This window comes from Nicotiana sylvestris, chromosome 3, assembly GCF_000393655.2.
Source record: "Nicotiana sylvestris chromosome 3, ASM39365v2, whole genome shotgun sequence".
In the NCBI taxonomy this organism is placed as follows: domain Eukaryota; kingdom Viridiplantae; phylum Streptophyta; class Magnoliopsida; order Solanales; family Solanaceae; genus Nicotiana; species Nicotiana sylvestris.
In genome coordinates, this window is record NC_091059.1 from 149,176,830 (window position 1) to 149,248,918 (window position 72,089).

General features: G+C 38.6%; 2 protein-coding genes across 2 annotated transcripts; both read right to left on the minus strand.

Annotated features, from left to right (window-relative positions):
• Positions 1-14,027: 14,027 nt before the first annotated feature.
• On the minus strand, positions 14,028-15,775 carry LOC104213582 (AAA-ATPase At2g46620-like). Its single transcript, XM_009763114.2, has one exon. The coding sequence runs from the start codon at positions 15,606-15,608 to the stop codon at positions 14,178-14,180; it is 1,431 nt and encodes a 476-aa protein (XP_009761416.1). The 5' UTR covers positions 15,609-15,775; the 3' UTR covers positions 14,028-14,177.
• A 4,180-nt stretch (positions 15,776-19,955) lies between these two features.
• Positions 19,956-26,191, minus strand: LOC104213583 (uncharacterized). Its single transcript, XM_009763115.2, has 5 exons — positions 25,884-26,191; positions 24,096-24,393; positions 21,579-21,737; positions 21,100-21,395; positions 19,956-20,503 (listed from the first exon to the last, which is right to left on the minus strand). Exons 1-5 carry the CDS (start codon positions 26,082-26,084, stop codon positions 20,282-20,284), a joined length of 1,176 nt encoding a protein of 391 aa, XP_009761417.1. The 5' UTR covers positions 26,085-26,191; the 3' UTR covers positions 19,956-20,281.
• Positions 26,192-72,089: the final 45,898 nt, after the last annotated feature.

Below are 72,089 nucleotides of genomic sequence, written 5' to 3' on the forward strand. Positions count from 1 at the left end.
TGTTTTGCCATAAATCTGAGTTATTATTTTGCTTCCTGACTATTTTTAGGATCCAATGACACCGGCAAGAATGATATCAAAAAAGAAAAATAGAAGAAATGGTTAATTTTTTTCATGTAGTTAATATCCAATGATTATCTATATTTACTGAGAAAGTGTAAATTTTAAGATTATTTACATACAATTCAAATAACTTAAATATTTGACATGATTAGTATTCGCGCGGGTACTAATACTAGTTCTCCTTTAAATCGAGTATTTACAAAAAACACTTTCCTTTAATTTTTCCCATAATGATTGGCACATGCTTATGATATTCCAGTAAATCCCCCAATTTCAGCTAAAGTGATGTCAACTCACAATCCCCAAATCTAAACAGTCATTTTCTTATCCTTGAATGTGATCAGTACTTCAATCAAGTCTCTTATAGACATCATGTCCATTGAAGATGGTAGGAACATAAGATAGCCCTTAATCTTCCTTATGTAACGACCCGACCGTTCGTTTTGAGCTTTAGCATGTCGTTCAGCAGTTTGAGGCCATGAGAAGCCTCACTTCAGGTATAATGACTTGTGCGCACGGTCGAAATTGAATTCCGGGAAGTTCGGAGTTGATTTGGAAAGAGAATTCTCATTTCGGAAGCTTTAAGTTGAAAAAATTGACTAAGGTTGGATTTTTGAGTAAACAACCTCGAAATCGGGATTCGAAGGTTCCAGCAGGTTCGTATGATGATTTTGAACTTGGGCGTATGTCCGGACTGGGTTTTGGAAGACCCGAGAACGTTTCAGCGTCTATTGTGGAAGTTAGCATTTTGGAAGAATCTCATAAGTTTGGGTTGAAGTGCATTTAAGTGTTATCGATGTGTGCTTGGGATTTCGAGTCTGGGAATAGCTCCGTATAGTGATTCTGGTGTTGGGAGCACGATCTCAAGTGAATTCGGAGGTCTGAGGGTCATTTTGGAGTCATTTTACTAAAGAAAGAAATTTGAAGGTTTTTAAGGAGTATGATCGGAAGTGGACTTTTTGATATCGGGGTCAGAATCCAATTCCGAAAGTTGGAGTAGGTCCGTAACGTTGAATGCGACTTGTATGCAAAATTTGAGGTCAATCGGACGTGATCTAATAGGTTTCGATATCGAATGTAGAAGTTTGAAATTCTAAAGTTCATTAAGCTTGAATTGGAGTGCGATTCATGTTTTAGTATTGTTCAATGTAATTTCAGGCATCGACTAAGTTCGTGTCATGTCATGGGACTTGTTAGTATACTTGGTTGGGATCCCATGGGGCTCAGATGAGTTTTCGAGGAGTTTTTGGAAGAGTTTGGCATTTTGAGCATAAGCATGTAATGATCCAAAGGTCAATTTTTAGTTCTAGAGATTGAAACTCGATTTCGAGACTTCCGGATTTTGATAATGAATTATATGACTGATCTGAAAAGTTTGGTCTAATTTCATCAAGTCGCGATTGAGTTTTTAGCGCAAAACATGAGTTAATTGTTTAAAGAGCGAAATTGGTATCGCATTGAGTAAATGAGCTCTGAATAGAGTTTCAATTGAAGGAATAGGTTTGTATTATTATTTGGAACTCATAGGAACAAGAATCGTCGAATTCCGAGTTCGTATAATGAAGTTAGATAATTTTTAGTGAAATTAAAAGCAGCTAAAATTTCTGGGCAGCTGCTGTGTTTTTCGCAGGTGCGTGAATAGTACTGCACCTGCGTGAACAGTAACCGCATGTGCAAAATGTTGGACAGCGTATAAATCAAGCAGTCTGAGATTTTTAATCATTTTTGGAGCTATGGAGCTCGGATTAAAGCGATTTTTGAGGCGATTTTCATCATATGGATTGGGGTAAGTGTTCTATATCCAAAAATAATTATATTTAATGATTCCATGGTTATTTTCATCAAGTATTAGTGAATCAAATGGAAGAAATTGGAGAAAATTTGCAACCTTTTTAAAAACGAAAATTCTAGATTTGGAGATCGATTCGTTATCGGAATTTGATAAAATTGGTATGGTTGAACTCGTATCGAAATGGATTTTTGGATTTTTTGAATTTTTTTGGAATCCGGGCATGTGGGCCTGAGAGCAATTTTGTCAACTCTTCGAGCGGAGTTAGGAATTTATCTAAATTGAATTGTTGTGAGTATTAGAGCCAATATTTATGGATTTTATCATTTCTTGGCTAGTTTTGGAGCGTTGCGCATTGATTCGAATCGTCGGAAGGGCTTGAAAGCCGGTTATGGAACCTTAGAGCAAGGTGAGTCTCCTTTCTAACCTTGTAAGAGGGAATTGTCCCTATAGGTGAAATAATTGGTTATGTGCTTCTATTGTGGGGGCTACGTACACACGAGGTGACGAGATTCCGTGCGTAGCTACTATTATATGTAAGTCCGGGTAGTCTAGGACACAAAAGCATGCTATACTTGGAATATCTGTAATCTTGTTGGGAGTTGAATTGCTTAAATCCTATCGAATCGGTAAATAAATTTCAAAAAGGATTAAACTTCATTTTCTTAAATCGCTAAAAGAGAATTGGCTATTATTTGGATAAACGTTCCCCGATAAATTTTTAATTGTCTGTTTGAGCATGTATTTCTATGTGTACCTGCGTCGCATGTATGATTCGCGAGCATGGTGATGTTTATTTAAATTTGACCACGTCGCATGTATGATTCACGAGCGGGGTAATAGATGCATCTATGGTTCGCGTCGTTCGACCCTCGGCAGTGCACATTTTTCATTTATGTTGGATCGGTCGTACGACCTCGGCATGATATGCACATGCTTATATTGCTTGCCTGAGAGTTTTAAATGTTGATAATTGCCCTTCCTAGCCACAGATAAATTGATAAAGATAATGAAAATTAAATCCTTGGAAATCCTTTACTATTTGAGAAGTTGTTTACCTGCTTTCCGGTTTTATGAATTAAATTTTGCTTTATGAAATCCATGAGTTCCTTACACTTTTACTATATTATCATTGTACCATTAGTAAGTGTCGAAATCGACCTCTCATCTCTACTTCTTTGAGATTAGACTGGATAATCATTGGGTACATGTTATTTTCGTACTCATACTACACTTGTTGTGCATTCTTGTTGCACAGGTTCATATGTGGCTAGTGGCTTAGTGGCATAACGGCATGGTTGATACAGAGACTTAGGTGAGCTGCATTTATCGAGATGACTCGCAGCCAGCAGAGTCCCCTTCAGAGTATTTTACTGTGTTTTTCATTTTTGTCCACTTTGTATTCCAAACAGTTACTGTATTTTATTCCATTCCCTAGTAAATGCTCATGCAATTGTGACACCGGGTTCTGGGATGATTATGGAGTATCTTTTATTAACTTCTTAACATTCATATTTGATTTGAAACGATTATCTTTTACTGGTAAAATTGAAGGAAAATCATAGTTTTCAAAATTATTAAACCAAGAATTTAATTAAGTGTTTTGGTTGGCTTTTCTGATAGCGGTGTCAAGCGCCATCACAACCCTTAGTGGAATTTGGGTCGTGACTAAATGGTATCAGAGCACTAGGTTCACCTATGTCTCACGAGTTATGAGCGAGTCTAGTAGAGTCTTGTGGATCGGTACAGAGACATCTGTACTTATCTTCGAGAGGCTACAGGGCTGTTAGGAGCATTTCCCTTCTTGATTCCTCTTCGTGCGGTTTGATTCCTTTGAGGATTATGCCTTTATTTACTTCCTATGCAATCTTATGCGACGTGAAGCGCTTATTATAAATTAGGAATTGAGAAATTTTAAAGGTACTACAGAGGTGGTACGGGATGCTTCTCCCGGCGTAGTTGATTTGACTATTGTCGTCGCCTTGTGGAAGGATATTCTGTCGTTTCAACTCAGTAGCTGTTCTTCTGAGAGCTCTGAGGCTAGGCAAAAGTTGCCATGATTCTTATGAACGATTGTCGCGCAGTATTGATGTGATGGTAGGATGCTTGCCTCCGTGTCAGGTCAATGAACAACTTGAAGGGAGGTTTACTCGGTGCATGATTTAGAGATTCGATATTTTATTCCCCGTGGGGCAAAGGCAATCAGGCTAAGGATGTTCAGATTTGGGTTGATGGAGTAACGAGGCTTGGTATTTGCGAGCATGGTGGAATTTTCATCTGCAATGTAATGTCGTCGTCCTCGATTGTATGTGTTAAGTTTGCTGGCTTTATGGTCTTCTGCAATTCGCCTTTGGGGTAAGATATTGTGAAATAATATTGGAGAAACGATTGTTATATATCGCGGGGTGCGGTGGTTCAAGAATGAATCGGTGTTTCTAATGTTGACGGCTCGAGAAAAATGATCTTCAGAAATGTTTAAAGTTAATAGCGGTCTATTGGTTCAAGTGCTACCGAATTAGACTTTGATCTAAGGCATCAGTTGAGCAGCAAAGGATGAGGAAGGACATGTGGGAAGTGTCAGGCGGTGGTTAAATTTCTAGAAGGCCAAGTGTAAGAAGAGGAAGTCGAATAGTTGCTTAAAGAAGAGGGTCTGGCCAAAGTGGGAGAGTGGCAGAGCAACACGTGGATTCAGTGGCAGGATAACTACACCCTTGAGGAAAATTGGAGTGATTTGGGGATTTTTAGTGGACGGCGATTGGGTCTACGAGCTTAATTTGAAATATTGGCTAGCATAACAGCGGGAGATTCGATATGACGGAAAGGAGCTGCTTGATATGAAGAAGGATATAACATAATTTTGAATTGGAAGATATTGTCGCACATTTAGTTAAAATCCACGAGGAGTGAATGGACTTGTGCAGCTGGTGGATGAGCACGGGCTCAGGATGGATTAGTGATGTCGTAGTAATTGTACCCCGTGCTGCGACGCTGGAAGATGCAGGCGCGTAGTCTCCAAATTTGGGGGATGTCTCCTATGAGCATATCAGCGATCGCGTGGTTGGCAAAGCTTCGGCGAAGGATTCTATTAGCTATCCGGTAAGAGGTCTAATATATGAATGTTGCTAGAGATTCAGAGTGTTCATGAAATGCTAAAGGAAGGATTTCGAGGAATCTGGCAGTTTAATTGCGCAAGGTCATGTCAATAAGAGATAAAGAACCTTGGTGGGTTCAGAAGTTGTGTAATAGTGGCTTCAAGCTAAGTGGGAGAGTCCCACCACCTACGGTTGGATTGTTTGGTCGCCTAGTTGTGAGAATTCTAGATATCGGCATATTGATGGGTTAAAGGAAAGAGAACATCAGTAGTAATTTGAGCAAATTAATTGAAGAATGAGTTCTATAATTGGCATCATCGATTCATGTTCGGGCATTAGGAAGACACAGGAATTATGCTTCGCATAGAAGTGAGTTGCAAGGAAGGTGATTCAGCCAGGTGCTTCTTTGAGAGGGCGGTCATGTGCTAGCGGAGCCTTGCAGTTGATTATATTCGGGACCATGTCAGAGTGGGTGACTCTCAACAAAGGTCCTAGAGAATTCAAATGTCAAAAATGCGGTGCCTAAGGGTTCAAGCCCGCAGTATGGTTAAGAATCAAGCTTTTGTAGTAGCTTATGATAAGAGTCTCAGAATGTTTACTTTGGATTGTAAAGGAATTATCAGAACGGGTATATAAGTTGAAGATGTGAAGGTGCATGCAAGGAGTGTATGAAACGATTCATAGGTTTGGAGATAGGGTGGTCTCGTGGGATGGGGTCACTCAAGGTGAGTGCAGATTCAGGTTGGTGATGTAAGGAATGGAGCTATTATTATCTCTAAGGCAAGTTAAGGATGAATTAGAAGAAGATAGATTGGTTAGCCATGGTTGAATTGACATAGTGATGGCGATGCGTGCGAGGCTCGACGGCCGCCGTAATTGATAATGTTTGGACGTATTCAAGTATTATGGCCTGTTATGTATCAGCGGGTCCCGGAAGGGTGTGGTGGTTTAGGACACTACTTGAGGATTTGGATGTTCTACGATTATGAAAATTCACTTGTGTGTTGCTATGGTTCTCCTGAAATGAGTTAAGTGAAAAGTTTCTATTTGATGAAGTATTAGTCTATTAATGGTTCCGGAGTAATGGAAAAAAAATTGTGTTCTATCACATGGCTTGTTAGGTGTAGTGAATGGTATGAAATTTGAAGGTGAGGATCAAAGTTGCAGTTCGGTGTTTGATGAGGATGTCATGAGCTCGGATGAGCAGGAAGGGGATTTGGATATTTGGAGTAAGTTGGTATTGTCTACAGCGTCGCCTGAGATCGGTGATTTGTGAAAGAGGCTTTGCATCCTGGTTATGGAGTCTTGATTGCTTTTCAATGTTAGTGCGACCGGTGGTATGGATAAGCAGACTTGTTATCTATTACGGAAGGTTGTGGGAGCGTGCCCCACGGGGAGGTTGTATAAGTGTGGCATGTAGTTACTTGATTGATTGAAGAGTTAAACCAAGTATGAAGATTGTGGTGATGTCGTTAAATTGAGAATTGATGCCTAGAGGGCACTCGGTTTATTGGGTTATGGACTGTGGAGGATTACTCCGGTTATGATGGTTGTTCTTGTGTGTTATGAGAAAATGGGAGTTATTATGGACCTTTGAAAGGTTATTAGCTTAGTTCAGTGCGATCAGAATCAACTTGAGGTCTCTGGATGGATTTAAGTGTGAATATGGGCTCTATATCAGGCCAGATGTGTTCATTTCAGCAATTCACTCCTTATGGAAGAGTAGTCGGGGTGTTATTTCGTCGTTAACTATTTCATGTAATAATATATTACGCCATGTGAGTTATGAGACGACTTGGTGAATTTCTTATGTGTTGAGGTTCCGCCTAGAGATGATGTTATATGAGCAAAATGGCTCTTGAGATTCAGATCGTACATCGCACCTCAGTTGTGCTTGAGTTTGTAGCTTATAGCGCTATATGTCTCCCTAGGGATGGTATTATGCACTTAGCGTGCTTGTGACCGACATTCGGTATTTTGTTGTAATGAGCAATCTGGCTCGGTGTGTATCTCCTTATGTGAATTTTATGGGTGGATCGGGTGGCACGCCGCCATGGGTATGTTGTTTGGATCGGGTTGCGCGCCGCAATAGTGTGATGTTGAGTACAGATTCCTATATCTATTTTTATGTGTTTTGTTTCCTATCTTTCTGAGGAAAACTCATATTAGTTGTATGCCCGCGTCGCATGTATGATTCGCGAGCAGCGTGTTTGTTTAATTATGTTGACCACGTCGTATGTATGATTCGCAAGTAGGGTAATTGGATTTCCTTTTCAGAGTTCGTTTTCTTTTGTATCGCGTTTGAGTTGGTAGCCCATTGGCACATTGTGGCATCATATAAGACTTCTGGTCATGCTGGGTGGCTTATTGCCTGAGCAGTTCGTACCGGGTGAGATGAGATCATTGGATTTAGGATCAGTGCAATCTAATTATATGAAGTATATTAAGGAGCTAAGACCATTATTTGGTTTAGAATGAGGTGATGGTTCTTGTTAGGAGTATAGACCCAATGATGTGTTGATTCAGCAGTTGGTTATAAATTTCTACACATCTCTTTCGTCGTGGCGGTATTGTAAGAGTTAGAGAAAGATCTATGTATGTCATGAGGTGCAATGGGAGCATCAGATTCGTGGAATTTCGAATAATTTGATCAGAGAATGTTATTGTGGTCCTGTGAGTAAAATGGTGCAAGGTGTGAATTCAACTAAGGTATGCAGTCATGTTTTGGTGCTGCGTGTAATTGTTGATACAGTGGGCATATGCTGGAACAGGCCTGGCAGAGAATTCCGAATGTTGGAATTGGGATCTAAGACTTATTTGCTTAAGTGAAAAAGGATATCTTCAGATTGATCGAGCTAGGGTGCCCAGCTGAGTTGTGGTAGCACGGGTAGGTGCTTGAGGTGTTAAACAATGGTTTCGGGCAACTCCAGCGCAGTTCGTAGCATGTTCAAGGACGAATGTATGTTTAAGTGGGAAAGAATGTAAGAACCCGACCGGTCGTTTTGAGCTCTAGCATGTCGTTCAACAGTTTGAGTCCATGAGCTGGCACTTCAGGTATTATGACTTGTGCGGACGGTCGAAATTGAATTCTGGGAAGTTCGGAGTTGACTTGGAAAGAGAATTCTCATTTGGGAAGCTTTAAGTTGAAAGAATTGACTAAGGTTGAATTTTTGAGTAAACGACATCGGAATCGGGATTCGAAGGTTCCAGCAAGTTCTTATAATGATTTCGGACTTGGACGTATGTCCGGACTGGGTTTTGGAAGACCCGGGAACGTTTCGGCGACTATTGTGGAAGTTAGCATTTTGGAAAAATCTCATAAGTTTGGGTTGAAGTGCATTTTAGTGTTATCGATGTTTGCTTGGGATTCCGAGTCTGGGAATAGCTCCGTATGGTGATTCTGGTGTTGGGAGAACGATCGGAAGTGAATTCGGAGGTCTGAGGGTCATTTTGGAATCATTTGACTAAAGATAGAAATTTGAAGGTTTTTAAGGAGTTTGACCAGAAGTGGACTTTTTGATATCGTGGTCAGAATCCAATTCCGAAAGTTGGAGTAGTTTCGTAACGTTGAATGCGACTTGTATGCAAAATTTGAGGTCAATCGGACGTGATCTAATAGGTTTCAACATCAAATGTAGAAGTTTGAAATTCTAAAGTTCATTAAGCTTGAATTGGAGTGCGATTCATGTTTTAGTGTTGTTCAATGTAATTTGAGGCATCGACTAAGTTCGTATCATGTTATGGGACTTTTTAGTATACTTGGTTGGGATCTCATGGGACTCGGATGAGTTTTGGAGGAGTTTTTGGAAGAGTTTGACGTTTTGAGCATAAGCATGTAATGATCCAAAGGTCCATTTTTAGTTTTAGAGATCGAAACTAGATTTCGAGACTTCCGGGATTTTGATAATGAATTATAGGAGTGATCTAGAAAGTTTGGTCTAATTTCATCAAGTCGCGATTGAGTTTTTAGCGCAAAACATAAGTTAATTTTTTAATGAGCGAAATTGGTATCGCATTGAGTAAATAAGCTCCGAACTGAGTTTCTATTGAAGGAATAGGTTCGTATTATTATTTGGGACTCATAGGAACAAGAATCGTCGAATTCCGAGTTGGTATGATGAAGTTATAGCATTTTTAGTGAAATTAAAAGCAGCTGAAATTTCTGGGCAGCTGCTGTGTTTTTCGCAGGTGCGTGAACAGTAACCGCAGGTTCGTGAACAGTACCGCACCTGCATGAACAGTAACCGTAGGTGTGAAAATGCTGGACAGCGTATAAATCGAGCAGTCCGAAATTTTTACTCATTTTTGGAGCTATGGAGCTCGGATTAAAGCAATTTTTGAGGCTATTTTCACCATATGGATTGGGGTAAGTGTTATATATCCAAAAGTGATTATATTTAATGATTCCATGGTTATTTTCATCAAGTATTAGTGAATCAAATGGAAGAAATTGGAGAAAATTTGCGATCTTTTCAAAAATGAAGATTCTGGATTTGGAGGTCGATTCGTTATCGGAATTTGATAAAATTGGTATAGTTGAACTCATATCGAAATGGGTTTTCGAATTTTATGAGTTTTTTGGAATCCGGACATGTGGGCCCGAGGGCAATTTTGTCAACTCTTCTAGCGGAGTTAGGAATTTATCTAAATTGAATTGCTGTGAGTATTAGAGCCTATATTTATGGATTTTCTCATTATCTTGGCTAGTTTTGGAGTGTTGCGCATTGATTTGAGTCGTCGGAAGGGCTTGAAAGCCGGTTATGGAACCTCGGAGCGAGGTGAGTCTCCTTTCTAACCTTATAAGAGGAATTGTTCCTGTAGGTGAAATAATTGGTTATGTGCTTCTATTTGTGGGGGCTACGTACGGACGAGGTGACGAGAGTCCGTGCGTAACTACTATTATATGTAAGTCCGGGTAGTCTAGGACCCAAAAGCATGCTATACTTGGAATATCTGTAATCTTGTTGGCAGTTGAATTGCTTAAATCCTATAGAATCGGTAAATAAACTTCAAAAAGGATTAAACTTCATTTTCTTAAATCGCTAAAAGAGAATTGGCTTTTATTTGGATAAACATTCCCCGATAAATTCTTAATTGGCTGTTTGAGCATGTATTTCTATGTGTACCTGCGTCGCATGTATGATTCGCGAGCAGGGTGATTGTTTATTTAAATTTGACTGCGTCACATGTATGATTCACGAGCGGGGTAATAGATGCATCTATGGTTCGCGCTATTCGACCCTCGGCAGTGCACATTTTTCATTTATGTTGGATCGGGCCGTACGACCTCGGCATGATATGCGCATGCTTGTATTGCTTGCCTGAGAGTTTTAAATATTGATAATTGCCCTTCCTGGCCAGAGATAAATTGATAAAGATAATGAAAAGTAAATCCTTGGAAATCCTTTATTATTTGAGAAGTTGTTTACCTGCTTTCCGGTTTTATGAGTTAAGTTTTGCTTTATGAAATCCATGAGTTCCTCATACTTTTACTATATTATTATTGGACCATTAGTAAGTGTGGAAGTCGACCTCTCGTCTCTGCTTCTTCGAGATTAGACTGGATAATCATTGGGTACACGTTGTTTTCGTACTCATACTACACTTGTTGTGCATTTTTGTTGCACAGGTTCATATGTGGCTAGTGGCTTAGTGGCATAGCAGCATCGTTGATACAGAGACTTAGGTGAGCTGCATTTATCGAGACGACCCGCAGCCAGCAGACTCACCTTCAGAGTATTTTACTGTGTTTTTCATTTCTGTCCACTTTGTATTCCGGACAGTTACTGTATTTTATTCCATTCTCTAGTAAATGCTCATGAACTTATGACACCGGGTTCTGGGATGATTATGGGGTATCTTGTATTAACTTCTTAACATTCATATTTGATTTGAAACGATTATCTTTTACAGGTAAAATTGAAGGAAAATCATAGTTTTCAAAATTATTAAAACGAGAATTTAATTAAGTATTTTGATTGGCTTGCCTGACAGCGGTATCCGACGCCATCACGACCCTTACACCTTGCTTTTCACAATATTCCATTGATCTATTAACATTTAAAGGAAAATAAGTACCATGCCTACCCTGTAATAGATATGTGTCGATTCTTCCACATTCATCTGTTAAAAGAGAAAGAAAACAACATTACTTCTTTTTAAGTAATCAACCGAGGTGCTATATTGGTTAAAATGGTCAAGTTTTATGATTTTTTTTTAGCTTCAAACATAGTATGGTATGTTATTAAATTGTTATAGGAAATACAGTTTCCGGCTAAGATATATATTTGGTGTGATGCAATAGTAAAGTGATTTTTTTGATACAAAATAAAGAGCGGTGACTTTGTTACATTATTTTTAATAGTTAAGTGATTTTTTTATTATATAATTAAAAAAATAACTTTATTACATTATTTTCCATAGTTTAGTGATCATATAAATAATTAACTCATAAATTTATTCATACAATAACATAGTAGTTGCTTATAATACTTTTTTTTTATGGTCTTGAAAGATTAGTATTATATAACATAAAGGAAGTAGGGCAAATGCCATAATTGCTACTATCTAGAATTTACGATATGAAGTCGATAACTCATTGCATATTAAAAGGTGCCACAAGTCAAAAGAGGAGCAAAGATATAAATTCTTATTACAGAATGTGGTTCATTGTCCAATTGGCAAAGTCAGAGAATAGACAAAGTTCTTGCAATCAAACAGCAAAGTCAATGGGCAATGGGGATTGATTCTTTTCTACCTTACCATATCTCTTTGGGCAATCAATAAAGTTTGCTATCTTCAGCTACTGCTTATCCTGTACCTGTAGTGAATAGTCGGAACCCTCCCTTTTTAGACGCTCTAGAGTGTCGTTTTTATTTTCTTGAATTTCCTAAGTGATGGGCACTATTTCCTCAAACTTCAAAAGGGGCATTTTGAAGAGGTAACAAAATTGACTAGCATATGGAATGTTGATTAAAATATACATTTTATGATAAATACATTGGTGATTATTTGACTTATTATTCGCCAATTGTCAATACTAGCTATTACGAACATATCGCATATTTCACCTTTTTGGTTTCACAATATTTAACATAAAATAACAAAAATCAAGAAAGACTATTGCTGTTGAACTTGGAATTGGTCATGGTGATTGCTGTGGTCACGTTGTATACAGAGAAAAATTATAATAGTATGAAGCACTACTCCATTACTTAGTCTAATTTTATTGAAGTTTTACGTGAAGGGGCATAACTGGTAAACTTAATGCTATGTGACCAGAAGATCAAGAGTTCGAGCTGTGAACAACAGTATCTTACAAAAATGTAGGGTAAAGTTGCGTAAAATAGACACTTGTGGTCCGGCCCTTCCCCGGACCCGCGCATAGCACGAGCGTAGTGCTTTGGGTTGTAATTTTATGATTTAATAGTCAAATTACCAATGGGTAAAAACAACTCTAGATGAAACTTATTTGTCTGGAGAATATTTCATATCTTAATTAGGGGTGGCAAATGGGCGGGTTGGGCTGAATTTGGGCGGGTCAAGATAGGTTAGGTCAATAAATGGGTCATTGCCCAACCTAGCCTATAGTGTACTTGGGCTAAGATGGGATGGGTCAAGATGGGCTAAAGAATGGGTCATAACCCAATCCGCCCAACTTGACCCATGTTTTAGAACCATGCTCATCTTGCATAAAAAAACTTTTTACCTTAAAATGTTAAGTTGAAAAATATTTTACGGGTAGGGGTGGGTGGTGCAAAAAAACGAAAAAACAGAAAACAGAAACAAATACCAAAAAAAAAGCAAAAAATTTTCTTTGAGCGGGTTTTGGGGGGGAGGGGGTGCGGGAGTGGGTGGTGCAGAAAATTGAAAATACAAAAAAAAAAAGGAAATTTTTTTTTGAGGGGGTTTGCGTGGGGGGGGGGGGTGGTGCAGAAAAACAAAAGAACAGAAAATTGAAAATTTTAAAAAAAGTAAAATTGGGGCAATTAAGTAAATTTCTAAATAAGTTGTGTTGAGATCCTTTTGTTTTGGGTGAGTTTCATGGGTTGTATTTGGGCTACTTAATGGATCATAATTACAACAACAACATACCCAGTAAAATCCATCTAGTGGGGTATGGGGAGAGTGGAGTGTACGCAGACCTTACCCCTACCCCGAAAAAGGGTAGAGAGGCTGTTTCTGGGAGACTCCCGGCTCAATAGGAGAGACAATAATATCAGAAAAGAAACAAGAGAAAAGGCATAACAACAAAAGATGCCAGAAAGAAAAATAACAACAACGAATAAGTGAAAGGATAATAACACAAAACTATGCAAAACAACAATGTGAACACAACATAGATCGCTAACAAACCTAAACAAAACTCTATCAAACTACCCGGTAGAAAGAGGGAGGAAGTCTCGACTACCCCCTAGCCTACCACCCTAATGCTCGACATCCACATGTTCCTATCAAGAGCCATGTCTTCGGAAATCTGAAGCTGCACCATGTCCTTCCTGATCACATCGCCCCAATACTTCTTAAGTCGCCCTCTGCCTCTTCTCGTATCTGCCAAAGTCAACCGCTCACACCTCCTAACCGGTGCATCTAAGTTTCTCCTCCGCACGTGTTTGAACCATCTAAGCCGCCCTTCCCGCATGTTGTCGTCCACGGGAGCCATGTCCACCCTCTCCCGAATATCTTCATTCCGAAACTTATCCAGCCTAGTGTGCCCACACATCCATCTCAACATCCTCATTTCTGCTACTTTTATCTTCTGGATATGTGAATTCTTGACTGGTCAACACTCAGCTCCATACAACATGGCCGGTCTAACCACCACTCTATAGAACTTACCTTTGAGCTTGGGTATAACAGAACCCAAATTGACCCATAAACTAAATATTTGTAGCCCAACCCATTAATCCCTGAATGGGTTGGGCAGGTTGGATGGATTTGAGCTCAAATTGCCACCCCTAATCTTAATCTAATCAACATTTTTCCTAATCTACATATACAGCTACCAATAACTAATACTAGTAGAGATTCATCATGTATAACTAACAAAAACAGAGCGATAACTTTGATCAAAGTATAATCAATATGAGATAATGAATTCTAACTATAATCTTTATGTTAAGTCAACTAAAAATCACTCACTAGAAATAACAACTTACATCACTCTGAAAGATAAATAAATAAATGATTATGCTTAGTAAGGGTCCATTATTAAAGCCCCAAACCAACATATGTTAATTGTCATGACGTGAATTATCCTTGTCCGATGTATCAAACTCAAAGGATGAATCTTTTCTACTGCTCCTTATCCGCAAAAGTCCATAAAGCTTCTTGAACTCTCTCACACTATCCTTGCAAAAGATTCCCGAGTCACCCGTTTCTTCCACGGTTCGAACCGACCCGCTCTCACTCAACCGCCGTGCATGCCGAGTCGCCGCCCTTGACTCGGTGTTGATATGCAAAGCAGAAATGACAGATTTCAATGCCCGGGTCGGGGAACTCCGGTTCGAAATCATAATCTCGCTGATCTCAGCCGGGCTCAAAACCGCCCCGGTTTGAAAAATCTCCTCTACTTGTGGGAACAGCTTGTGATCTTTTAAACCCAAATGACTATTCGCTAGGCTTTTGAACGCATTAAAATCACATAAAGGGAAGTGTATGTGAACATCAATTCTTCCTGGCCTTAGAACCGTTGGATCAATTTGATCTTTATTATTCACGGTAAAGATCATAATTCGCTCTTCCCCACAACACGAGAATATTCCATCCATAAAATTAAGAATCCCAGATAAGCTCACAGCCGTTGATTTGTTCCCTAAATAACTATCGAGATCTTCGATAACAATCAGCGACTTGTTCGTAGTCTGTAACAGAAGCAGCTTCAGATCCGAATCGTCTGCTACTTTAGATAAATCAACGTCGTACACGTCGTATTTAAGCATATTCGCTGCTCCGGCGATGAATGTTGATTTTCCGGTGCCGGAAGGTCCGTAGAGGAGATAACTCCGTTTCCAAACTTTGCCGAGACGATGATAGTACTGTTTTGACTTTTGGAAATTTTCTAAATCAGATTTGACTTTGTTTTTGAGATCCGCGTCCATCACGATAGTGTCAAAAGTTGCTGGATGTGTAAACGGCACTGATCTCCACCGTCCATTTCTCAGAGGTTCGTTATCTACGTTCACGAATAATCTCACCTCCTTTTTTCTCTGCTCAATTTCATCGAACACAGAGTGTATATGTTGAAGGTAGGGTTGTAAAATTCGACGCTTGTCGTTTTTCCTGATTTTCATAACAAGCGATTTCAGGCCTGTGTTTTCGTCCTGTTCATTGATCCAACAAACTCTGGCGCAGAGGAAATTGTCAACGACGATTTGGTTTGAATCCAAAACGAGGTTGATTTCATTGGACTTGTCGCCGGAGAAAAGGTTGGTGAAATCAGAATCTTCAACACACGGCAGAGAATTCAGATAAGTGCAAACTTTTCTATACAATTGATTTTCCTGCATGTTGTGGTTGAATTGCGGGACTCTGTAGAACTGGTACACATAACAACCGTCCTCGAACAGTCGCCACCATTTCTTCAGAATTTGCACTAACGAAGTTTTCAATACAAACTTCAGAAGAAAACATGAAGCAATAATTGCAATCACATACAGAAACATGATTAAAAAAAGGGGTGGGGTATGAAATGAAATCAAACAGGGAAATGAACTAAAATGATGATAATAACAAGGTGGAAGAAATCATGAAGGTTGTAGTAAAGAAAGAATATAAAGTGCTGAGAAAAGCATAAAGAAAGTAGTAGCAATAAAGTGTATAAATTAAGAGGATGGGCGATTGGCAGGTTGGAACAATGAATAAGTCTTTATAAATGAATTTGATGTGTTTGAAATTAGGAGACGGCTACAGACGGGGGACGGCATTTGTTAGGTTTAATTGGTCAAATGAGAAATAATGGGGTTTTGTCTATCATTTTTATGATGCTCCTCGTTGTTTCTTCGTTGTGTTTATCTGACTAAACATTTGTTTTTGTTAGACTAAATACGTAATTTTATATACGAATTGTATTCATATGAATACTAGTCCGACATAATGTGTTTATTAGTAAGACTAAAGATTTTTTTTCTTGTGGTTTTCTTATTAAAACGAGTACATTTTCCTATATCAATTATTCCCATATGTGATGTTATAGTTAAAAATTCGCGTTGGTCATATTTGATTTTGACCAACTGAAGTAGCGTTTTTCAATTTCAGCAGCAATTTAAAGTCACGTTCAATATTCAAATTGCTTATGTGCTTTATTATATCCTTAAAAGTTGTTGCGTCTATTTCTGTCTTTTTCTAACATCCCTTTTTTATACTTTTCCAGAATAAAAAAAGGGTTTATTTTGCAGATGCTTTCTCTTATTTCTATGGAAGGGATGAGACAAAATATGTATCCACACTAAGTGTTTAAACCATGTTACATTTAATTCATGGTTAAAAGTAAATTGAAGAAAAAATGTATATAAAATACATAAGGTATATAACTGTTGATTTTGTATGAACATTGATGTGAACAAGTATTTTCTAAGAAGGGGGGCGGTAGTATTAATATAAAGACGTTCGAAACCAAAGAATTTTAAGAATTATCAAGTGATACTAAAATATCATATGGACCGTCTAGATATTTCAACCATGATATATTTCAACGGCACGTACATTATCCTACCGCCTATGGGTACAATTGTTTGAAATTAGGTCCAGTGCATCTATATTCCACAAAGATTAGTCTACTTGAAAATCCGTTTCCAAAATATAGGGTCTCTACGTTATGTGAGCTGTTAATCTCAAATTCTCAAATCTCAATACGAGGAAAAATGAAAACAGGGGTGGGGGCCAAGTCATCCCGGTTCTTTAGATGTCAAGACTTTGAATTTTATTTACTTATTTATTTAATTATTTGGTATTTAAAATTACTGGTTTGACTGATTCAGGTTAGTGTTGATAGAGTAACACTCTTTAAAGTTGTCATTATAGAGCTCTAACCAAGATCCTTGTGTTAAAAATGAATCGATCCCAACTATCCTACCATACTCAAAGTTATAAGATTTGAATTGATTTTCATCCTTTTATCATCAAGTATTTTCCTATAGTATAAAACAAGGACATGAAGATTACTGCGAGACTGTGAAAGGTTAGGTCGGGTTTTTTCGATAATATCTAAGGTTAGTTACACTCGTTGTATGACACGTGATATTTCTAGTTCCCTTTCAGTCGTCTATTGTGGCATTATTGGAGTTTTAACGAATCCCGGGAACTAAAACTTGTATAATCCATACACCTGTCATCTTTTTTACGCTCTTGCGGGTTTGCCTACCATTAGGATGCAGGGCGAAGTATATCAATAGCTACTTTTAACCCTGTTATTTAAAATATATTCATAATTTATACTGTATTTTAAGATTAGCTAATTTATCCAAACTTCAGGATTAAGTATTCTGAATTTGGAAATTCATAATTTACTTCCCTGAATTTTTGAGCTGCTAATTTGAAATTCAAGATTAAGTATCCTGAATTTTTGAACTACTAATTTAAAATTCAGGACATAAGATTCGAACTTTAAGACACATTGTTCAAACTTTAGGACACAATGTCCTGAAGTTTGAATTTTGAGGTTTAATCTTTAGGACGTTGTGTCCTAAAGTTTGAGTGAAATTGGCTAATTTTTAAACATATTGTAAATTGTAGATATATTTTATACAACATGTTAAAAGTGGTTATCTGGTGTCATTTCCACTAGGAAATACTACGCTCTTGCAGATTCGCAAGTACTAAGCTCCCATTTGGCCATGGATTTTGGTTATATTTTTCAAAAAAAAATGAAAATATTATTTGTTCATAGAACATAATCAGTTTTTTAGAGAAAAAAAATTTGCTCACAAAATTTCAATTTTGTTTTCAAATAAAATGCATGTCCAAACACAACTTTAACTTCAAAAAATTATTTTTCAATACAATTTTTTTTTTAAAAAAATTCAATTAAATTTATGTCCAAAAGTTACCTAAATAAGAATGAATATTTTGGTTCTGCACGATTTAAGATCAGTTGGTTTGGTGCGATATTAAAGTTTCTGCTCAGACCAATTATTGATAGGGTAGAAGCTTGCAATTATAATCATTTGCATTTGTACATGAACACTGATGACTCTGTCTTTGGGTTCCACAAGTAGCGAAGTTCCCCTAGATCCTCACAAGCCTAGACCCCGATTCACTTCCTTTTCCAAACTTTGAGGCAAAAGGACATCACAAGGCAGAACGGGAAAAACAGGGATATTTTCCAATCCCGACACTTCTTTGACGTTTTCAATCAACATTAACTGCCACTACAAAAACAAGACTTATTCTAGAGGAGCTGGTCCCTACGGTCTAAATGAAATATCCTAAGCCGTATTTTGCTCATTAATTAGTTTAAACTTCCCATCCTCGAATCCTTTACGCACATCTATAGTCATAGGAAGTTGCCGAATTTTAATCCAAGATGAATTAAAAGAAAAAATGGGTAGACTCGTTGGAGGGTATGACTCCATGCTCAATAAAATGAATAAAAATCATGAACGATTCAATTCAAAGTTCACTAACAGCTTGTTTGGATGGTTGTTACTAGTCGTTTCATAATGTATCGTATTATATTGTATCGTTTGATGAATACAATTTTTGGATAGACTGTATCGTTTGTCATCGTTTCATGATATCACGCATCAACAATATGAATAATAAACTTGCAATATTATTAAAAAAAATTATGATACGAGGTAGAATTATTATATAAGAAGATAGGGAAAAGGATAAAATAAGATTATTTATTAATAATGAAGGGCGAGATGAGAAGAAAAAATAAGGTAACGACGCGACCACACCAAATCGATCGTTACATAAAGTGGCACTTTTCGTCGTTATGTAACTACGGATTTAACGATATGATACGATAAAATTTAAGTAACAATCAAAACGAACATTGGATTTAAAGTAACGATACGATACAATAGGTAACAACCATCCAAACAAGCCGTAAAGAGTAAAGACAAACAAGTTGAATGATTTTTTTTTCATTAGCTTAAATTTTGTTAACCGATATAAAGTAGAAAGTATCCGCTGAAATAGCTAGCTGGATTTACGTGATTATACACGATTATACATATATTATACACAAATTATAGATATATTATATATCTAGTTATTTTTAATTTAAGCAATTTAGTGGATGGCTCTTAGTAATTCCACTAAAATTCTAGTGAAAGTGAAGTTGAAGGCGGTGGTAACGGTGTCGAGGAGCTTGTGAGAGCGAGAGGAAGAAGATTAGAGGAAAAATGAAAGGAAAAATAGTTCATCGGAAAAGGTCATCGGCATTTATGGTCTTCGCTGGAAAAAGAGAGTGATTTTTTTAATTGTTCAAACACACTCTCTATGTCACCTCAACAAAGATAAGGCGTGAAGTTGAAACTTCGACCTTAGTTCAGGGATACTTATGTTTTTTCCTAAAATTTCATATGGACACAAATTGGTCCAAATAACACCCTAGGAAAAGATGACATATAGCCTGCTAAAATGTTAAAGAGGTCACTGCCCATCACCCCATAAAATTCAGCAGTGATTGTCTCTACCATCCACAAATACCCTAAGATAAATCGCTGCCATTTGATTAAATTAGGATACACCAGGCAATAAGCATTTATGGCAAAGGATAAGTGGTCACTATCAAAAGCTGTCAATTAACCGCGCAAATGTTCCGATTGAAGTCAAGAAACTTTGAAATTACTGGAATTTTTTTGTTCCCGTGGAGATAAGATATACTCTTCCCCTTTTCATAAAAGGCACAAATTTCAATTTCCCATATATGCATGCAAGTACTAAACACCTAGCCAGTTAAAGAAAATGTAATACGTGAAAACAACCCGGATGCTAAAACCTCTTGATATTGAACGAGCACACCAATGATTCACCCCTACGCTGTTAAAATCAGGCAATGCTACTCCAGAATATGCGATACTTTTATAAGCTGACAGCAAAACTACAGTTGTCAAAAAGAATTGTGTGGCATCTACTTCCGCCGAGAAAGAATCAAATTTTACAGACTGATACTTTATAGGAATCACTATAGCCAATTAAGAATACTAGTTATCTAACTGAAGAATCAAAATCTGGGAAACGACTACCTTAGATAGCTCGTCAATTGCAGCTCGGACAGGGTAATCATCTGAATCCACATGCCTTGACCATCCTGCTGCGAGTAAATAGTTTTCCTGTCGAAGCTGCAATTTACAGGCTGATACTTTATAGGAGTTCCTGTGGCCAATTAAGAATCCCGGTTATCTGACCGGAGATTCAAAATTTGGGTAATCACAAGCTTCGAAAGCTCGTTAATTGCTTCTTGGACAGGGTAATCATCTGAATCTGCATGCCCTGACCATCTTGCTGACAGTGAACTTAATCTGCTGTATTCACTTGCAGCAACAGTTGTCTTTTTCGATGTTGCTAAAACCCTCTCCAAATCCGGTTCTGACAGCGGCCTTGGCTCCTGCTCAAGGAAAAACAAGGATACTTACACCCCCTACCGACCTAGATAGATTGCAAATGTCTATCTCTCTTTAAGCAACCTTGTTACTCTAATTTGTCCAGCTTAACAAGCTTAGCTATATTGCAGATGTTTTTTTTTCTTAAAGAAAACAAAAGATTCTAGACTGGTCCTTCTGTTTTTATTTTAATTTTTCCTTCGACGACCGATAACAAAGTTGAATCAGGCTCCTAAGTCTATTGTATATCCAGAAAAATCAAAAGGATAGCATGTACAAAGAAAATTCTAATAGTTTACTTTAGCAGTACTTGTGAAAAGGTTCTCTCTGTAGAAAAAAGGCCTAACTCTGTCTCTGCACTGTATTAAAGATTTGGAGGAGGGAGAAGCAGTTCCATTACACCAGCTGTTTCTTGTAGCACAAAAAGTTCTAGTTCTTCTGACACATTTTTCTCTTATTTTACCCTTTTTATCCTTTTTCTTTCAGTGGGTTAAACCCAACCCATTCATCAGAGTCATAGTCCTTAAAACTGCATTTATGTCAGTTAACTATCAATTAACAACTATAAGTTAGAATTTTGAGAATAGAATATAATACTAACCGCAGATTGCTTTCCACTCTTCTCATCATCAAGCAGGTCCCGGATGGGGAAGTAGGCAGCTTTTTTACAGAGCTCAAGAAGATCTGAACCAGTGTATCCATCACACAATCCAGCAATGCGTTCATAGTCAATGTTATCTTGTACCTTCTCGCCCCTCAGGATAACCTTCAAAATCTCAGCTCTCTCTTTGCAGTCAGGCATACCGATCTCAAAGGCCTGAGGAAGGCGTCGAAGAATTGCTTCATCAAGCTCAGATGGCCGATTAGTAGCAGCAAGTACCATAACCCGGGCATTATCTACATAAGCATTATCTCAGTAAATAAAGTCACAAAACTTTCTCGCTAGACCACATTAACTAGCTAAGAGACATGACCATCTCAAATTGCATAACTTGCTGAGAAAATTTTGCAGCAAATGAGTGGTGATTGGTGAATGAAAGCTACTAATAAGGAAATCATCTCATTAAGGAGTGAACCTACGATCTGTGGTAAAACCATCCCATAAAGCCATGAATTCAGTTTTCATGTTTGTTAATGCCTCATTGTCAGTAGCCTTGCGCTGACCCAAAAAGCTATCCACTTCGTCAATGAATATGATTGCTGGCTGCAGCTTATACGCCAAACTAAACAAAGCGGAAACTGTAAAGATTTCAGAAGCATATATCAATGAAGAAGTCTAACATCAAGTGGAATATTAAGTCTATACTAAACCAACTTTAAGTCACTTAAACCAAATCAGTAACACGAGCAATCACCCAAAAAAAATAAAAAAAAATCAAAGCAAGATCATCCAATACTAGTTACACTTTAAGGGTTTATAATACCTCACCCCCCGGGGGGGGGGGGGGGGAGTGTTTATTCTTAAGAATTTCTAGGTGAAGTTTTTATGCATCCAGTTTTATAACGTAACTAAAACCAAAGAATCTCCCTGGAAACCCAGAATCGAGCCTCATGTCAGGCCAAAAACTCCCTGTACTTTTGCTCCTTGGCTTCAGTGCAACAGGGGTGCCTATGGTGTGGAAGTTCAACTATTTCCATGAAATGACATAACAGGGAGCAAATTTTGAGGATTTTCAAATGAATTATCATGAGATCATGTTCGCACATCTGAGACTTAATGAAGAAGCACACATAATTTGTTGAACAATTACTTGCAACAAGAAAACATATGTAGCCAAATGTCACATATACTTGAATCTATTTTACTGGAACTCTTAGTTTTATTCTTTTAGTCTAACAACAACAAACCCAGTGTAATCCCACAAGTGGGGTACTAGGAGGTTAGTGTATAAGCAGACCTTACCCCTACCTTGAGAAGGTAGAGGCTGTTTCTGGTAGACCCTCGACTCAGGAAAGAGAAAAAAGGAGGAGTAACACGCAGCAGCAAAACCAATCACAGAACCAAAGCAAAAAAACAACAAGTAATAATAGACATCTAAGAATAAGAAAGTACAAGACTAACACTAAGTAGTACACTAATAGTACTGGTATGAACAAGGAAAACGCTCGGCTAGCTAAACTTCTACCTTAATTCTCAACCTCCACACCTTCTTATCAAAGGTCATGTCCTATATGCAGGAGCAAAAGAATTGTTGTTGTTGTTGTTGTAGTCTAACAAAAGAATTCTCATAATTTGGAAAAATTGTCTGATACAGAAAAAAAAAGCTTGTGATTCTTATGATCATACAGAGAAGTTGAATTGACCTTCAAAATAAAAAATTTACACACTTGAGCTGGTTCGCCATTTCAAACTAGGAAAACAAAATGCTTCATTTGAAAAGCAAATGAGAAGAGTCCCAAAACATTGGAAACCTAAAATACGACAAAAGGATTTATTAAACCATTGTGCTAGAACTCTTCCAACCGAAAGATGAACGGGAGAATACCATATGGTGTCTTCTATATTGTCCTATAAGAAGCGTAGGACAGGAAATCTGATAAAGGCAACCTCTTCAACTTCACTAAATTTGCTTCTGGTTTGAATAATCTATAATTCTCATTCCTATTCCTAAAATTCAGAAGTGAGCATCCACTTAAAGTTTTTCTATCACTACAATCATTGTACTTTAACGAATTTCAGATCCTTGTGCTGCACAAGCATGGATTTTAGATGCTGATTCCTGAATTTTGCGGCAAGAAACTTGTTTGAAATTTGCAAGCAACTGGACATTTTTCTGTGAATCCCAGTTCAACATAACATTAGAAAGAAAGAACTTTGAAACTGCCAAACCACCTTGAACCAAATTGTAACTGCCCAACTGAAGTTAGCCAAAACTAGTAGAGTATGTTCAATTTGAATTCTTGATTTCAAGAACCACCAATGACAGTTCGGTTTAAGATTTTAGGCAAAGAGTGCCCATTCACATCAGGAATAGTGGCCGTTAAGGATATAGTTGCTTGTAAATTTCTTTTCTAAATCGAGATTGGATTGATGTTCAGTGTACTTCTAAATACGATCACCCAGAAAAAAACTGTGCACACCCTACTCTTTACCCTACTCAACAAGAACAAAACAAAATGAGCAAAAGCACCATATTATGGCCCAAAACAAATTCAACTGAAAGAGAGATATCTCTAAAAATGGAGATCATAACTTGTAAACTTTACATGCACATAATAAATGCAATCTAAGCTTAGCCACAGAAACTTGAAATCATGATTTTTATCACCTGGACAACTTCATTTGAACAAGATAATACCAAACAGAAAAATCACTAACACGATCTTCAGAGGACTGGACAGAACTAAACAACTCTTCCCATGATCAATTTTAACCCCACCCCTCACCCCCAAAAAAGAGTACTCCATAATAATTAAGTTGCAAAAAAACACTAGGTTATCTTGATATCTTACTCACGGTCAAATAATGCTTGTTAATCTGAATAACAACTGAGAGTACAAGAAGGGCTGAGCAAAGGTGAATAATCAAACAACATATCAAAGAAAACATAATGCTGAAAAAGAATCTTGAAAGAGTAAAGAAAAGATCTAACTCACCCAGCTTTTGGGCATCACCAAACCATTTGCTCATCAGATTCGATATTTTCACATTAATAAAAACAGCACCTGACTCTTTAGCAATTGCTTTGGCAAGCATGGTCTTTCCAGTGCCAGGCGGTCCATAGAGCAACACTCCTTTTTGAGGACCCAGAAGTTTCCCAGAAAAGAGTTCAGGCCTCCTCAAGGGAAGTATTACCAATTCATACAGAGCTTGCTTAATAGATTCCAATCCACCAATTGAATCAAATTTCACATCTATATGATCAGGGTTAATCACATCACAGGCTATTATATCCTGTTGAAGCAAAGCACAAAGGAGTTCAAATAACTCAATATGAAAATGATTGTTTTTTACTGCAAGTTCCAATCATGTTTAAATTATTCGCACCATCAAGGAATTATAGCATGCTAAATGAAAAAAGTATGTAGGTTATAATCGATTTCTAATATAGCCTTGGGAAACAAAGTATTGGAAGGGTAAAAAAACTCTAAAACAGTAGGGAAGTGATCATAATAGACAAGCATTTGAACCCTACACACTAAGGAATATCAAATTAAAATGACTTCCATCATTTTTAACCAAACTGAGCTACACAATGATTTCAGAGGGTGAAGTAAAGGGTACAAAGTTCCAAAAACATTGGATGCAGGTGCAGTTGGCATGTAGTAAAATGTTCTCGCATGGAATCTTTTGCCTCGGGCTACTATTCTAAATCGTTTTCTCATGTTTGGTTGAGTATAATGATATGCTAATCATACAAGATTTACGACTGGAGGAGTGTTTCAGTAGAATCTGAAAACAGACAATATAATTGTCGGTTAAAACAAGTGATAAAGAGTAAGAGTTGGGATCCATTTTTCCATTTTGATCAAAAACATTTTCTTCAGAGAAAGTTGTTTTTTCTTTGAATTCAAGTAATGCATATACTGGAAAATGATTGAGTACAACTAGTAGTGGCAAAATGATTAGAAGAAAACAATTATTTACCCATATTGTCTATTAAAAAATGGGTTGGATAATGAACTTTTTAAAAAACATGTCAAATATGGATAAGAACCATATTATTCACTTAGAAAATGGATGCCCAATGGATAGGCAATGGCTAACTAATGGCTTTAACTTTTACATTTGTGAAGCCTCTGGAAGTTCCTCAAGTTTGGGAAGGAATTCTCCTTAAAGTGATCATATTCAAAAAGTCATGGATAATATGGATATCCATATTATTCGCCATTTAACCCGTTTTTTATCAGTATTAAATATGTGTTGGGTCGGATGATTTATCCGTTATGCATTACCCATTTCGAAACCCCCCCCCCCCATATCCGACTCATCCCGCCCATTTGCCACCCTTAAGTACAATATTCCTCCACACCAAACACAACCTATCTGTTTGACAAGCACAATGACGTGATTATTTACCAACAGACTGTCCACTGAATAAAGGATGGTCTACACAAAATAATACTAATTAATAAGTAGCATATGTACCGTTGAGACTCAATTTTTTCTAACATTTATCATGATTGAACCCAGTTAACACTTGAGTCAGCGTTCTAAAATCCAGACTCAAGTAAAGTTAAAATACTGGCTCCGCTACTATACCATAATATTCATTCTAAACAATACCACATAATATACCATAATGAACAGGAAAATGTAAAGCAAACAAAATAAAACCAAAAATTATAAGTATAAATAACAAAAGGAAGCGACTTTAGTTTTATGTTAAAAAAATTCAAAAAGGGGGAAAGAGTGAGAAAGCACAAACGAGACTGGAGAGCAACCTCATAGGAATTGGTTTGAACAAGAGGTCGACCAAGGCGCTTAGCAATTTCCTTCTTGTGCTCAAGAGCCTTCTTGGAGGCATGTCTGTTCGGGTCAAGTTGTCGGAGGCCCACAAACAAAACAAGGCTGCTCAGAGCAGCGCTCGCCGCGTACAGAAGCAATTCTTGCAACAACTTCGTCTCCGATGAACCACGCCTCATCTTAACGTCAGAGGTTTCTCAATTTGATTCACAGAAATACAATGGCGTTTCGATGGGGTAAAGCCTTTTGGGTTTGCCCAATAAAAAAAAACTGTCCGAACCGCCAAGATAACGGAAACGAGCTTAATTTACGTAAATAACCTTTCCCAGCAATTTATATGTCAGCGGGGGCGATGTTTAGTTCGAACTTCGAAGTCACAAGCCTAACTTACCGTTTGGGCTATGGCCCAAATCAATGCATTTGGGTTTCACGGCCTTGGCTGAAAAAGAAAATAAAATTGGACTTTTTATAAGAGACTTTTACCTAGTCAAACTATATTATAAACCTACTTTACTACCACTAGAGATGTGTAAACATAGCACGGTATAGCCAGTTTTCGGACTAGTCATTCAAAAATAGCCAGCGTTTACGAAGTCAATGAAAAATAGCTACTATTTTGCTGCAACAGAGACCGGTCCAGCATAATATACTGGAGTTCGGTGCACCTGTGTATGAACTCCAGCATATTATGCTGGACCGGTATACTTTGCTGACTCTAGTATAATATACTGGAGATTGGAGCACCGGTGCTCCAAAGTCCAGTATATTATACTGGACAATTATACTTGCTGGAACTCCAGTATATTATGTTGGAGTTCTAGTGTACTTATGCTGGAACTCCATCATATTATGTTGGAGTTCCAGCATACTTATCCTGGAACTCCATTATAATATGCTGGAGTTCAAGCATACTTATGCTGGAACTCCAGTGTCATGTACTGGCGTATTTTTCAAGGTTTGAACAGTGTTTTCGCTCAGATTTATCTTTACATGAAAAGTGGCTAAATTTCGATTACTTTTGAAACTAGGCTATTTTTGAACGACCAGTTGTAAATCTGACTATTTTTGAATTTCTCCCTAGAGATATTTGTAGAAATGGCGTGTGGTAACCACTATTTAAGGTGGTATTTATTTTTATCCAACAATTTTAATGTTGAGCAAAAATAGTCACTACTCTATTAAAATTAATATGAAAAGATATTTTTACTCTTTCTTTCATTTTTTTTCTTCCCAAACCCTCACTTCTCTCTCGGTTTATCAAAAGCCTTTATCAAAAGTTCAGAACTCTTACTTGTCTCTCCAGAACTTTAGTACAAGGTGAATTGGAGTTGTAGCTATCGGATAGCGACACCAATCTCTGCAATAATTCTATTTATATTTTCTGGAACACACATGTTCAAGATCAAGTCCCGTAATATTTGGAATGTAACAAGATTAATAATATGCATTACAATTCTAAGTTTTTTTTTTGGGTAAAAATTGACCCTTTATCAAAAGTTCAAAACTTATGCCTCATTCAAAAAATAAGGATATGTAAACCTGAACTTAGAGTTACAAGTTCAAAAGTTAAGGACATGTAGTCCTGAACTTAGAGTTACAAGTTCAAAAGTTAAGGACATATAGTTCTAAACTTAGAGTTACAAGCTCAAAAATTAAGGACATGTAGTCCTTAACTTAGACTTACAAGCTCATAAATTAAGGACAGCTAGTCCTGAACTTACAGTAACAAGCTCAATTAAGGACACTTAGTCCTGAACTTAGAGTTGGAAGTTCAAAAATTAAGGACATTTGGTCCTTAACTTAGAGTTACAAGCACAGAAATTAAGGACAGGTAATCCTGAACTTAGAGTTCCAAGCACAGAAATTAAGGACAGGTAGTCCTGAACTTCGAGTTACAAGTTCAAAAGTTAAGGACAAGTAGTCCTAAACTTAGACTTACAAGCTCATAAATTAAGGACAACTAGTCCTTAACTTACAGTTACAAGCTCATAAGTTAAGGACACTTGGTCCTGAACTTTATGAGCAGAAGGGTATTTTCATCCGGACGGGTAAAATTTATTAAAGTAGTGGTTAAAGATTAAAGACATTTTAAATAGTGACTTAAAGGTAAATACATATCTTATTAATGGCTAACTGTGCACTTCCCCGAGTTATTTTAACTTAACTAGCAAAATACAGTTAAATTAAGTAAAATAATTTATATTATAGTCTATATAAAAACAATTCCTTTTATTATATATAGTCGCCCACTCAAAAAGCCAATTTATGTATATTGGTTAGCGAATCATATTTTTGACGAGCGAATAAATATATAACTTTCCATTTGTTTCCTTCGCAAACATGCATAATTTTTGAAGGCAAAATACATATTCCCTCTGTTCACTTTTACTTATTTATAATGGATTTGCACATCCTTTAAGAAATAATAAATAGAGTACATATTTTATAATAATAATACCCAAAATAATAATAGCATTTCAAAAGGTCTTCAAAAATGATGAATAGAATTAGTAGTTAATGATAAGGGTAAAATAAGAAGAAAAAGATATATTTCTCTTGACTTAGTAAATTGGACAAGTAAAAATGAAAATGTATTTTAGTATAGTGCACAAGTAAAAGTAAACAGAAGGAATACTGCTAACCTTTACACGAAGCTGATAAGTTGGGGCTTCAACGAAGACGCTATATTAGTAATACTTTTCAATTACAATCTTATGCTAAATCTTTTTGTCAAACATCCGATGAAGCTTTGTCTAGTTGGACTAACTGTAATAGTAATTTTCTAAGAATAGATAGTAGTACCTCAGGATAGATAGTACTGATAGTAGTAATTATCCGTATGTTTGTAATTCTGCAGCATCCATGCAGCCCCCTGTAATGCATCTTAATTAATAGAAGTAGTCTTTTAAACCAAAAAAGTATGTGCACCAAAAGGATATGTGCATGACACATCTTTTGCATAGAGTTCATTACTTAATTATAGTTCATAAAAAATGGAGTATATCTTTACCTTAATATATCATAACTGTAGTAAATTAATTTGGTCATCCTAGTAAATTGTTCCCATGTCGAAGATTACCTGGTCACCGTTTTTCTTTTTTTGACATATTTTCTGCTCTTTAGGTCAACGATTTTCTTTTTTGGTCATAGCTCGGAGAAAACTATTACTAGTCATCCGTTGGAAACTTATATCGGCCGCTAGCAACAAATTACAATATATTATATTTTATAGTTTAAAACTAATTCTAGTGGCTAGTCACCGAAATTGACAAACCCAACTGACACGGAAACACAACGGGAAGTAGCTTTTAAGATGACTTTTAATTTCTTCAAAGGGAATCATTCATCATTTTATTTATTTTTTTGGCTTTTATGCTATTTAGATATTAATATTTTATACATACTTGTGTAGAATATAAAAATAAAACTTTTGTCATAAATGTTACTTTTTTGCCAGCTGATGGAAGGCACAAAACGGACATGTGTTTGGGACGTTACATTCTTTTTATATACATTAATAATATAGATTTCAATTCAATGTTTGAAAAAGATTATGCTAAGAAATTGATTTCTGCCTTTTCCTATGCGAGTTCAAGATGTGCCCACACTGTAAGCTAGATAAATAAATAAACCTATAAACCATTATAATTAGGAGCACTAGTATGATTACTGTTGATATCCAATTTTTCCCTGTATATTTTTAATATACAAAATACTTTCAAAATAGCATAAATATGCATATATAAGTATGTCCCAAGGTTTTAATATTTTTTCTCTTAATTTTAAGAATTTTTAAATCAATTTATTGCCTTATTTTTGCAAGAAAAACCCAATAATTGTTCCCAAAATTATCAGTTTGGTGATTCATCTATTGGATTCTCATATTTGCATTAAATATAGCAAACATAATTTTTGCATATTTTTTATAAATTTATTTAGTATTTTTAAAGCTAAATTGCACGTAATTGCGATATTAGCCTTGTTTAAGATTTAATGGCGTTTATATTTATAAAAATAACTTCAGTATTTTTAATTGGATAATTATGTATTATTAATCATTTTATTGCTTTTAATTTATTTTTGGAAATCATTTTACTATTTGTTATAAAATAAATAATGGAAAAATAGTTATTTAAATGATAGCCCATTTGTATTTCAATTTTGGCCAGATTTGAACCCCCAATCTCAAACCCAATACCCAGCCCAAATCCTAAATCTACCCAACCCATAACCCGTTTGAATAACCCGCTCGGATCCCCATTTAATCCAGGTCGTTGATCAAAATGATCAATGACCACCATTCACCCTTCCTAAATTAAACTACACGACCCCCCAAACCCCGCTCATTTCCCTCACTCAACCGACTCTCTCTCTATCTCTCTATCTCTGGTTCTCTCTAGAACCTTCCCTTCCCCCTCTTCTCCGATGAGTCTCATCCACCTTCTCCGGCCATCTCCTGGCCTGAATCTATGGTGGTCTCACCACCTACCAACCTTACATGGTGCATACACGCTCGTTTGCTGAGTTTTCATGGCCTGGCCATGAAGAAGCTTCGTCCAGTCCTCGTTGATTCAAGTTTTATGGCCATCTCCGGCCTTGCTCCGGCAAGATATGTCTGTTTCGAGCCTGGCTTCGATTCCTCCTTCTTTGATCCAGGCCTTTCTCACCGTTTGGGTTCCTCTGAAACTCTAGCTTTTGAGGTTTTTCTGATCTCTTTAGATCTGTTCCATATCCGTGTTTTTCCTAAGTTTTTAAACGATTTCTTGATATTTCTTTCAAAGCTATGTTTTCAAAACCCTTTATTTTTTTTCCTGACCTAGGGTTTCTGAGTTATTTAGAGGATTCTCTGATTTTCTTTTTCTTTTGTATGTTTTTTTACTACGTTTCTTCTACTGTGTTCTCTGTGAGTTTCTTATTAAGTTTCTTCCACTGTGTTCTTAATTAGTTTCTTCTACCATGTTTCTTTATATGTTTCTCCTACTTTATTCTGATTAGTCTTCTTCTACTATGTTTCTATGAGTTCTTCTACTGTAATTCGCATGTCACTCTTTTACTATGTTTCTAATGAGTTTCCGTTACTGAAAAGCATGTCGAAGGCCCCAGTTCCCTTTTGAGATCTTTGAACTTGTTTTCGATTAGTATCTTCTTCTTACTTGTCCTCTCATCTCGGCACTCGATTGATGGTAAAACCTTAGAATTTGGGGTTCATCCGAGTTTGAGAACATTGGATATGTAATACGTTTGTTCTTCATCTTTAAAACCGTTCGATTTCAGAAACCCTAACTATTTCGAGTTTATGAATTTGTTTCTCAACTGAGTCTCGAAATCTTTCAACCTCTGTCTCTTTAAGCAATTCTGATTTTCCACTAAACTCTTGTAAGGTCTTTTACATTGAACCTTTTGTATGCTATTTGATGCTACTTCTCTTATACATTGCTAACCTATGTGACTATCATGCTCTTGTAGTCTATTATCTACTAATTTTGTAATGACACGTCATTTTCTTTCAGCTTAGCATGTTTGTATGCTCTTTATATGTGCTGAACTTTCCTTTAAAATGGATTTCAAATTTGTGATTAGTTCAGACTTCCTCCTATATAGGTTTGATTGATTTCTTTCCCTGTTGGCTTATTTCCTTGTGACTCGACTTAAGTTAAAACATTTCTCAACTTTTCTGACTTGGTTCATTCATGGACTAGTGATTACAAAACCTCTGATCCTTGATTTACTGGCTACTAATTGATTTTTCTTACCTTATTTATGTCACCGTGTATTTCAAAATTCTGCCCTTAAGTAACTTCTTATGTATTTACCCCTAATTGCATGCTTTGCACAAGATGTTTATTTGATTTCTTCCCTTAAATAGTTTTCCCGTTTGAATCTGAGTTCCTTAATTAAGGAAAATCTTGTATTGATTGATTTTTAATTGATACCCCAGTCCCTTAATTGTTTTCTTACCTTATTTCTGCCTATTTTTCACACTATAAGTACACTACTCTTTCACTAGCACAAGGAATCAATCCCTCACTCATAGTTTTTTTTTTCTGAAACTACACTTACACACAATAGTATTCTCTCTTATTTGCTTGCATCGTGGCCTGTTTACAAGACCTACTGCTTTTTCTCTTTTTATTTCTTTGAAACTGGTATGTTCTGATTTAAGCTTTAGCACCACGACAATGTGTTTATTTACTACTTTTGTATCCATGCCTACTTACTGTTTCTGTACAGTTCAATACTTAAATTCGCATGCTGATTTCTTTCTGCCTGTTTCTATTAAGAATCCCAAACACCTCCCCCTATGTGTTTGAGCTATGGCTTAAGGCATGGCAATAGGCAAATTATTATCCATGAATTAAGCTTGATCCCTTGGGATCCTAGCCTCTAATAGTGTGTTCTAACAGGCTTATGGGTGTGCTAGCATTCACCATTGTTGGGTATGCCCACAGCCTGCCCTTGGCTCTTTAAAACCTCCCCGTTCCCATGTACCCATATGTGTACTTATTTGTAGCTGCTTCCCTTCCTCTTTCCCTCTCTCAGAATTCTTTTCTGCACTTGCACTCCCTCTTAGTCTTTAAGTTCTGCCCCTCTCTTGTGAGCCTTGCCTTGGGACCTTGAGTTCCCTCTGAACTTGGACACTTAAGGGCTGGCCCTTCCATACTGCACTTGTCCTAATATGATAATACATTTGGGTGTGAGCGTTGCCCGGAGTCCTTTTGAGGCTCTTAGGGAACTTTGACACACTCGAATGGGAGAAAGGCTTTGGATCTCGATCTTATGGAGTTGGTTTACCTCATATTTCAGACATGAAGTCTGAATCAGACTCTCTTTTGGTTGTACTTTTATTTTTTTCTGATGTATTTTACTTTATTCTGGGCTGTAATAATTTTATAATAAATATTTGGGGCTGGTTAGTGAAAGAGCGGGTAACTATGTATGCAAAGGGTAGATGCCATGCCTATAGGTATTTCTGAATTCTGCACTCTCTCATAGATGTCATGCCTATAAGTATTTCTGAATTCTGTATTCTCACATAGATACCACGTCTATAGGAATTCTGAATTCTGCATAGATACCACGTCTATAGGTTTTCGAATTCTGCACATTCAAATGCATACAGAAAGCATGTCTATAGGGAATTCTGAATGTCCATTTTTAATATAGAAATCATGATCATAGGTCTGCTACTCTCGTCTAGAAATCATGCCTATAAGTCAATTCGGAAAGAAGTAATTTTTTGAAAGAAAAATTGGGGAAAACGTTTAAAAACTCAAGTAGAGCACATATATAGAACAGATCTAAGAAAAAATCAGAGAAAACCTCGAATAGCTTAGGGTTTTAGAGGAACACTAAAATGAGAAAGGCTTTGAAAAGGTTCGATCTGAGTCAAAGAGGTTAGAACCATGCTCAAAACATCATTGTACGCCAGAGCAAAACCGGCAAGGGCCATAGAACCTTGGATCTGTAGAGATCTGAACGGACACCTTCGAGGTCAGACCTGGGACCTTCGAATACCAAGTGTTTGAGAGCAGAGGGAGATGAGTTTAGGCCATCCATGGCTTGAGAGGCTATGGATTTCGGTGAGCTTGAGGTAGAAGACAGTGAGAGAGGCTAGGGTTTTGAGAGAGTTTGAGAGGAGAGGGATTTTAGAGGCGGCTGATAGAGGAGAATGAGGGGATTAGGGTAGTCATTGGGGAATTAAAAAGGTAAGGAATGATCGTGGCCGTTGATCAAAATGATCAATGCCCTGGATTAAAGAGAAGGACAGGCAGATCGGATAAGCGGGTCAGGGGTTGGGTTAAATTGAAATTGGGCTGGGTAATTTGGGGGATCAATTTGGGCTATAATTGAAACAAATTGGGGCTATATTTTAAATAGCCAGTTTTGCACTTTTTATTTTATAAAAAATAGTAACATGATTTATGAAAATAAATTAAAGGTACTAAATTAATTAATAATATATAGATATTATATTAAAAATGCCGGAACCAATTTTATAATTATACGCATAATTAAATCTTAAAATAGGCTAAAATTGCAATTAAATGCAATTTAACTTTTAAAATACTAAATAAATTTACAAAAATGTGCAAAATATTACCTTAGCTATATTTTGTTATAAATGTTAGAATAAAATAAGTTATTCACCAAAATGATAATTTTGGGTATAATTACTAGTTTTTGTATTGCTAAAATAGGGTAATAAATTGATTTAAAAATCTTTTAAAATTAGGAAAAATACTAAAACATTTGGATATACTTATATATGCATACATATGATATTTTGAAAGTATTTTGCATATATAAAATATACAAGAAAAAATTGGGTATCAACACCCCTCTCTTATGAGCCTTGCCTTGGGACATTTAGTTCCCTCTGAACTTGGACATTTGAGGGCTGACCTTTCCACACTGCACTTGTCCTAATCTGATAATACATTTGGGTGTGAGCATTGCCCGGAGTTCTTTTGAGGCTCTTAGGGAACTTTGACACACTCGAATGGGAGAAAGGCTTTGGATCTCGATCTTATGGAGTTGGTTTACCTCATATTTCAGACATGAAGTTTGAATCAGGCTCTCCTTTGGTTGTACTTTTATTTTTTTCTAATGTATTTTACTTTATTCTGGGCTATAATAATTTTGTAATAAAAATTTAGGGCTGGTTAGTGAAAGGGCGGTAACTATGGATGCAAAGGGTAGATGTTATGCCTATAGGTATTTCTGAATTCTGCACTCTCACATAGATGCCATGCCTATAGGTATTTATGAATTCTATATTCTCACATAGATACCACGTCTATAGGAATTCTGAATTCTGCATAGATACCACGTCTATAGGTTTTCGAATTCTGCACATTTAAATGCATATAGAAAGCATGTCTATAGGGAATTCTGAATGTCCATTTTTCATATAGAAATCATGATCATAGGTCTGCTACTCTCATCTATAAATCATGCATATAAGTCAATCTGAATTCTGCATATGCATATAGAAAATATGCCTATAGGTCTTTCTGAATCCTGTATATCCATTTTCTCACATAGAAATCATGTTCATAGGTCTTAAACAAATTCCTACACCTAGATACCATGCTCATAGGACTTAAACATTCAATTGCACTTGGGCATCATGTCTTACACATAATTCAACATCTAGATATCATGTTCATAGTTTTAAAACGAGTCTTCTGCATTTTTATACTACGTCTTCAAGGTTTTAAATCAGCAATGCCTAGAAAGCATGCCTATAGGAGTTTCTAATTGAATCTGATTCACCTCACTTAATGTCAGATATAAAATCAGTAATAATGAGTATCATCAGTTTTAGAGCCTATAACTTTCGTTAAAGTGCGCTTTCTTTTCATAATCCGACTTCTCCTTCTTACCAGCATATACTCAGTTTATTTTTTAGGCCTTATTATTTCATGGCTTTCCTGAATTCAATAGATACCATGCCTATAGGATCCTTGTCCAACACTTAGGCAAGCCTTAGGATAAAAGTTATAAACTGAATCTGTGTTATTAACTACAACCAGCAGATAGACCTGATTCGGGTTTCTTATCTGAGTTATGTAATAAATCAGTCTGCCTCAACCTTTAAGTTCTCAGACCATAAACAGTATGTGAAAGTCATGCTAATTATGTGCTTTCTTTGTTCAATGGGGTATATCTGAGCCTTTTACTTGTTATGCGCTTTCCCCAACTTGCAATACATGTTTTTGTATGTCGCCTTAGAATTTTGCCTTTGAAACTACAAATAAGCCTAATATCCCTCCCTCTTAGGATTAGTAGTCCTAAATGCCTCCGGATTGATAGGATTGGGACAGGTATTAGCATGCAATAAGTAATCAAGACCATTTTGCGCTTTAATACCTCAACGAGGTGGGAAAGGGTAGATATGAATATGATCACCATGCGATAATGTCTCGTGTATCCCCTCACTGAGGAGTGATTACCGGATGTTGTGTGGGGTGATCCATATTATTAATAAACCTAGGACCCCCCTTTTCCCTTTTGTTTCTTTGTTTCTTCTAAAGATTTCAAACTATTTCTTTTAAGAAAATCAGCTTCCTTTTAATTCTTTCCAATTTTATTTGTAACCATTATGTGAAAATCCCCTCTTATTTGAAGTTTTATTTGCCTACATGTTATTTGCACCTAAATTCACAACAATAGTTTGGCCGGGAACCACACTAGTGGATTCTGAGGGGTGCCTAACACCTTCCCCTTGGAATAATTTCAAGCCCTTACCCAATCTCTGGTTACTCAAATCAAACCTTCTTGGTGTCCTAATGCACCTTAATCATTAGGTGACGACTTTTCAAATGCAAATCCAAATTCCCAAAAGGGAATGAGTTGTCCTCCCAAATGTATAAACCCGATTTCGTGAAAAAATGGGGCGCGATAGCGTGGCGATTCTGCTGGGGATCTTTTAGGCTTTTACCATTTCAGACTGTTATTGTGGCTTGACATTTTCTTTATATGCCTTTATTTGTTTAATACCTTTAAACATTCAATTCCCCTTTTCAACTACAAAACTAACTTGTCTTTTGTTTCTTTCCTTTATTTCTTTTATTGCTTTCCTTTACTGCTTTCCTTTATTACTACTTTAAATTATGAAGAACTGTTGTATTTACTGCTTTCTCAACATGCAAATACGTGACAACATGCTTTAGTTATTGCATAAACATGTTTTCAACATCATATTCCACTCGTGCCAAACAAAATATCATAGCAACGCTTATAATGAGTGGTTGCGCTCTTCCGGTATTATCACCCCCTAAATCCGGCAAAGGCATATTTGCGGTAAAACCAGTCGATCAACAGTATAGTCGACGGTTCCGCGCCTTTCCCTTTTGAGTTATCCGCTCAAGGGTACCAGTCTAAAATCCCATAGAAACCTCACTCTGTTTAAACTGTGCATGCATCATGGTCACACCTAGCCGAGTCAGTTATGTTGTCCGCATAATGACTCTTTAAGATAGCCTTGTCCAAAGTCCACTAGGCTTCCCTAAACCCAAACGGACATCCCCACGTTCTGTGCATTTATTTGGAGAACTAAATGCTTCATGCTAATTGTTGATGTTAAATAGTCGAGTCTGATGGGGGTAGGGTCTTAACCCTTTTGTTTTGCAGAAAATGAAGAACGAGGTCCCCAACTTTGGTATGGTTAGCATACCCTCACTTTTGCTAGACTGGTGGAGGAGTCTTCCATCAAATGACCAAATCAATGAGTGGAAAGAGAGGGCCACCAAAGCTAGCGAAAAGTTGGAATATCTAGAATACAGTCTGCTGGAATTGGAAGGAAAAGCGAGGAAAAGAGTCACCAACTGCCAGAACGTTGAGGAAAACGAAGGAGAACACCTGACAAAGACATGTTTACTGGTGAACCTACGCGAATTGGAGGATCTGATCAACGAGAGCATTTAACCTGAGGAAGGTCCTTCTGGGACCAAGTAGATAGGAGTTCATCTTTTTCACTTTATAAATGTAATAAGGCCAATGGCCATTAGTGACATTTTATTTCCGGTTATTTAGTGTCGTTTTGGGATTCGTCTACTTTTTATCAACAAAATGAGGCATTTAACACTCTAAGTTCTCCAAATCAATTTGTCGCTAGGCCAACCTCGGGCACAAAGAGGTTCCCCAAGTTAGGATACGATTTACATTCTTGCACTATGTGTTTAAATATCGCAACATTTTTCTTATAATCCTCACTAGCTTGTTACCTTTTTGTTTTTATTTCTATTTTATTCCCCTCCCCAAAGGTTAGTTCGTACACTCTGGGATCATCATCCTATTCCACGAGATCCAGGGGCCCTCCACCCACTCCTCCTCTTAATCCTATCAGAAATGAGAACAAAGGGAAAATGGAAGATTCGAACAACACCAGAAAGGAAAACTCAACTGAACGGGTAGAGGTCACTTATGGTACTCCGGTTTCCAAAGAAGCGCGTCCCAACTCGAGCAGAAACTGTTGAAGTTCCAGAAGGAACTTGATCAAGTTCGGAATCTGGCGAATTTGTCATTTTCCCTCACCACTCCAGATATCAACTTTCCCCACACTCAAAACCCTACACCTCCTCAAAATATCCCAAAGAAACAGAATCATCCCATTCTTCACCATCACACTGTTCCATCAAAGAACCACTGCAACACTTGTCACACCTCCAACAATACTCCACTGTTCATCCCAGAACCTTTGAACTCCACAAATGACCACTTTCACACCCATTATAACAACCCCATCTACGTGGGGACCGTGCCACACTCCACCCAACCCATCTCAAGCACACTCGAGTCTGATGATAAAGACTCACTCATCAAGAATCTGGCTGAAGAACTTAAGAAATTGACCAGCAGGATCCAGGGCGTCGAAGGAAGTAAGGGGATTGAAGGGTTGAACTATGAATATCTCTGTATACAGCCCGATGTTGAACTACCCGAGGGGTACAAACTTCTGAAGTTCGAAATGTTTGATGGTACAGAAGATCCAAGGGTCTATCTGAGAACGTAGTGTGACAAGCTGGTTGGAGTAGGGAAAGACGAAAGAATCTGCATGAAGCTTTTCATGAGAAGCTTGAAAGGAGATGCTTTGTCTTAGTACATCAGCCAAGATCCAAAGAAATGGTCAAACTAGGTAAGCATGGCGTCCGGCTTTATGGACAAGTTCAGGTTCAACATGGAGAATGCGTTGGATGTGTTCTACATTCAGAATCTAAAGAAGAAGCCTACAGAAACGTTTCGCGAGTATGCTACTCGCTGGAGGTCCGAAGCTACTAAGGTCAGACCTGCTTTAGAAGAGGAAAAGATGAACAAATTCTTTGTCCGGGCTTAGGACCCACGGTATTATGAAAGGCTGATGATGATTGAGAGCCACAAATTTTCCGACATTATCAAGCTGGTAGAAAGGATCGAAGATGGCATCAAAAGTGGTATGGTTACAAACTTTGAAGCCTTGAAAGCTACCAATAAGGCTTTACAGTCTGGTGGTACGTCCAAGAAAAGGGACGTAGGCGCCGTAATGGTGGCACAGAGAACCAAATCCCCTATCAAATACCAAACCTATCTAATGCCTCCACTTACATATCAGCCTACTCCGAACTACCAGGCACCCTCACCCTCTTACCAAACTCCACCGCCCACTTATCAATCGCCTCCACCTCCCACATATCCACCTACTTCACCCAGATATTCCCAACCCGTACATGTTTACCAAGCCTACAATGCTAAACCATCCCACCATCAATCACCTCCTACACGCCAAAACATCCCTAGATCTCGACCAAATTTTGACCGCAGACCTCCAAAACAGTATACAACCATTTCCAAATCCATTGACTAGTTGTACGGGAGGCTCAAAGCTGCTGGTTATGTCACCCCTATCTCTGCTATAACCCCTGAGAACCCTTCTCAGTGGGTTAATCCAAACAAATCCTATGCATATCATTCCGACATGAAAAGACACACCATCGACGAATGTCACTCCCTGAAATACAAGATCTAGGCTCTGATTGACAACAAAATTATTGTGGCAAAAGAACCTGCTCTAAATTTCCGCAATAACCCTCTACCAAACCATAAGAGTGGAAACGTTCACATGATTGAAATAGAGGATGATTGGGACCCGAAGGGATCGATCGGTTTGATCACAGAAGGCAATGATCCAAAGGAGCCAATAGTCAACCTTAATCCGATTGTAGTCCAGATTCAGCCTTCTGGGGGTGCCGAGGTAAATATGTCCTGTAAATCCCCAGAAAATTTTGCTTAGTAATTTATGATTTCGTGGTGCCAAGGTAGGCTAATTATTTTATCTTGCGTGCAAATGAGGATTAATGATATTATGGATATCATTTGGATATGGTAATAAGTGTATAAGTCTTATTATAATTGAGTTAGGGTCTAAGGAGAAGCCTAAGTCCAAGACAAGTTGGAAAATTACCAAATAGACTAAAGTTGTAAATGAGTATGCACAAGACCTCACTTTGGACAAGTATATCTCTATTTATATAAGGTTTTGTGCGATGCACAACCTATCAAATGAAAGGTCTTTGAGTCTAGTTTCCAACGCTTCAAACCATTCGTCATTCGGACATTCATACCAGAAGTTATGACCAAATTACCAAAAGCAGTGCAGAACTTTTCACTACCGCGGCGCCCCATGCGACGCGCCTGTAGGGAGGTACAGAGAGCATCCAAAAACATTTTCTCAGCACTTTTTTCACAACGCGGTGTCCACGTGGTGCAACTATACAAAATCGGGTTTTTTTGGTTATAAAACAACCTCATTTCGTCAAATAGATGGAAGAGACCATTTCTTGAGCAAAAAATCAAATACTTTTAGAGAGAGAGAATGCCCTAGAGTGGGAAAGTGTTCCTCATCAATTCTTCTATAACTCTTGCTCAAATCTTGAAGGATTAACAAGGAAAACCACACTAGGTCTTCATCCTTGAGGTAAGCTTCTATACCCTAACCCTTAATTTCGAATTTTTGCTAAAGGCGGGTATTTATCAAGAAAGTTTGTGGGTATTGGAGTTGTTATCTTATTTGCATGTGTTGTCAAAAGGTGTAGGAACATGGTTGAGCTAAAAATGGAAAAGTATGGGTTGTAGGTTGATGAAATCCTCTATAAAAGGACCATAAATATTTAACGCTCGTATTGTGTTTGATAAAGTGCTCAAATGAGCTAGAATTATGAATATCTTCCTAATTTGTGTTCAATTTTGTTATGTCTCGAAGTAGATGGGCATTGCTAGAATTTCCGGAATATTGTAATAACTTAAGGAAAAGCTCTTTGAGGTATGTATGGCTAAAACCCCCTTTTATTAGAAATTGAGCTCCGTTGGCATTTACGAAAGTGTGGTAAGATTTGAATTGGTTAATGTATTGATTGTTATTGCGCATTAATTGATTTGCAATTAACTACACATATACGTGAAGGATGTGCCTCAATGTGAGTAATGTACTATTCTTGATAGTTAGAGAAGTATGAAGAATACAATTATGTGTTGAAATGCTTAGGCTATAAGCCAAGATAGAAACTGAGAATTATTCATGCTAGTTGTGTTCCCACTTACCTGTACTACAACTTGAATTACTTTTGTATATGCCTATGATCACAACCTGCAAGATGAATGCTGAAAATGGAAAACGATGTGATAATGGTGGTCTTGAGTGCCAAGGAATTGATATGATATATATATGAAATAAAGATTCAGATGTGATGACTAATGAGAAAGGAACAATGCCTAGATAAGGCGGCCTAGCCGATCAGGTCGTGATCGGACATCATGCCACACACATGGTGGTAATGTGCTGATATTAAATTCCGGATAAGAGAAATGAAATAGTGATTGAGATATATGCCTCCAATGAGGCAACCTAGCCGGTCGGGTCATGATTGGACTCCGCTCAAGTTAGCGGTGGTATTGAGAACAGTGATGAAGATATGAAAGAAATTCCCCAAACTAAGTTTTGGAAATTATATTAAGGATTGAATGAATTGCATATTTGATTTACTCATGTGATTTACTTGTACTTGCTTGATAGTTCTTTCTAGTTAAATGGTGTTTAGGTATACATACTAGTGCTATTCGATGGCACTAACGTCTATTTTGCCGGGGGCGCTACATTTTTTTTATGAATTTAGGTGGCTCCATTGCGGATAGTGCCGATCGCGCATAACGGAGTACCTTCTTCTCAAAGTCTTGGTGAGCCCCTTTCTCGTTCAAGGGGTTATATTGTACATCTTCTTATTTTGGACTTTCACTTTTGAGGTATAGCCGGGGCCTTGTTGCCGGCATTATTATCACGTCTTTTGTATTCTTAGAGGCTCCATAGACGTTTGTGTGGGTTATGTATGGGTATTGGATAGGTCAATGGACCATGTTGTAACCTTGTACTCTTGCTTTCTTCTACACTATAACTTGTATGGAACCTTGGAAGTTTAACCACGTTTTAAATGTTGTGATATAAAATGAACTAAGATGTTGAATGTACTATCTTTCCTAGTTTAAATAAAGGTAAGCATGGCTTCCTTATTCCTATCGAGTTGGGTAGATAGCGGTTGATAAGGCTTGCTCAGTTGGGTTCATCGACTGAGCGCCGGTCGCGCCTCCCGAAGTTGGGGCGTGACATGTCCATTCCACTTGAGTTTGAAGCACCACCCTCTACAAAGACGCCAACACCGATTGAGGTCAAATTTATGTCACCAACAAATGCACCTACACCATTCGAAGTTGCAGTTTCAGCACCCAAGGAACATGCTCCGTTCGGGGTGAAGATAGCCATGCCAATCCCAGTAGCAATGTCATCCGTGACGCCATTCCACACAAAGGCTATACCATGGGACTATACAGCTGAGGCAAGGAGGAAAGGCAAGGTTAGGTTCGAGGAAACTGTTGCCGCACAGGGTATGACAAGAACTGGTAGGGTCTATACCCCAGAACACCTAGCTGAGTCAAGCAAGCAAGCCTCCAATCGGTCGCCCATCATTGAGACGGGTCCAGACGATCTTTGGAGAAAGATACAAGCCAAGGAATACTCGGTCATCGACCAGCTGAACAAAACACCGACGCAGATCTCCATACTTGCTTTGCTACAAAATTCTGAGGCACACAAGAATGCTCTGTTAAAGGTACTAAGTGAGGCATATGTACCAAGCAACATCACCAGAGGAGAGATGGAAAACATGGTAGGGCATGTATTGGAAAGTCACAAGATCACTTTTCATGAAGATGAGCTGCCACCAGAAGGGTTGAGTCACAACAAGGCGCTGCACATCATCGTGTAATGCGAAGATTATTTTATCACCAGAGTCCTAATTGATGGAGGGTTCAGCCTTAACATTTGTCCATTGGTAACTCTCAGGACATTGGGAAAGGGGTTGCATGAGATCAAGGACGGGGCCATCAATGTCAAAGCTTTCGACGACTCCCAAAGGTCTACCATTGGCAAAATCAGCCTGTGTTTGCAAATGGGGCCTACTTGGTTCAATGTTGATTTTCAAGTAATAGATGTGCCGGCATCTTACAATTTGTTGTTAGGACGACTGTGGATTCATGCCGCTGGGGTTGTAGCGTCAACACTACATCAGGCGGTGAAATTTGAGTGGAACCACCAAAAGGTGATCATTCACAACGACGGTAGCAATCCTATATATAGTCGCCAGACCATCCCAACAATCGGAGGCAGAAGAAAGATAGGCGGGAAGACCTATCACAACATCGAGTGAGTCAACGCCGTCGACAAGGACAAATGGTGGGATAATAAAATTGAAAGCATATTGAACTGGAGCGGATACAAACCTGGCAAGGGACTTGGCAAGAACCTCCAAGGAATCGCTAAGCCTATCAAACTAAAGAAGCATGGCACCACCTTCGGTCTGGGATATGAGTACACTTGGGAGGAATTCAACAACTAGTCGCCACCATGGCGCCGTCCTTACTATACACTGGAGCATCCAATACCACATTTGAAGCAGACTTTCCAGCCAACCGATGTTATCTATGGGTCAGAAGAAGAGGAAGCACTTGCAGCAGTAAGGAATTTGTTCCTGGAAGACAATGATATGGATTGTTGTGTTGTTTTCGGGAGGAGGGGGAGGAAGGCCCTTCCGTATAGGCAGTGAGTAGAGGAGCATGCCTCAATAACTGGACCATCAGAACCACCAGAGCCCAGAAAGCTTTGGGGTAGTAAGGCCCAACAAGCATCATGCACTATCTTTCATTTTTACTAGTTAACTTTCCGTTCGTTTTTTTAAATTTCGCAATAAGATCTTCAATGTTCAAAACAGTTATGGAATTTTTCAAAGCATTTTGATTTTCCCTATAAATCTTACTCTTATTATTCTCTCTCATTACTTTGCTTATACAGCATTACTATTACTTTTCTTGATGAACCAATGACTGTGACATGCAACGAGACAACGCAACAAACGGACACAAATTTAGAGGAATATGAAATACCAGAAGAAATTGTTAAGGAAGTTGAGAATTTTGAGAATAGACCTAAGTCCAACCTGGACGAGACCGAGATTGTTAACTTGGGAAATGCAGAGAACGTCAAAGAAACGAGAATCAGTGTCCACTTATTGCCATCAGAAAAGAAGAAATACACAGAATTTCTAAGGGAATAGGAAGACATATTCGCTTGGTCGTATGATGACATGACTGGTCTAAGTACATCTATTGTGGCATACAAATTACCAACTGATCCGACATGTCCACCAGTAAAGCAAAAACTCAGAAAGTCAAGCCTTATATGAGCTTGAAAACCAAAGAAGAAGTCACTAAGCAGGTCAAAGCCAAGATTCTCAGGGTAGTAGAATATCCGACGTGGTTAGCTAACATTGTGCCGGTACCAATAAGGACGGGAAGGTCAGAGTCTGTGTCGACTACCGGGATCTCAACCGGTCCAGTCCAAAAGACAACTTCCCCTTGCCAAACATACACATCCTGATCGACAATTATGTCAGGCATGAGTTGCAGTCATTTGTAGATTGTTTTGCGGGGTATCATCAGATCTGGATGGATGAAGAAGATGCTGAGAAAATGGCTTTCATTACGCTATGGGGGATGTACTGTTATAATATGATGCCGTTTGGATTAAAAAATGCTGGGGCCACCTACATGAGGGACATGACCACCATTTTCCATGATATGATACACAAGGAGATCGAAGTATATGTAGACGATGTTATCATCAAGTCCAAGAAAGTCACTGATCGCATGGAAGATTTAAGGAAGTTCTTCAATAGACTGAGAAGATACAACCTAAAATTGAATCCCGCAAAATATGCATTTGGGTTCCTACCGGAAAACTACTTGGGTTCATCGTAAGTCGCTGAGGAATAGAACTGGATCCATCAAAGGTCAAAGCTATTCAAGAGTTGCCACTGCCAAAGAACAAGAAGGACGTGATGAGTTTCTTGGGGAGACTTAACTATATCAGTCAGTTCATAGCACAATCTACAGTTATCTGTGAGCCAATCTTTAAGATGTTGAAGAAGGAGGCCGCCACCAAATGGACTGATAACTGCCAAAAGGCCTTCGACAGAATTAAGGAGTACCTGTCAACACCACCAATCTTGGTCTTGCCCGAGCTAGGTAGACCTCTATTACACTACCTCGCAGTATTGGATGGAGCATTCGGTTGTGTTCTGGGGCAACATGATGAAATGGGGAGGAAGGAACAGGCCATCTATTTCCTCAGTAAGAAGTTCACCCCGTACGAGGCCCGGTACTCTTTGTTAGAGCACACCTGTTGTGCTTTAACTTGGGTAGCTCAGAAGCTGAGGCACTACTTCTGTGCATATAATACATATCTCATATCAAGGATGGATCCTTTGAAGTATATCTTCCAGAAGCCCATGCCCATTAGAAAGCTAGCCAAGTGGAAAATCTTGTTGAGTGAATTTGACATTGTCTATGTAACTCAGAAGGCAATCAAGGGACAGGAACTAGCAAATCACCTTGTTTAAAACCCCGTGGATGGAGAATACGAACCCCTGAAAACGTATTTTCTTGACAAAGAGGTATTATTCATAGGAATATTGCAGAACCCTATGTCGGTTGGAGAGTGTTTTTCTATGGAGCAGCAAACTTCAAGGGAGTTGGCATTGGAGCAGTCCTCGTATCGGAAATCGGTCAGCATTATCCGGTCCGCCAAACTCAGATTCTCGTGCACCAACAATATGGCTGAGTATGAAGCCTGCATCTTAGGTCTCAAAATGGACATCGACATGAACATTCAAGAGTTGCTAGTAATGGGGGATTCAGACTTGCTTATACATCAGGTCTGAGAAGAATGAGCGACCAAGAACTCCAAGATATTCCCTTATCTGCATCATGTACAAGAATTGAGAAAGAGGCTCACAAAGACGGAATTCCAACATGTTCCCAGAATCTAGAATGAGTTCGATGATGCATTAGCCACCCTATCATCCATGATACAACATCCAGAAAAGAACTTCATTGATCCCATTCCGGTAAAGATCTATGATCAGCCAGCTTACTATGCTCATCTCGAAGAAAAAGTAGATGGAAAGCCTTGGTTTCATGATATCAAGGAATATTTGGCAAAAGGAGAATACCCAAAACTTGCGAACACTATTCAGAAGCGCACACTTCAAAGGTTGTCCAACAATTTCTTTCACAGCGGAGGAATCCTATTTAGGAGGACTCCTAATTTGGGATTACTAAGGTGTGTCGAGGTGAAGGAAGCATCTAAACTACTAGAAGAAATCCATGCTGGGACCTGCGGCCCACACATGAACGGTTTTGTCTTAGCAAAGAAGATACTCCGTACTGGTTACTTTTGGATGACTATGGAGACAGGCTGCATCCAGTATGTCCGGAAATGCCACCGCTATCAGATACATACAGACATGATAAAGGTACCTCCAAGCGAGCTTACTGCAACAAGCTCACTGTGGCCGTTCGCTGCTTGGGGAATGGATGTTATTGGACCAATCGAGCATGCCGCCTCTAACGGACACAGGTTTATCCTAGTAGCAATCGACTATTTCACCAAATGGGTCGAAGCAGCATCTTACAAAGCAGTGACTATGAAAGTCGTGACAGACTTCGTCCGTGACTGTATCGTTTGTCGGTTCGGGATTCTGGAATCAATCATCATTGATAATGGTTCCAATCTCAACAGTGACCCGATGAAAGCCATGTGTGAAACCTTCAAGATCAAATACAAGAATTCTACAACCTACAGACCTCAGATGAACGTAGCAGTAGAAGTCGCCAATAAGAATATCAAGAAGATACTAAGGAAAATGATAGAGAAGCACAAGCAGTGGCACGGGAAGCTATCATTTGCTTTATTGGGATACTGCACCACAGTCCGCACATCAATCAGGGCAACCCCCTATATGCTAGTTTACGGTATAGAGGTCGTCATTCCCGCTGAGGTAGAAATTCCCTCCCTAAGGATCATACATGAAGTAGAGCTCGACGATGCAGAGTAGGTAAAGAGTCGTTATGAGCAACTGGCTCTTATCGATAGGAAAAGAATGAATGTCGTTTGCCACGGTCAGCTTTATTAGAATAGAATGTCCCGAGCCTTCAACAAAAGAGTCAAGCCAAAACAGTTCACACCGGGGCAGCTGGTGTTAAAGAAAATTTTTCCACATCAAGATAAAGCCAAAGGGAAATTCTCTCCCAACTGACAGGGTCCGTACATGGTTCACCAGGTTCTAACAGGAGGAGCCCTCATACTTGCAGAAATGGACGGAGAAGTCTGGCTAAAGCCGATCAATAAGCGCTACTATGTGTAATCATTATGCTTTCCTTTGTGATGTAATTTGAACTACGCCTGATCTGATTCCCGTTTAAGAGGGATACATAGGCAGCCCTATGGGTTCGGTCACAATTCAACAAAACTTTCATTTCCCCCCGTAATTGGAAACTGGGGAAGAATTTTGAGGAGGACCGTTAAAATTCCGAAGTTAATTTCAGCCAATCATCGCTAGCAGCAGTCAGAAGTAGCAACCCAGTAAACTAGGGTAGAATTTTGAGGAAGACCCTTAAAATTTCGTAACAAGGAAGGTTGCAATGTCTTGGACCACATCACAGTCGCCGGTTCATCTAAAAGTTGTTCTTGATTATACACATATGTCATATTTTTTACAAAATCATGCATGTTTATTTCTGAAATCGCTTTGTTTAGCAACGCTACTTCAATGATATGTACAGTATCACCAGATCCAAGCCAAGAAGGTCAAGTAGAGCCAACGGGGATACGAACTACTCCCCCCTTACAAAACTTACGATTTTTCTTTGGATGCAGGCACTTGAGTTGCAAAATCATCAAATATACTATACACTCACGAGACTCACATTGCTCAGAAATACGACTCTCAAAACCGTTGCACTTACTTGCAGCTGCTATCCGTACGTAGTGTCCCCGGCAGATACAGTATCCCCAACAGTCGTAATATCGCGATCCGCTATCAGCTAAGAAAATTCTATTATTATTTGCCTTTACTTCCTACATAAGGCTACCATTCTGCCTTCCGAGACTAAGCTCTGTCTCCATCTGCATTTCTGCATTGCATAAGGCTACCATTCTGCCTTCCGAGACTAAGTTCTATCTCCATCTGCATTTCTGCATTGCATAAGGCTACCATTCTACCTTCCGAGACTAAGCTCTGTCTCTATCTGCATTCTGCATTGCATAAGGCTACCATTCTGCCTTCCGAGGTTAAGCTCTACCTCCATCTATATTTCTGCATTGCATAAGGCTACCATTCTGCCTTCCGAGGTTAAGCTCTACCTTCATCTGCATTTCTGCATTGCATAAGGCTACCATTCTGCCTTTCGAGGTTAAGCTCTACCTCCATCTGCATTTTTGCATTGCATAAGGTTACCATTCTGCCTTCCGAGGATAAGCTCTACCTCCATCTGCATTTCTGTATTGCATAAGGCTACTATTCTGCCTTCCGAGGTTAAGCTCTACCTCCATCTGCATTTCTACATTGCATAAGGCTACCATTCTGCCTTCCGAGGTTAAGCTCCCCCTCCATCTACATGACTGAAAGATCGCCACCTCCACATTTGCATGGCTTAAAGGTCGCCACCTTATTTACATTTGCATTGGCTGAAAGATCGCCACCTTATTTACATTTGCATGGCTGAAAGATCGCCACCTTATTTACATTTGCATTGGCTGAAAAATCGCCAACTTATTTACATTTGCATTGGCTGAAAGATCATCACCTTATTTACATTTGCATTGGCTGAAAGATCGCCACCTTATTTACATTTGCATTGGCTGAAAGATCGCCACCTTATTTACATTCGCATTGGCTGAAAGATTGCCACCTTTACATTTGTATGGATGAAAGATCGCCACCCTATTTACGTTTGCATTGGCTGAAAGATCGCCACCTTATTTACATTTGCATTGGCTGAAAGATCGCCACCTTATTTACATTTGCATTGGCTGAAATATCGCCACTTTATTTACGTTCGCATTGGCTGAAAGATCGCCACCTTATTTACGTTCGCATTGGCTGAAAGATCGCTACCTCTACATTTGCATCTCATGGGCTGAAAGATCGCTACCTGTTGCATTTCATGGGATGAAAGATCGCCAAATTGTCCAAAGGCGTCATTGTTCGGAGGCACCATTTTCATAGCCCGAGAACACCATGCCATGGCCTGAGGACTCCCCTCCTTTTCCTTTTTAATCCCTTGCATATCATTATTCAAAGGCATCATGGTTCGGAGGTATAATTCTCATAGCCTGAGAGCATCATTTCATGGCCTGCAAATCCTTTATTATACGCTTTATGGCCTAAGACACCATGGCCTAAGGACGTCATCCTAACCGTCCGAGGACAAACATTCATGGTCCGACGGGAATTTGCATCATGTTTAATTTTACGCACAATATATGCTTGTATTGTTAGGTAAACCGGCGAGCAACGACCATATCAGCAGGAGCGATCCTGCTCCAATTCCCGCATCCCTATCAGATTTCAGCCATCCACCCCAACATGAATATTGCGTCTGTTCTTGAAAGTCTCTATCAGGCCTACTCTGCCGATGGATCCTAAACTGCATATGGCCTGATTCCTGTAAAACTAGGGATATGTAGGTAGCTCAAAAACCAGAGTACGGCCTAAGTCTCCTCGAACCCTTTCGTTCGGTCAAAATTGGCCATCATATCTTTACTCGACAACTCTTTCATCCTTCCCGGGTAAAGATAGGCAGCTGTTGATATCCAATTTTTCCCTGTATATTTTTAATATGCAAAATACTTTCAAAATAGCATGAATATGCATATATAAGTATGTCCCAAGGTGCTATTTGATGCTACTTCTCTTCTACATCGCTAACCTATGTGACTACCATGCTCCTATAGTCTATTATCTACTGATTTTGCAATGACACATCATTTTCTTTCAGCTTAGCATGTTTGTATTCTCTTTATATGTGCTGAACTTCCCTCTAAAATGGCTTTCAAATTTGTGATTAGTTCAGACTTCTTCCTGTATAGGTTTGATTGATTTCTTTCCTTGTTGGCTGATTTCCCTGTGACTCGACTTAAGTTAAAACTTTTCTCAGCTTTTCTGACTTGGTTCATTCATGGACCAGTGATTACAAAACCTTTGATCCTTGATTTACTGGCTACTAATTGATTTTTCTTACCTTATTTATGTAACCGTGTATTTCAAAATTCTTCCCTTAAGTAACTTCTTATGTATTTACCCCTAATTGAAGATGTTTATTTGATTTCTTCCCTTAAATAGTTTTCCCGTTTGAATCTGAGTTCCTTAATTAAGGAAAATCTTGTATTGATTGATTTTTAATTGATACCCCAGTCTCTTAATTATTTTCTTACCTTATTTCTGCCTATTTTTCACACTATAAATACACTACTCTTTCATTAGCACAAGGAATCAATCCCCCACTCTTAGTTTTCTTCTGAAACTACACTTACACATGTCGCACCTCCTTTTTACCGCTCCCGCGGGGCGCGTGGGGAGTTTTCTCCAATTGAAGGACAGTCGAAACGAGATTTGTTTATTTGTTTCAGAGTCGCCACCTGAGAATTTTAAGGCGTCCCAAGTCACCAATTTTAATCCCTGAATCGAGGAGAATATGACTCTGTTTATTATTCTGCGAACCAGAAATCCTAAGTAAGGAATTCTGTTAATCCGGAAGAAGGTGTTAGGCATTTCCGAATTCCGTGGTTCTAGCACGGTCGCTTAACTGTTTTTATTATTGGCTTAATTATCTTGACTTTTATTAAATACTTTTTTTTGTTACGTGATTTTTCTACCGCTTTTACTTATTGTGATTAAGGACCCTTCTTTGAATCGAATTACGCGTACGTATATTCGTGTTAAAAAAAATGCGAAATTGTGTCACGCGTACGTGTACACAATAACTTTTGATAATATATTTATTAAACAATCATTTTTTCGAAATTGTGTCGAATCAAGAATTTTTGTTTTTCTTAAATAATGAACCGCACATCTCGGGTTTTTATGAAATTAATTTAACGCCTTTAGAAAAATCCTTTTCTTAAATATTCGCTCGAAATTGCGCGTACGCATAATCCGAATTTGCTTTTAAAATATAATCAGGGTACGCGAACGCATCCCTAATTGCACAAAATATTTGTAATGGTATTAGGGACTTTCCACAAATTGTTTAATATATTCATATATTTTTTATGTGAAAATCATGAAAAACTCCCATTTTAGAGGCCTATAAATTCTTTGAAAAGAATTCGCAATCTATTAAAGGTTGCCCGTCGATTATAATTTCCGAGTATAAATTATATTCATTCCAACTATTCAAATTCAAAGAATAGAATAAAAATATGATTAATACTATATTTTTTTTAACAAATATGACATATATATATATGCCAAAGAATAAATTGCATATGAAACTGAAAAAGAATGATTCATAAAGGAAGGAGATATTTTCCAAGAATTTTCATTATTTACTTAGTGCGAATTCTATTTCTAATTACCATTGATATAAAGCATGGCAATTTATGCTTGTACATCTCGTTTCATTCTCATATACTCGCTTTTAATCTAATAGGCCTAATTACTTATTTAAGATGGTAAATAGGCATCAAATTGATAAGAAAGGGAATTATAAATCGATTAATAATATTGCCTTACATGTGACATAGTTTATGTGTCTAAAACATTCATAACACTTTAACATCATAATGAGCCATAACAACTCCACTTACCATCCACTAATGGTTCTATAGATACCTGTTATAACGCCACATAAGAACGTACAACTTATATCATTCCTTCCACAACTAAATCAGATTATCAGAATAAACTAGCTATATGGTTTTGACATTTTCACGCTATTCTTTATTCAACTAACAACGTCACAAGGCCTAGTTAATGGCCAATCTTTATGTCATGTTTCCTACCTTGACAGTTCAAACATGACTAAACTAATGAGATGAAGGGCTAACATTATTACAAAGCTTTATACGAATTTCAAAGTAAGACAATTAACTCATAGCTATCAAATTGAATTCACTACTAATTAACTAACATGAAACAAAAAATGAAATTTAAACTGATGAACGTGGACAAATGGAAAACAGAATTACAATTCGAACTTCATTGATTAGTCATGTTGAATCTCTTTCCAACATAAAATTTAAAAAAACATGTACCTGAAAATGAAGGTAGAAGGAGTAAATTTCAGCAGTAGCAGCAATAACAAAATCAGTAGAATGTACCGATAACACAGCAAGTTTGAACAAGAATAGGATCCGAGGAACCCAGATGCACAGTAACAGGATTTTTGGGAAAACTTTCAGATTTAATCCAAGTAATATCAAACAAATAGACCCGGACAGATCCAAAGAAAAGTATGTTTCTGATTTTCTTTTCTGTTTCTATATCTGTTTCTGTTTTTCTTTTTCCTCTTCCTCTTCAGATTCCAAGAAGAATCTGATTTTTCTGCTGGATTTTTCTCTTTTATCTCACTCTAGGTGTATTTTTCTTAAATTCTCTTTCAAAATCTGTTATGAAGTCTCTCTAAACTCTCTTCTCTGTCTAACTGATCACCCTCCTCAATCAGTCCCCATTCCCCTCTATCTTATACAGGTCTGTCCAGCTCTCTTAAATGCTGCCTGGACCCTTTCTCTTTTTTAAATAATCAGAAAAGTTCCATTAAAACTACTTTTGAATACTTTAAATCCTATTGAGTGCTTTTTATCCTGTTTTTCAGCAGCCCATTATCCCTTGTTCCCCATTAGTATCTTAAATTATAACCATTAACTTCCACTTTCAGCACATTGCTATTAACATATTATCCTCATTGTTCTATCCCAGAAATGTCCCTGACCTACTGTTTTATACTGGTATTACTGCCTTAAATTCAGCATCTTAACAATACAGATTTTAAAATCTGTATAAGCCTGATTATTAATCTGATTTACAACAGCTACAAACCAATCCTAAAGTTTGGACTGAATCCTGACTAAGAATGTAACCCCCTAACACAATTATATCCAATCAACATTTGTAAACTTGAATTCAAACTTGACATTACAACAATATTACACTGAGTTCAGCATAATAATTCAAACTGATCTTCAAATTGAACTAAGATCAAACATACACAGGAGCATTGTCAATATACTGACAATGCCCTGTTCAGAAAACAACATATACAGCATACATTTGAATTCACTGATTCACAAACAAACATGATTTAATTGACGAGTATTAATCAGTTGGCTATTTACAACATTTGTCCATAATCAGTCTAAAACAATAGAAGCAGACTGTTTCAGTCAGCATTTTCAGAAATGAAAATTCGTAATATAACTAATCGACGAACTTAATCGAGTCGATTACACACATTGTAAACAAACAAAATCAACAAAAACAATTCATTTGGAATCAAGTAGACGGGTAGGGGACATTATAACAAAATTGACTAGAAAAATTATAAAAAATCAAACAAACTAATGAAATGAACATGGAATACACGCAGAATGCACATAAAAGAAACAGAAATTACCTCTGAATCTTCGAATTCAACCGAACTCAACTCAACTTGGATTCGGACATTTTTTAGGCTGAACAGACTTTACTCGAAGTATTCTCAGTTGAGAATACCTCGATTAAAGTCTCTTAGACCTCAGTCCTTCACTCGAATCGGAAAAATTCCAAGATTGGAAAATTTTTAGGGTTTCAAATTCCTGGATCTTAAATCCGAACACTTTTGGGTAGATTCGAAGGGAACCAAAGATGACACAAGGGTGAGGGAGGCCTAGGGGTCATTTGGTGTTAGTTTGAGGTAGGTTGGGGTAGGTTCAGGTTTTACTCGAATCTTCAAATGAAGATTCGAGCAGTTCCAGTAGGATTCGAGCCATGCAACTAACAGATCCGTGATGAGGGTATCTAGGGGAAGTTGTGGTGTTATTTTGGAAGCCATCGGAGAAGGTAAGGTTTTCAGGCCAACCTTCGATTTAAGATTCGAAGAGTTGGGACCTGATTCGAAGGAAACCAATGTTAGATTTGTGTAGAGGATGTTCAGGGGATTCTAGGGTGTTATTTTGGTGACCGGCGGCGTTGATGCCGCCGGGTTTCAGGCGGTGGGATCCTAGGGCGGCTAGGGTTAGGGGGGGTCTGAGGAAGATGATGAACAGTGAGAGGAGGGGGGTGTTCAGTTAGGGGCCGGGGTAGGGGCTTGGGACTTATATAGGGGTGGGGTGGATTGATACTATCCGTTAGATCAAGTAGGATGAGTGGTCAGGATTTATTCACTTAACCAAACGGTGTCGTTTGGTTTCCTGCTGGGGTCGGGCTGAATCGGGGCACTGGGTCGGGTAATGGGCATGGGTTAAAGTTCGTGGGATCTCAGCCGTTGGTTGGCTTTGATCCAACGATCCCTGATACACCACAATCAAACGATGTCGTTTTGACTCGTTTGATTTGGACCGGATGCCTGGGTTGTTTGGATTGGGCTGTGGGGGGGTAAATGTTTTGGGCCTGGATTTTAATCCAGGTCCGATTTTGTATATATATATATATATATATATATATATATATATATATATATATATATATATATATATATATATATATATATATTTTCATTTTTTTCTAATTTAAATTTTTAATATTAACTATAAAATAATTTTAACTTCACAAAAATATATTAATTACTCTATAACAATTATTTAACACATAGACAAAACATCAATCACACAGTGGAATATTTAAAATAGAACGATTGCATATTTTTTTGTGATTTTATTTAAATTATCTTTTAAATGCATAATTAAATCCTATATGCATGCAATATGTATTTTATTTTATTTTTTCATTTTATTATGACAATGTAAACACTTACGGACATAACACAAGTATTTAACACCACGCAAATTCAAAAATTACACAGTAAAAGAAATTTATTTTATTTTTTGATTTATTTTGGAGTAGTTTTTCGTAAGGCAAAAATCACGTGCTCACAGCTGCCCCTCTTTGTGCGGAAACTCGAAGAGTTTTCGTGCAAAGATAAAGTGAGCGGATACGAGCGATTTTTGCCCGTTCGAATACTCCGTGGGAAGCATTTTTAGAAAGATTTGACCGAACCTCTGCTTCAAAGGTTTCCTACATATCCTTGGCTATAAAGGAATCAGGTCAATGTAGTTCGGGAATTTTGGGTAGCTGGGACTACCGTGGGACTGTGATGTTACTGCTGCTTCGTGCTGTTTTTACTGCTTGCTGACCTCCTTATTACACCTTACTTTAAAGGAAATACAAAAAGCTAAACTAGACTATGGTACATGAATTATAAAAATCTTATCTAGATCATGCCCTTGCGTTTCTTGTTGTCTTGATATCTTGGTGACTCTTGGGCATTTGGCTTATTCCGTATTCCTTTTGGAACTCTTGTTGTTTCTTGCTGGGGATTTTGTTGGACTCCTCTGCTTTATTGATTCTAAGTGTGCTCCTTTATCATATGAGCGGGCTTTTGATTTCAACACTTCAATTGTATTCCCTCGTTCCCCAGGTGGGTGCCTTGGCTGCTTCTTTTCTTTCTTCATCCTCATTCTCCAGGTGGACGCCTGACTTCTTTTTAACTTCTTCATCCTCGTTCTCCAGGTGGACGCCTGACTATTTTTTTTTTAATTCTTCATCCTCATTCTCCAGGTGGACGCCTGACTTCTTTAATTCTCATCCTCATTCTCCAGGTGGACGCCTGACTTCTTCGATTTTCATCCTCATTCTCCAGGTGGACGCCTGATTTCTTCAATTCTCATTTCATTCTCCAGGTGGACGCCTGACTTCTTCGATTTTCATCCTCATTCTCCAGGTGGACGCCTGATTTCTTCAATTCTTATCCTCATTCTCCAGGTGGACGCCTGACTTCTTCTTTTCTTATCCTCATTCTCCAGGTGGACGCCTGACTTCTTTGATTTTCATCCTCATTCTCCAGGTGGACGCCTGACTTCTTTGATTTTCATCCCCATTCTCCAGGTGGACGCCTGACTTCTTCAATTTCTATCCTCATTCTCCAGGTGGACGCCTGACTTCTTCTTTTCTTATCCTCATTCTCCAGGTGGACGCCTGACTTCTTCAATTCTCATCCTCATTCTCCAGGTGGACGCCTGACTTCTTCTTTTCTTATCCTCATTCTCCAGGCGGACGCCTGACTTCTTTAATTCTCATCCTCATTCTCCAGGTGGACGCCTGACTTCTTCAATTCTCATCCTCATTCTCCAGGTGGACGCCTGACTTCTTTAATTCTCATCCTCATTCTCCAGGTGGACGCCTGACTTCTTCAATTCTCATCCTCATTCTCCAGGTGGACGCCTGATTTCTTCAATTCTTCATCCTCATTCTCCAGGTGTACGCCTGACTTCTTTAATTCTCATCCTCATTCTCCAGGTGGACGCCTGACTTCTTCAATTCTCATCCTCATTCTCCAGGTGGACGCCTGACTTCTTCTTTTCTTATCCTCATTCTCCAGGTGGACGCCTGACTTCTTTGATTTTCATCCTCATTCTCCAGGTGGACGCCTGACTTCTTTGATTTTCATCCTCATTCTCCAGGTGGACGCCTGATTTCTTCAATTATCATCCTCATTCTCCAGGTGGACGCCTGACTTCTTCAATTTTCATCCTCATTCTCCAGGTAGACGCCTGATTTCTTCAATTCTTATCCTCATTCTCCAGGTGGACGCCTGACTTCTTCTTTTCTTATCCTCATTCTCCAGGTGGACGCCCGACTTCTTTGATTTTCATCCTCATTCTCCAGGTGGACGCCTGACTTCTTTGATTTTCATCCTCATTCTCCAGGTGGACGCCTGACTTTTTCAATTTCTATCCTCATTCTCCAGGTGGACGCCTGACTTCTTCTTTTCTTATCCTCATTCTCCAGGTGGACGCCTGACTTCTTTGATTTTCATCCTCATTCTCCAGGTGGACGCCTGATTTCTTTAATTCTCATCCTCATTCTCCAGGTGGACGCCTGATTTCTTCAATTCTTATCCTCATTCTCTAGGTGGACGCCTGACTTCTTCGATTTTCATCCTCATTCTCCAGGTGGACGCCTGATTTCTTCAATTCTCATCCTCATTCTCCAGGTGGACGCCTGACTTCTTTAATTCTCATCCTCATTCTCCAGGTGGACGCCTGACTTCTTCAATTCTCATCCTCATTCTCCAGGTGGACGCCTGACTTCTTCTTTTCTTATCCTCATTCTCTAGGTGGACGCCTGACTTCTTTGATTTTCATCCTCATTCTCCAGGTGGACGCCTGATTTCTTCAATTATCATCCTCATTCTCCAGGTGGACGCCTGACTTCTTCGATTTTCATCCTCATTCTCCAGGTGGACGCCTGATTTCTTCAATTCTTATCCTCATTCTCCAGGTGGACGCCTGACTTCTTCTTTTCTTATCCTCATTCTCCAGGTGGACGCCTGACTTCTTTGATTTTCATCCTCATTCTCCAGGTGGACGCCTGACTTCTTTGATTTTCATCCTCATTCTCCAGGTGGACGCCTGACTTCTTCAATTTCTATCCTTATTCTCCAGGTGGACGCCTGACTTCTTCTTTTCTTATCCTCATTCTCCAGGTGGACGCCTGACTTCTTTGATTTTCATCCTCATTCTCCAGGTGGACGCCTGATTTCTTTAATTCTCATCCTCATTCTCCAGGTGGACGCCTGATTTCTTCAATTCTTATCCTCATTCTCTAGGTGGACGCCTGACTTCTTCGATTTTCATCCTCATTCTCCAGGTGGACGCCTGATTTCTTCAATTCTCATCCTCATTCTCCAGGTGGACGCCTGACTTCTTTAATTCTCATCCTCATTCTCCAGGTGGACGCCTGACTTCTTCAATTCTCATCCTCATTCTCCAGGTGGACGCCTGACTTCTTCTTTTCTTATCCTCATTCTCTAGGTGGACGCCTGACTTCTTTGATTTTCATCCTCATTCTCCAGGTGGACGCCTGATTTCTTTAATTCTCATCCTCATTCTCCAGGTGGACGCCTGATTTCTTTAATTCTCATCCTCATTCTCCAGGTGGACGCCTGACTTCTTTGATTCTCATCCTCATTCTCCAGGTGGACGCCTGATTTCTTCGATTTTCATCCTCATTCTCCAGGTGGACGCCTGATTTCTTCAATTCTTATCCTCATTCTCCAGGTGGACGCCTGACTTCTTCTTTTCTTATCCAGGTATTTCCTGACACAAATGTTGTATTTGCCCCTGTTTTAAATCAAAGAAAACTTCGTTAGTTTAGAGCAGGGTGGTTAACTGGGGTATTCTTGCCAATGGTGAGGCTTCTCTTCGTCTCTCTTTATTGCCTTGGAATGGTTGAAAAGACTGTTTTGTCCTTGTAATTGATCCTTGACTATAGGATTCCCCTCTGTATATTTTCCTTCAAACCCTTTTAACTGTAATCATATGTTCCTTCTGACTTTGCTGATCCACTTTTGATTTCACCTTTTTTTTACACCCATATCCTTTATCTCCCACCTTTCGTGGTTGTATTTTGTAACCTTGAATTTTGGTAGTATACCTTGACATTCCTTCTTATTTATTTGGAAATAAACTTATCTCAAAGCTTTTAGAAAAGTAAGATTATTAGTGACGAAATACGCTGATTTCGACAATTATAGAATGAAAATAAAAATCCAAGTTTTGGATGACTGTTGGAAAAGGAATAAAGGACTTATCTGATTGGAATTACCGGCACCAATGATTAGGGTATGCATTTTGGATTAATCAACCCAGTCTTTTAATCAATATCCTTTCAATTGTCTCATTTTGGTTTTCCCCAAAATTTCCGTAATCCAACTTCATTTTTCATTTCACAGACCTGTTGGACTTGCAATATCTCAAAGAGTTTTCACCGATAAACCTTCCTCATTTGTTTATTTCTCACTTCCTTTTCGCCTTAGGGTGCCTATGAAGGTTTTCACCAATAAGACTCTCTCATTTTACTTTTCTCTCAACTTCCGTCGCCTTATGGTGCCCGTGTGGGTTTTCACCTATAAGACTCTCATTTTTACTTTCTTTTCTTGTTTGTATCAGAGTGTTATGAACCATCTTCATTTGCTTGACTCAACATTTTTCTAAGATTGGTCGAAAGGTCTTTCTGGTATGGGGTTAGAAATGGAAAAGGTATTAAAAGCTAAATAGTTTTGGTATGTGTTTAGAATTACAACTCTTGGAATCTTTTTCTTTAATACAATTCTTGCCCCAGTTTCTTGATTGGGGTCACCTGATGTTTCTTTTTGTGCACATCATATATATTGTGCACCCTATGACCGAGCCGTGAGGCGCCTACGTATCCTTCTTTGAGGAATCAGGTCAAATGTAGTTCACTAAATAATAGTGATTTTTTTTATTACTTATTTCATACTTGATTTTTTATTGATTCCAAGAGAGGGTAGGAAAGAAACCAGTATGGCTCAAAGGGGAAGCAAATGGTATAGTGTTTGGATAGCAGAATAAATTGCCTTTGTCATTCCAATCTTCGAAATAATGCTAAATACAAACACTCAAAAAGTTATGCATAATATCTCTTTACCGCGTCAGAATTGATCGCCATATCTATGCATTTGCCTTCAATGTCTGTTAAGCATAGTGCACCATTTGATAATACTCTGGTCACAATGAATGGTCCTTGCCAATTCGGGGCAAATTTGCCTTTTGCTTCAACCTGATGTGGAAGAATACGTTTCAGCACATGCTGACCTACTTCAAACTTCCGAGGACGCACCTTTTTGTTGTATGCTCTTTCTATTCTTCTTTGATATAATTGACCATGGCATACTGCGGTCAATCATTTTTCATCAATCAAGTTTAACTGTTCCAGATGGGTTTTGACCCATTCATCATCATCAATTTTTGCTTCGGCGATGATCCGAAGGGAAGGAATCTCAACTTCTGCAGGAATTACTGCTTCAGTGCCATATACCAACAAATAAGGAGTTGCTCCTACTGAAGTGCGAACAGTAGTGCGGTATCCTAATAATGCAAATGGTAATTTTTCATGCCATTGTTTTGAACCTTCTATCATTTTCCGAAGTATCTTCTTTATGTTTTTATTGGCTGCTTCTACTGCTCCATTCGCCTTGGGCCGATATGGGGTAGAGTTACGATGTGTAATCTTAAACTGTTGACATACTTCCTTCATTAAGTTGCTATTAAGATTAGCACCGTTATCTGTGATGATCACCTTCGGGATTCCGAATCGACATATGATATTTGAGTGGACAAAATCGACCACAGCTTTCTTGGTCACTGATTTGAATGTCTTGGCCTCAACCCATTTGGTAAAATAATCAATAGCTACCAGAATGAACCTGTGCCCATTGGATGCTGCCGGCTCAATTGGTCCAATCACATCCATGCCCCAGGCAACGAAGGGCCATGGTGCCGACATTGTGTGCAACTCGGATGGTGGAGAATGAATCAAATCTCCGTGTATTTGGCATAGATGACACTTGCGCACAAAACTGATACAATCTCGCTCCATGGTAAGCCAATAGTAACCGGCTCGGAGGATTTTCTTTGCCAACACATATCCACTCATGTGGGGTCCGCAAACTCCTGAATGTACTTCAGACATGGCAGCTGCAGCTTGTCTGGCATCTATGCATCTCAATAATCCAAGATCTGGTGTTCTTTTATACAAAACTCCTCCGCTTAAGAAGAATCCATTTGCCAATCGCCTAATGGTCCTCTTTTGATCTCCTGTGGCTTGTGCGGGATATATCCCCATCCTGATATACTCCTTGATATCGTGGAACCATGGTTCACCATCAAATTCTTCTTCAACCATATTGCAATAAGCGTGCTGATCGTGGACTTGAATATGTATTGGATCTACATAAGCTTTGTCCGGATGGTGCAACATTGATGCTAGGGTAGCCAATGCATCGGCAACCTCATTATGGATTCTTGGAATATGTTGGAATTCCACTGATTGAAACCGCTGACAAAGATCATGTAGACATTGTCGGTATGGGATGAGCTTCAAGTCTCGGGTTTCCCATTCTCCTTGAATTTGATGTACCAAAAGATCCGAATCTCCCATGACTAAGATTTCTCGGATACCCATGTCTGCAGCTAGCCTTAACCCCAAAATGCAAGCTTCATATTCAGCCATATTATTGGTGCAATAAAATCGCAATTGAGCCGTAACAGGATAGTGATGCCCTGTTTCAGAAATGATTACAGCTCCTATTCCTTTGCTCCACCTCGTCGATATGCATTGTTTCTTCATTAGGAAAATAAGTCTTCAACGGCTCATATTCCTCATCGACCGGGTTTTCGGCTAAATGATCGGCCAGTGCTTGAGCCTTCATTGCAGTTCGAGTCACATAGATGATGTTGAATTCCGTGAGCAATATCTGCCACTTTGCAAGTCTTCCCGTTGGCATAGGCTTTTGAAAAATGTATTTCAATGGATCCAACCGAGAAATGAGGTAAGTAGTGTAGGATGACAAATAGTGTTTCAATTTTTGAGCTACCCATGTTAGGGCGCAACATGTCTTTTCCAGATGAGTATACTTAACCTCATAAGCTGTGAACTTCTTGCTAAGGTAGTAGATGGCCTGTTCTTTTCTGCCAGTGAGGTCATGTTGCCCCAATACGCAACCAAATGAATTTTCCAAAACCGTTAAGTAAAGAATCAAAGGTCTTCCTGGCTCTGGCGGGACCAACACGGGTGGGTTCGACAAGTACCCTTTTATTTTATCGAACGCTTCTTGACACTCATCGGTCCATTTGATCGCAGCATCCTTTTTTAACAATTTGAAAATTGGCTCACAGGTTGTTGTGAGCTGAGCAATAAACCTGCTGATGTAATTTAACCTTCCCAACAAACTCATTACTTCAGTTTTGTTCCTGGGAGGTGGCAATTCTTGGATGGCTTTAATTTTTGATGGGTCTAGCTCGATGCCTCGTCGACTGACTATGAATCCCAGCAACTTTCCGGATGGAACTCCAAATGCGCATTTGGCAGGGTTAAGCTTGAGGTTGTACCTGCGAAGTCTTAAGAAGAACTTCCTCAAATCCCCAACGTGGTCGGCCTGATGCTTTGATTTTATGATCACATCGTCCACGTATACCTCAATTTCCTTGTGTATCATATCATGAAACACTGTGGTCATTGCTCTCATATAGGTTGCTCCGGCGTTCTTTAAACCGAATGGCATTACCCGGTAGCAATAAGTTCCCCATGGTGTGATGAATGCCGTCTTTTCTGCATCTTCTTCATCCATTAGAATTTGATGATACCCGGCATAACAATCCACGAAAGACCCTATATCATGCTTGGCACAATTGTCGATCAAAATATGGATATTGGGTAATGGGAAATTATCCTTTGGACTTGCTTTGTTGAGATTGCGATAGTCGACGCATACTCTAATTTTGCCGTCTTTCTTTGGCACAGGAACGACATTAGCTAACCAAACAGGATATCGAGTGACTCGAATGACCTTTGCTTCCAATTGTTTGGTGATTTCTTCCTTAATTCTCACACTCATATCAGGCTTGAATTTTCTCAGCCTCTGCTTGACAGGAGGCACCGTTGGATCGGTGGGCAATTTGTGGACCACTAAATCAGTGCTCAAGCCCGGCATGTCGTCATACGACCATGCAAAAACATCTTTGAATTCTATGAGTGCTTTAATTAACTCCTCTCGGATCTTTGGTTCGAGATGGACACTTATTTTAGTTTCCCGGACATTACTCGTGTCCCCTATATTGACGTCCTCGGTATCACTCAAGTTAGGTTTGATTTTTTCCTCAAAGTGAATTAACTCTTTACTAATCTCTTCAAAAACCTCATCTTCATCATATTCTGATTCATAATCACAATATATTACTTCGGAACCAGATTGATTTTTAAGACTGGGCTGATGATTCCTCATGCATGCCATATCACTAGAGCCAGCGTAAAAGGAACTGTATAGGAAAGAAGAAAAAGAAAAGAAAACTATCAGGAATGATAATAAAAAGGAAACTGCTTTTTATTGGATGATGAAAGATAACAAGGTTTTGCACACTTCAAACCAACTGTAAGATAAACTTTGGGATTACAACCTTGAAATAACCCAAACAAACTGAAAGAAAATCAAAATAAACTACCAAGACTCCTTTCGAATTGGGAGAGGAGTGGCTTTCCAATTATTGAGCTTTGTTTCCGGTCCAACGAATTGAACTTCTGCGTTGCTACACCCTTCTCCGCTTTCCAACATATTCACATCACTAAACAATTTCTCGAACCTTTCAATTAATTCCTTCTCAGGATTGACCCGGGATTTAGGAATTGTTGTTATCGGGCGATTTTTAGCGCCGGTCTTGACAAAAGACTTTGACAGATGTGGGACTGGTTTTGGAAGAACCCATGCTTGGTGTTTCAGCTTCCTAGCCCTTATCACGTCATTGGTAGTGGGTATGAACCCCAAACCGAATGTTCCCCAGTTCTCGAGGAGAGATACTGGTTGTATAATTCCTTGCAAAGATAAACCCAGACCTTTGCCGGGTATAAAGCCATTCTTTAACATTTCATAAGCTACCATGACTAATGCAGAGGATATCTTTGGATTTGGAAGATATTTCCCCTCTGGAATTTTCTCTATCGACACTGTGTTGGTTACTTGGTATACCCATGGTCCCTGGTCATTTTCTGTTCCCTCGACCGGTACAATGGTACTGCTGTGAGCATTTAAACTTTCTTCTCCATACACGACTACTTCTTGATGATCCCATTCAAACTTGACAGCCTGATGTAGTGTTGACGGGACTGCTTTAGCAGCATGGATCCATGGTCGACCCAACAACAAGTTGTAAGAAACAGTTATGTCCAACACTTGGAATTCCATTGTGAATTCAACTGGCCCTATTGTTAGTTCCAACACTATGTCGCCAAATGAATCTCTGCTTCCACCGTCAAACCCCCGTACGCAGATACTATTCTTCTGGATCCTCTCCTCTTTAATTTTTAATTTGTTTAAAGTGGAGAGAGGGCATATGTTTGCACTTGACCCATTGTCAACCAATACCCGGGTTACTATGGAGTTTTCACATTTCACGGTGAGGTAAAGAGCTCTGTTGTGCTCGGTACCTTCCACAGGTAATTCATCATCAGCAAATGTAATTCTGTTTGTCTCAAAGATTCTGTTGGCTATTTTTCCCAAATGATTTACAGAGATCTTTTCAGGAACATGAGCTTCATTCAGGATTTTCATCAACGCCAAACGGTGTTCCTCTGAATGGATCAGTAATGACAACAGTGAAATTTGAGCGGGGGTCTTCTTTAATTGATCCACAATAGAATAATCATGGAGTTTCATTTTTCTTAAAAACTCCTCCGCCTCTTCTTCCGTCACAGCTCTCTTTGTTGGCATTGGATTGTTTTTAGTTTTTCTCAGCTCTTCGGGAGTAAAACATCTTCCCGAACGAGTCAAGCCTTGCACCTCACACACTTCTTCCTTGATTTCTTTGCCTTTATACATTACAGTCACCCGTTCATAGCTCCATGGGATGGCTTTGTTGTTGATGACCGGTAGCTGGATTACAGGTGCAATAATAACCCGATCTGTACGGGCTCCTTCCACGAATACAATGGGTTTGTTAGCAACCCCTGGTATTATCACTTTCGGCCTTTCTTGTTTTGCAGCAACTTTGCTCGATGATCCCTCATCGACTATCATAGATGGTTCATCAACATTTTTGTTCTGCTTAGACACCGGCTTCTCCTCTATTAACTGCTTATCTGGCTTGGTTTCATGAGACTTGATCATCATGACAGTTTGTGACGGCTTCTTTGTCTTCCCATCAGCTTGTATGATTTCTATCATATTAGCCTCTTGATGGGCTGGCATTGGATTTCTATTGATATTTGGGGCTTCGGGGGTTTGAACCTCGATTTTATTAGTATCAATCAGCTCTTGTATTGCATTTTTCAAATGCCAGCATTTCTCCGTATCATGGCCTGGTGCACCGGAGCAATATTCACAGCTAATGGTGTAATCCAGATTCTTTGGAGGAGGATTGGGTAGCTTGGATTGTATTGGTCTCAGCATGTCTAGCTGTCTCAGCCTGTGGAACAGACTAGTGTAAGACTCTCCCAATGGAGTGTAAGTTTTCTTTTTCTGTTCCCTTTCTCCCCTGAATGCTGGCCTAGGCCTGAAACTTGGTCCGGGATAGGCTCGTGGGTAAGTATTTGGTGTGACGGGAGCACGCCAATTGGTGTGAATAGGTGGCTGATTGTATGCTTGAGCATGGTTAATGGAAAAATGAGGCTCTGAAGGGTGATAGTAGTGTTGGGATGAATCATGGTGGTAAGCTGATGGGCGAGGTCGTTGTTGATTATAGTAAAGCGGTGACCCTCTGGGTCCCGGCCCAAATTCCTGAATCAACTACCGCTGCTTCCTCCCTCTTCTTTCTTCCAATTCCTCCTACCCCGCCTTGAATAGCTTGAGTAGTTGCCTTAATTGCTGAATAGCTCATGATTTTATTTGTCTTGAGGCCTTCTTCCACCATACCTCCCATCTTCACTACTTCGTTGAATGATTTCCCAACCGCTGAAACCAAGTGGGCATAGTAAGTCGGTTCCAAGGCTTGGAGGAAGTAGTCTACCATTTCGCTCTCCTTCATAGGAGGATCCACTCTTGCTGCCTGTTCTCTCCACCGAAAACCATACTCTCTGAAACTTTCATTGTGTTTCTTCTCAAATTTGGTCAAAGATAATCGATCTGGGATGATTTCCAGATTGTATTGGAAATGGTATGCGAATGCCTGTGCCAGGTCATCCCAGGTGTACCATCTTCCATGGTCCTGGCGTGTATACCACTCCAAAGCTGATCCGCTTAGACTTTGACTGAAGTAAGCCATCAATAATTCATCCTTTCCCCCAGCTCCTCGCATCTTGCTACAGAAACCCCTTAAGTGAGCTACTGGGTCGCCGTGCCCGCTGTATAGGTCAAATTTGGGCATCTTGAAGCCAACTGGCAATTGTACATTGGGGAATAAGCATAAATCTTTGTATGCTACACTGACTTGCCCGCCTAATCCTCGCATGTCTCTGAACGATTGCTCTAGACTCTTGACCTTCCTGAACATCTCTTCTTGTTCAACATTTTTAGTTGGCTTGTCAATTTCGGTTGGGAGATCAAAACGAGGAGCAGTTGAATTAATTTCGGAGGCTTTGAGGGTGGGCTCCGGGGGTAATATTGGTTGTCTTGGGCCTGGAATGTAGGCTCACTAGGAGATTTGTGGAATGTAGCAAGGGGAGGTGCTACGAAAACAGGATTCATAGGTGGAGGAAAATATGGAACGGGTTTCGGAGGTGGAGACTGCGGTGTCTGAGAGGTGGTGCCTCGGTAGTGCTGGTAAATGGGGAAGTTTGGGGACAATTCAGTGGTGATATTATCCTGAGTTTGGGTCATTGATGGAGCAGGGTTATTTGGGTAAGATGGGGGTAACTGTCCTGTAGACCAGGCTTGGTACATCTCAGCCATTTGCTGCTTGAGCTTAAACATCTCTTCTTTCATTTTCCCGACATCCATCTCCTCTATCTCCATACCTGTGTCAACATCTGGGATAGACATACTTTCGGGTATTGGTCCTTTTGATCTTGTGTGATAGTGATAATATGCCAGTATACTCTTTAGAGAAACTAACTGCTTGAATTCTGAAAATGAACAATCTTGTTAGCTTTGAGAGTTTAACACATATATAATCACACGTTGAGATGCAATGCTCCTAGACAAATAATCCCTTTCTATTATGCATTTGCTCGGCTGCTTGTGTCGTCCCAGCTTTCTTGAAATTTTTATTGTTATTCACTTTTATTTATTATATATATCTTTTATCGTGGTGGTCGAATCTTAGAGATTGCCTACGTATCATGCCCCCACATGAATCAGACCATGCGTAGTTTGGACCAAAGGCAATCACTTTTATTCATTACACAAAGATGGAATTACATTTGAAAACTTTAAGAAAATGGCTTGAAAACACACACACTTAAATCAAAATAAAAGATACAATTCTTAACATCTCACAACGTGCCCCACTTTCCACTTTTGTTGTCAAATATTGGATTATCTGCTCAATGTGGGGCTTGACCCGGATGGCCTCCCAGCGTTCGATACATCCTTTCCAACTCCATTGCTAGATGACGAGCAAAAGTGGGCACATGCTCTGTAAACCTTTCATAATCCATTCCTTGGCAGTTTACATAACTTTGAGATGTGAAGACTGCCAGGTCGTGGATTTGTGCCCTGAAACCTTGGAGACGTTGGTCTTGGTCTTGCAATTGCTGCTGACGAGTGGTGGCTATATCTCTGACACGGTTCTCACGATCTAGAGCTGATTCTAACAGAGCTCGGAGTCTGGCCTGCTCTAATCTTGCTTGCGCTCTTTCCCTGTCGAGGTCTGCTTGTTGGTGTTTTCTGTTGCATCTTCTTGCCTCTTCTAGTTGTGCACGAAGCTGGTCTTCTGATTGCATCCAATAGTCCTTTTCCTTCTTGAATTGTGCCTTGTCTTTTTCGGATTGCCTATCCTGGCGTTCCTTGTTAGATCTGGCTTCTTCGTTTAATTGTTGGATCCTTTCTTTTGCCTTGCTCAATTCCCTTTCGTTTTCCGCAAGAATGGAATCATAATCTTGCATTCTTTCAAAGAGATTGGCGATGGTTTTTTGATCCTTCCAGCTCCTCTTTGGCATTTCAGAAACTCTTTTCATTTTTTGGAATCGAGCATGAAGATTTTCATTCTCACAAGCTAGACTCTTCTTCTCGCCTTCGGCTTCTTGTGCTTGTAAATCTTTTTCCAAACTGAGGCTTCTCAGATTTTCTTTTAGGGCATGGATAGTTGCTTTGTACCCTTTTTCCTTTTCTCCCCAGATCAACCGTTCTTGGATTTTATCATTGAAGTTTTGAACATGGGGTCTTTTTGTTGGCCTTCTTAGTTCAGGCTCTGGTACATCATCTACGCGAGACCGTTTTTCAAACCACCTTGCATATCCAGGATTTATCTCACCCTTTGTAGCGTCTGGGACTTGAGTATCACTTTTCAAGTATCGGCACCCATTCCACATCTGCTGAAGTAGAGCCTCGGGAATAGTGGCTTCTGGGTGTAATTCGATTACTTGCACACTCAAATCTTCATCATCAGGAACTATTTGATATCTCCCTAATTGCCTTAGGACTCTCAGTGGTGCATACGGCTGAATGCTTCTCAATCCCAATAGTAGTAGATAACTATTTGAGGCTGACATGTGTATTACTTCCCTCATCGGGAGCCATCCCAGAGTCCATTCAATTTGATTTGCCGTTAAAGCCTTTAGATGAGATACCCATGCTTCTATCCCTTCTGGAACCTGATAATTTTTTGTTCTTTCCTCATAGCTTTCGATGCAATTATCATTGTTTGACCCATACTGTATGATCTTGGGCTGTTGTTGGAGATGCTCCATCACCCACATTTGCAACAAAATTTTGCATCCTTCGAAGACTTTTGCTCCTGATTTGCATAAAGTCAAAGCCCGATAAATGTCTGATAGAATGATGGGGACAAAGGTGTGATTTTCTTTGGTGGTGAGGATTTGCACAATTTTTGCGGTGCGAATATCAATTGTTCGCTCTTTATTTGGGAAGACCATGACTCCTAGAAAAGCCACCATGAAAGCAAATCGACGGTGCATCTGCCAAGTGTCTTTGTTTTGCTTATTAGTAAGGCCTTTCTCATGAATTTCGAACCCATCTGACTTTCCGAACCTTGAATACAAAAAGTTGAAGGAACAACATCCATTGATGACATTGCTTTTCCTGATTTGACTGCTGATGTTCAGAAGACCGAAGAATCGATGTACCGAAGGAGCCTTTGTGAATATCAAGCTTTGATTTCTTAAACTTCCGTCAAAACCAGCATATCCAGCTATCTCCTCTAATGTAGGAGTAAGCTCGAAGTCAGAGAAACGAAAAACATTGTGAGCAGGGTCCCAAAAAGTTACTAACGCCGCAATCAGATCATCACGGGGTTTAACTTTCATAATGTCCGTGAGATTTCCCAAATGCTTGACGACCCATTTTTGACCGTCTTCGCCTAAATCATACCACCACATTTGAAGCTGACATAGAAATTCTTCCGTACTTGTGGATGAGGGGCTTTGTGTGGTGCTCATTTTGTATCTGAAATTTAATTTTGATAAAGTCAAAATTCATTTTTGAAAATTTATACTAAAAAAAAAAATCATTTTCGATTTTTTATTTATTTATTAAATACCTTTATTTCAAAATTTAAAACTATTTTTTTTTCGAAATTTTTAAAACAACCCATTTTATTCCTTTCTTCTTACCATGATTTTATTTAAGCTGGTCAACAAGCATGTTCGAGGCAAATGAATGCACAAGTAACAAGTAGGATGCATCATGATGGTCTTTTTATTTTGGGTTCACCTGTCCTAGACAGACCCAACCCCTGTGTTGAGTCTCCAAGGCCAAATGTGTATGATGCAAATAGACGTTCCTACTAGGGATCCGGTACATGGCTGAGTTATTCTAAGTGTAAAACCTTAGGTTGATTGTTCTAAACCTGGCTTACCCAAACGGACAGTTTGAGCCGAAGCGGGGGCAACGTACCGGGAGCACGAAAGTCTGCCCGGCCTAGTTACTTGTCCCAACTCCGTCTTATTTGGTATGACTTTAGCAGAAATGTGGGTCACGCGCACGTGTACACCATAAATTCAGAAGACTCAGAAAGAAGGGGGTTTCGTAGCAGTTGTATATATTCACAATTCAAATAATATTAAAGCGGTAAAAAAAACATTTAGCATATTAGCATGTAAACAGTTGAAAATCATAAAGCCAATTAACACAGATATTTTAAGCTCGAATTCTTTAAACCCTGAACCAATGGTTCTGGGTTACAATAACACTGGTTATTGGTCCCCAGCAGAGTCGCCAGAGCTGTCGCACCTCCTTTTTACCGCTCCCGCGGGGCGCGTGGGGAGTTTTCTCCAATTGAAGGACAGTCGAAACGAGATTTGTTTATTTATTTCAGAGTCGCCACCTGAGAATTTTAAGGCGTCCCAAGTCACCAATTTTAATCCCTGAATCGAGGAGAATATGACTCTGTTTATTATTCTGCGAACCAGAAATCCTAAGTAAGGAATTCTGTTAATCCGGAAGAAGGTGTTAGGCATTTCCGAATTCCGTGGTTCTAGCACGGTCGCTTAACTGTTTTTATTATTGGCTTAATTATCTTGACTTTTATTAAATACTTTTTTTTGTTACGTGATTTTTCTACCGCTTTTACTTATTGTGATTAAGGACCCTTCTTTGAATCGAATTACGCGTACGTATATTCGTGTTAAAAAAAATGCGAAATTGTGTCACGCGTACGTGTACACAATAACTTTTGATAATATATTTATTAAACAATCATTTTTTCGAAATTGTGTCGAATCAAGAATTTTTGTTTTTCTTAAATAATGAACCGCACATCTCGGGTTTTTATGAAATTAATTTAACGCCTTTAGAAAAATCCTTTTCTTAAATATTCGCTCGAAATTGCGCGTACGCATAATCCGAATTTGCTTTTAAAATATAATCAGGGTACGCGAACGCATCCCTAATTGCACAAAATATTTGTAATGGTATTAGGGACTTTCCACAAATTGTTTAATATATTCATATATTTTTTATGTGAAAATCATGAAAAACTCCCATTTTAGAGGCCTATAAATTCTTTGAAAAGAATTCGCAATCTATTAAAGGTTGCACATCGATTATAATTTCCGAGTATAAATTATATTCATTCCAACTATTCAAATTCAAAGAACAGAATAAAAATATGATTAATACTATATTTTTTTTAACAAATATGACATATATATATATGCCAAAGAATAAATTGCATATGAAACTGAAAAGGAATGATTCATAAAGGAAGGAAATATTTTCCAAGAATTTTCATTATTTACTTAGTGCGAATTCTATTTCTAATTACCATTGATATAAAGCATGGCAATTTATGCTTGTACATCTCGTTTCATTCTCATATACTCGCTTTTAATCTAATAGGCCTAATTACTTATTTAAGATGGTAAATAGGCATCAAATTGATAAGAAAGGGAATTATAAATCGATTAATAATATTGCCTTACATGTGACATAGTTTATGTGTCTAAAACATTCATAACACTTTAACATCATAATGAGCCATAACAACTCCACTTACCATCCACTAATGGTTCTATAGATACCTGTTATAACGCCACATAAGAACGTACAACTTATATCATTCCTTCCACAACTAAATCAGATTATCAGAATAAACTAGCTATATGGTTTTGACATTTTCACGCTATTCTTTATTCAACTAACAACGTCACAAGGCCTAGTTAATGGCCAATCTTTATGTCATGTTTCCTACCTTGACAGTTCAAACATGACTAAACTAATGAGATGAAGGGCTAACATTATTACAAAGCTTTATACGAATTTCAAAGTAAGACAATTAACTCATAGCTATCAAATTGAATTCACTACTAATTAACTAACATGAAACAAAAAATGAAATTTAAACTGATGAACGTGGACAAATGGAAAACAGAATTACAATTCGAACTTCATTGATTAGTCATGTTGAATCTCTTTCCAACATAAAATTTAAAAACACATGTACCTGAAAATGAAGGTAGAAGGAGTAAATTTCAGCAGTAGCAGCAATAACAAAATCAGTAGAATGTCCCGATAACACAGCAAGTTTGAACAAGAATAGGATCCGAGGAACCCAGATGCACAGTAACAGGATTTTTGGGAAAACTTTCAGATTTAATCCAAGTAATATCAAACAAATAGACCCGGACAGATCCAAAGAAAAGTATGTTTCTGATTTTCTTTTCTGTTTCTATATCTGTTTCTGTTTTTCTTTTTCCTCTTCCTCTTCAGATTCCAAGAAGAATCTGATTTTTCTGCTGGATTTTTCTCTTTTATCTCACTCTAGGTGTATTTTTCTTAAATTCTCTTTCAAAATCTGTTATGAAGTCTCTCTAAACTCTCTTCTCTGTCTAACTGATCACCCTCCTCAATCAGTCCCCATTCCCTCTATCTTATACAGGTCTGTCCAGCTCTCTTAAATGCTGCCTGGACCCTTTCTCTTTTTTTAAATAATCAGAAAA

Bases quoted from the DNA above. Each gene is read 5' to 3' on its own strand.
- LOC104213582 (XM_009763114.2), bottom strand. From the start codon at position 15,608: ATGTTTCTGTATGTGATTGCAATTATTGCTTCATGTTTTCTTCTGAAG.
- LOC104213583 (XM_009763115.2), bottom strand. From the start codon at position 26,084: ATGAGGCGTGGTTCATCGGAGACGAAGTTGTTGCAAGAATTGCTTCTG. The intron at 24,394-25,883 runs GTTGCTCTCCAG...TTGCTTCAACAG, and splicing joins TTCAAACCAATTCCTATGAG to GATATAATAGCCTGTGATGT. The intron at 21,738-24,095 runs GTGAGTTAGATC...AAATCTTTACAG, and splicing joins TGGTGATGCCCAAAAGCTGG to TTTCCGCTTTGTTTAGTTTG.